At 41.4% G+C, this 72,089-nt stretch overlaps 2 protein-coding genes across 3 annotated transcripts in view; one reads left to right on the top strand and one right to left on the bottom strand.

Moving 5' to 3' along the window:
* The window catches only part of LOC139380280 (cordon-bleu protein-like 1), a 33,867-nt gene extending 23,394 nt beyond the window's left edge, over positions 1-10,473 (bottom strand). Inside the window, exons 1-2 of the mRNA XM_071122841.1 lie at positions 9,831-10,473; positions 9,516-9,599 (exon numbers count right to left, since the gene is read on the bottom strand). Of these exons, the coding sequence (XP_070978942.1) occupies positions 9,516-9,599; positions 9,831-9,871 (125 nt within the window). The 5' untranslated portion in view covers positions 9,872-10,473. The remainder of the gene's footprint in view (positions 1-9,515; positions 9,600-9,830) is intronic.
* A 16,377-nt stretch (positions 10,474-26,850) lies between these two features.
* LOC139380278 (sodium channel protein type 2 subunit alpha-like) lies at positions 26,851-70,126 on the top strand. Of its 2 annotated transcripts, none has more exons than XM_071122840.1 (27): positions 26,851-27,068; positions 36,351-36,664; positions 38,230-38,348; positions 38,585-38,674; positions 38,772-38,900; positions 39,708-39,799; positions 42,032-42,295; positions 42,786-42,849; positions 43,065-43,206; positions 46,723-46,929; positions 48,083-48,361; positions 50,994-51,332; positions 52,007-52,139; positions 52,258-52,496; positions 52,609-52,782; positions 52,915-53,271; positions 53,385-53,882; positions 60,017-60,146; positions 60,344-60,498; positions 61,257-61,430; positions 61,668-61,790; positions 63,083-63,352; positions 63,522-63,575; positions 65,187-65,324; positions 65,469-65,573; positions 66,829-67,099; positions 67,193-70,126. In XM_071122840.1, the coding sequence occupies exons 2-27, from the start codon at positions 36,404-36,406 to the stop codon at positions 68,356-68,358; spliced, it is 5,973 nt and encodes a 1,990-aa protein (XP_070978941.1). In that variant the 5' UTR covers positions 26,851-27,068; positions 36,351-36,403; the 3' UTR covers positions 68,359-70,126. The 2 variants fall into 2 exon arrangements, with proteins under 2 accessions (XP_070978941.1, XP_070978940.1); XM_071122839.1 differs by having other exon boundaries at positions 26,983-27,068; positions 60,014-60,146; positions 67,193-70,120.
* The last annotated feature ends 1,963 nt before the right edge of the window (positions 70,127-72,089 follow it).

Here is a 72,089-nt window from a genome sequence, read left to right as displayed (position 1 = left end):
ACACAGAGATGCGTACAAAGCTCTCCCTTGCCAACCATTTGGTAAATCCGACCACAACTCTATCCTCCTGATTCCAAGCAAAAATTAAAGCAGGAAGCACCAGTGACTCGGTCTATAAAAAAAAGTGGTCAGATGAAGCAGATGCTATCACAGACTGGAACATGTTCCGGGATTCTTACGATGGCATTGAGGAGTACATTACATCAGTCACTGGCTTTATCAATAAGTGCATCGTGGATGCCCCCCCCCCCCGCCCTACAGTGACTATACGTACATACCCCAACCAGAAGCCATGGATTACAGGCAACATTCGCACTGAGCTAAAGGGTAGAGTTGCCGCTTTCAAGGTATGGGACTTTAACCCGGAAGCTTACAAGAAATCCTGCTATGCCCTCCGTCGAACCATCAAACAGGAAAAGCGCCAATACAGGGCTAAGATTGAGTCATACTACACCGGCTCCGACACTCGTCTTATGAGGCAGGGCTTGCAAACTATTACAGACTACAAAGGAAAGAACAGACACGAGCTGCCCAGTGACATGAGCCTACCAGAAGAGCTAAATCACTTATATGCTCGCGTCGAGACAAGCAACACTGAGGCATGCATGAGAGCATCAGCAGTTCAGGGCGACTGTGTGATCACAGTCCGTAGCCGACGTGAGTAAGACCTTTAAACAGGCCAACATACACAAGGCTGCGGTGCCAGATGGATTACTAGGACGTGTGCTCCGGGCATGTGCAGACCAACTGGCAAGTGTCTTCACTGACATTTTCAACATGTCCCTGATTGAGTCTGTAATAGCAACATGTTTCAAGCAGACCACCATAGTCCCTGTGCCCAAGAACACTAAGGCAACCTGGCTAAATGACTACCGACCCGTAGCACTCACGTCCGTAGCCATGCTTTGAAAGGTTGGTAATGGCTCACATCAACACTATTATCCCAGAAACCCTAGACCCACTCCAATTTGCATACCGCCCAAACAGATCCACAGATGATGCAATCTCTTTTGCACTTCACACTGCCTTTTCCCACCTGGACAAAAGGAACACTTATGTGAGAATACTATTCATTGACTACAGCTCAGCATTCAACACCATAGTACCCTCGATGCTCATCACTAAGCTAAGGAACCTGGGACTAAACACCTCCCTCTGCAACTGGATCCTGCACTTCCTGATGGGCCGCCCCCAGGTGGTGAGGGTAGGTAGCAACACATCTGCCACACTGATTCGCAACACTGGAGCTCCCCAGGGGTGCGTGCTCAGTCCCCTCCTGTACTCCCTGTTCACCCACGACTGCATGGTCAGGCACAACTCCAACACCATCATTAAGTTTGCAGATGACACAACAGTGGTAGGCCTGATCACCGACAACGACGAGACAGCCTATAGGGAGGTCAGAGACCTGGCCGGGTGGTGCCAGAATAACAACCTATCCCTCAACGTAACCAAGACTAAGGAGATGATTGTGGACTACAGGAAAAGGAGCACTGAGCACGCCCCCATTCTCATCGACGGGGCTGTAGTGGAGCAGGTTTAGAGCTTCAAGTTCCTCGATGTCCATATCAACAACAAACTAGAATGGTCCAAACACACCAAGACAGTTGTGAAGAGGGCACGACAAAGCCTATTCCCCCTAAGGAAACTAAAAAGATTTGGCATGGGTCCTGAGATCCTCAAAAGGTTCTACACCTGCAACGTCGAGAGCACTGGTTGCATCACTGCCTGGTACGGCAATTGCTCGGCCTCTGACCGCAAGGCACTACAGAGGGTAGTGCGTACGGCCCAGTACATCCCTGGGGCTAAGCTGCCTGCCATCCAGGACCTCTACACCAGGCGGTGTCAGAGGAAGGCCCTAAAAATTGTCAAAGACCCCAGCTACAGACCGTTCACTCTACTACCGCATGGCAAGTGGTACCGGAGTGCCAAGTCTAGGACAAAAAGGCAACTCAACAGTTTTTACCCCCAAGCAATAAGACTCCTGAACAGCTAAGCAAATGGCTACCTGGACTATTTGTATTGTGTGACCCCCCAACCCCTCTTTTTACACTGCTGCTACTCTCTGTTTATCATATATGCATAGTCACTTTAACTATACATTCATGTACATACTACCTCAATTGGGCCGACCAACCAGTGCTCCCGCACATTGGCTAACCGGGCTATCTGCATTGTGTCCCGCCACCCACCACCTTTACGCTACTGCTACTCTCTGTTCATCATATATGCATAGTCACTTTAACCATATCTACATGTAGATACTACCTCAAATAGCCTGACTAACCGGTGTCTGTATGTAGCCTCGCTACTTTTATAGCCTCACTACTGTATATAGCCTGTCTTTTTACTGTTGTTTTATTTCTTTACTTACCTATTGTTCACCTAATGCCTTTTTTGCACTATTGGCTAGAGTCTGTAAGTAAGCATTTCACTGTAACTAGTCTGTTGTATTGGACCTGTTGTATTCGGCGCACGTGACAAATAAACTTTGATTTGATTTGCTATGAAACTCAAAATTGAGCTCAGGTGCATCCTGTTTCCATTGATCATCCCTGAGATGTTTCTACAACTTAATTGGAGTCCACCTGTGGTGGAACTGAAAATAGCTGTGCAGCAACACTCCCCATCCAACCTGACAGAGCTTGAGAGAAACTGCCCAAATACAGGTGTGCCAAGCTTTTAGGGTCATATCCAAGAAGACTTGAAAGGTGCTTCAACAAAGTACTGAGTAAAGGTTCTGAATAATTATGATTATATAATAATTATATTATGTGATGTTTAAAAAAATAATAATTATACACTTGCAAAACAATCTTAAAACCTTTTTTTGTTTTTTCATTATGGGGTATTGTGCGTAGATTGATAAGGGGGAAAACACAATTTAAAATCAATTTTAGAATAAGGCTGTAATGTAACAATGTGTAAAAAGTCAAGGGGTCTGAATATTTTCTGAATGCACTGTAAACCCATAAAATACACATAACACTTCAGCTGCCTACACTCCTAGAAAAAAAAAGTGCCATCTAGAACCTAAAAAGGTTTTTTTTCGCCTGTCCCCATAGGAGAACCCTTTTTGGTTCATGGCATAACCTTTTGGGGTTCCATTTAGGACCATTTTCATAAAGGGATCTACATGGGACCCAAGAGTTCTTCCTGGAACCAAACACGGTTTTATCTGGTCCCAAAAAGGGGGCTCCTATGGGGATAGTCAAAGAACTTTTTTTCTAAGAGTGTATGTAAAACGTGTACGCTACTGAAAAAGAGGAACAAGTTTGTCCTTTCTGTGAGGTCAACATTTACATAAAAATGCAGGAGAAGAGAGCGCTTTTCCCCTTCGAGTCATAATTATAATATATATAAATCAGACTGCATTCATTCTTTTATGAGACAATGCTGCATTGTCTATACAGGAGTGTTTATCAAAGAAGCATTAGCCTGTTGCTCTGCGGTCTCCCCTGATGCTCATCACATGCACTGGAGCTTTACAAAATGTCAAAGGCCCAAGAGGGAACGTTAACTATGATCTTGCTTTGTGATTACAGTTTTCCATGTAAAAGACACAGAGGAAATCCAAAAATAAAATGACACAGTGCCATAAACTAGCATTCGTTATGAAAGATACATATTTCTCACATTTGTAACCATCAGGTTAGCAGCTGCGAAATGTCTGCTTCTGTGACATATTCAATATACCGAATGAACAACTGGTAAATGATAATGTGCACGAGAATAGCGCCATCTAGAGATTTGCGTCACGTACTTTTATTCAACCCTGTCCTTCTATTTTTCTCTGACCTTTTTAACACAAAAGGCTCTGTTATGAAGGTGGATGGTAGGTGGAAGAGTACACAACAGAAACAAAGCACGGGCCAAGACTTCATACACACTATTGACCATTGGTATTGTCCAGGCACTATGACGCCATTTGCACAGAGCTATTGCGTGGAATCTGTGTTGAATACGTGCTCTCTCTGGTATTAAAACCGAGCATGTTAATTTCTGCAATAGCCAAGCCTACCAATTCATTTGGCGAAATTTTAACATATAGTTGACTGATTTTGTATACTAACACAGTACAACTCCAGGAATAAGTGCTCATTGGTATTTACGGTCAGTGCGTTGGCTTCAACTGCACAACAAAGACAACCCATTATTCCCTGTTCTCTGGATGATGGCCACTGTCTGTTTTAGCTCTCTGAGGCATAAAGCATCCCATCCACAAGACATAAAAGCCTCTGTATTCCCAAGACCTGACGGGCTTAGCAAACACAAGCTTGTCTTAAGGTCTCAATTACATTTTTTGTTAGAAGAAGTTTTCATTTTCCCACTGGCCAAATTCAGTGATTTTTTCTCTCCTTTACATTTAATGCTGTTGCTATGAGTGGTGTGGGTGGCCTCTGGAATGCCACTGACCTCTTCACTGAAACTACAAACAACAAGGCCTGTGTGATATCTGTATCTACTCTATTGAATCTGTCAAACAGTATTGTAATGTGATGAACAACATTGTACAAATGTATAGGCCTAATAATAATCGCACAAATGCTGTATCAAACGCAGTATATACTATTCTGTATTGAAAAGTTATTTCGAAATGTGTTCATTTTCATGTAAGTTCATCGCATTTAGTGAGGGAATGACACCTGCTGTCCTCTATTGGCTTTCAGAGTTTTGTGACCGTGTTTTGTGTTTAATTTGTAACCTACAGTAGTTCCTGGCCCAATTGGAAACTCTTTTCCTGGCTGAACAGAGGCTTTTACCCCTCAGGAAAGTTTCAAGGGGAAAATGTTGCAAATGCTAGAACTCTGAGGGTTTTTGTCTATGCTATCATTACCTTACATTAGTAGCTACATTACCCTTTAACACATCCAGTGAAGATCTCATTTGCCAAGGTCTAGACTTATAACACTTCTGTTTGCAGAGACTCAACTATTTGGATGTTCCTGTTTTAGGTCTTCTTCTGTTCTGAGTTGAAACTTTGCAGGAGTATAAATGGATTGGGTCTCTGCAAATATTTGGACAATTAATTAAGCTCACAGTAGCACTAATCAAAGTGGTTTGAAATGGCAAATTTCGATTTGAAATTGCAGTATTAGTTTCACAAGTTCCTCTCCTCACAGCGAACACGTTAGCCTCGAAGACCTATGGAAAACATGGGTGTGCAGTAGCTCGTTATAAGGGCGTACTGCTGCCAGTATGCTAAATTCTGGCGGTATAACACAAAATATGGTTATAGGGCAGTAACTTTGACCCCAATGATTTCAGCTTGCAGCTATATTTTGCTAATATTGACATGTTGTAGAATTCAGCCCATCCCTCTCACCATAGCTTTCAACCACTTTGATTAGTGCTACTGTGAGCTTAATTAATTGTCCAAATATTTGCAGAGACCCAATCCATTTATACTCCTGCAAAGTTTCAACTCAGAACAGAAGAAGACCTAAAACAGGAACATCCAAATAGTTGAGCCTCTACAATGTGTGACAGTGTTCTCATTTGCCAGGGTCGAGACTTACGATATCTTCAGTGGATGCAGTTAAATGGGAATAAAGCTACTGAATTAAAATGCAGCTGTGCCCTTGGACTGCTAAAGTGTCTGGAAACAGCTGCGGGGATTCACAATACCTATACCAATTCCACGCTCGGCTCCACTCCGAGGGAAGCCTGCAATGTGAGATCATGGTAAAAAAAAAAAAAAGGTGTCTCTCATTATCAGCACGGGCTTCACATAGCTGGGAGGATAGGGAGAGGAATGTCACCAAGAAAAACACTCCGCTGTCATGGAGGAAAATCTATAAACCATCCATCCTCCTTCTGCACTCCTTTCCTGTACAGATGTAGGATATTTGCTACAGCAGTTTGCTACAACAGGAAAACAATTCTGCAGCAACAGGAAGTGTGAATTACTATGTGCATTATAACTAATGGACATTTTTGTAGGGGCGGATACATTTTTTTGAAAAGGAAAACTCAACTTTGAAATGTCCGAATGGAAATTAAAACGTCAGAAGCCTTTTTACACTACAAGTTTGACATTTCCTGCATTTCAGGAAAGTTCTCCTGCAACAGGGTGATAAAAATCAAGATCCTACATTTGGATAGGCCTGTACAGCCTTCAGGTAGTATTCACACCCCTAGACTTTCTCCACATTTTGATGTGTTACAAAGTGGGATTAAAATGGATTTGTCACTTTTTTTTGTCAACAATCTGCACAAAATACTATTTCATGTCAAAGTGGAAGAAATGTTTTATTTATTATTGTAATTAATGGAGAAAAATAAAACACTAATATATCTTGATTAGATAAGTATTCAACCCCCTGGGTCAATACATGTTAGGATCACCTTTGGCAGCGATTACAGCTGTGTCTTTCTGGGTAAGTCTAAGAGCTTTGCACACCTGGATTGTACAGTATTTGTACACTAAAATAAATATTTTTTTATTTTTTATTGTTATGCTCTGTCACATTGGTTGTTGATCATTGCTTGACAGTCATTAAGTCTTGCCATAGATTTTTATACAGATTTAAGTCAAAACTGTAACTCGGCTACAGGAACCTTCAATTTTGTGCATAGTCTAGTGCACATTTGGCCTTGTGTTTTAGGTTATTGTCCTGCTGAAAGGTGAATTTGTCTTGCAGTGTCTGGTGGAAAGCAGACTGAACCAGGTTTTCCTCTCGGATTTTGCCTGTGCTTAGCTCTATTCCATTTATTTTTATCCCCCCAAAAAACTCCCCAGTCCTTGTTGATAACAGGCATACATATAACATTATGCAGCCAACACTGTTCTTAAAAATATGAAGTGGTACTCAGTGAGGTGTTGTGTTGGATTTGCCCCAAACATTATGCTTTGTATTCAGGACAAAAAGTTAAACTTCTTTGCCACATTTTTTGAAGTATTCACTTGGTGCCTTATTGCCAACAGGATGCATGTTCTGGAATATTTGTATTTTGTACAGCCTTAATTCTTTTCGCTCTGTCATTTAAGTTAGTATTGTGGATTAACTACAATGTTGTTGATACATCCTCAGTTCTCTCCTATCACAACCACTCAACTCTGTTTTAAAATCAACATTGGCCTCATGGTGAAATCCCTGAGCGTTTTCCATCCACTACGGCAACGGAGTTAGGAAGGGCGCCTGTATCTTCGTAGTGACTGGATGTATTGATACACCATCCAAAGTGTAACAATAATAACCGCATCATGCTCAAAGGGGATATTAAGTGTCTGCTTTCTTTTACCCATCTGCCAATAAGTGCCCTTCATAACAAACCATAGGAAAACCTCCATGGTTTTTGTGGTTGAATCTCTGCTTGAAATTCACTGCTCGACTGAGGGACCTCACAGATAATTAATTGTATGTGTGGGGTACAGAGATAGTAGTCATCTATGTACCCCACTCTCTATGTGCAATAAACACTGTTATTGCAAATAGAGTGAGTCCATGAAACCTACGTGATTTGCTAAGCACATTTTTACTCCTGAACACATTTAGGCTCGTCATAACATAAGGGTTGAATACTTATCGACTCAAAACATTTTAGCTTTTCATTTTTAATCCCATTTCTAAAAACATAATTCCGCTGACATTTTGGGCTATCGGTGACGCAATATCTCAAATGAATCAATTCATTGAATTGAATTCGGGCTGTAACACAACACCACGTGGAAAAAGGGGTATGACTACTTTCTGAAGGCACTGCATGTGCCGCTCTACTCAGAAACGCAAGGTTGCCAAGCGAAGGATTTCAAAATGAGAGACCAGATGTCATTGCAAACAGATGCTGCTGTGGCAAAATGATGCTGTCTTTTAGCAGACATTAAGTCACTTTTCCAACGGCCAAAGCAGAACTAGACATACAATTATTTAGTTGAATCTAAATTTGGAAAATCCTCAAGTGAATATCACTGTGTTCATAGAGCTATGCATGTTTGTGTGCACTACAAACTGCCACCCTTGGACAAGGGCCTGTGTTTTAGAAGGGTCTGTAGCAAGATAACAAATGTAGCATGGCGTGAAGGGCCACATGATGTCTCCACAAGTCATTGCACTTGAAAAGAGGGGTGGATTTTCAGAAGCAGTTGTGGCTCAAAGTATGAAAAGCCACAAATAAAACCGGCACACATGTATCCCCCCCCCCCCCCCTCCCACCAACACAACAGCTCATGGAGAGTGGCTTTCATTTCCAAATAACAGACAAACCACACACTGAATTGGGTAGTCTGCTACTCTAGAAAGCCAGAGATGGGCTCTGCTACCAAATTACACAATTCTCCAATGACATATCAAAAGGGTCAATAGATTACTGTGTGGTTATGTGGAGTTCATGATAAGCACCTATCCCAAAAAATACCACTGGTGGTAAAACAAAATGATCCATGAGGAGAGGTCTAAACGTGTCTTTTGCCTAATATTGAATATCAAATAAACAAGAGTCAACGAGGATCTTTTTAAAAGTGTTATGTCTGCGACCGTGTGGAATTTCCCATTTATTTGGTTCAAGACCGGTTGCTTGAAGATGATGTCAGCTGACCGTATTCCAGTTGGTCGGAGGCGTTTGCTCTTAAAAAACTTGGGAGTGAGTTTTCCAAAGTTCTTTGCAAGTTTTTTAGAAAGTCACTGCTCACTCCCTTGGCATGCAACGCAGGCCTGCAGATTTATTGTGATTTTAATTAGGACTGAGATGCAGAATTCAAGGGTTTAATAGCAATTCATGTGAAGTTTCCATTTCTCCACAGATGTGGAGTTTTCCATATTGAGACTGAAATATGAGGATATATCTATGAGATCATCCCATCCATAGAATTAAGACTTCAGAATATCAATAAATAACCAGATGTTGATTATAATGCACATGAGATGCACACTGGTTTTCCTCCAAAATGCTTCCCATGACCCCAACATGTGGTCAAGGCAATTTCTCAGAACAACTCAGAAGGCAGGAAATGAGTGGAGTTCAAAGGTTACTGAAATGTCTGCAACAACTGTTACTTCAGTTACTGACTACATTTACTCAATCTAGCCGATATATCCCCTCTGGTTGTGGACTATTAAATGAGTCAAACCTTTTGTCTCAGACATGCAATCGTGTCATTCAATTGCAATTTGCTTGCAACATGTGTCTAGAAAATGTATTGCAACATTGTCTTTGTGTGGGGGTGGGGGGGGGGGGGGTAGATAATGGCATTGAAGGGATGGAATCCCAGTGAAGCTTTGTAAAAGGTTTGAACTGAATAAGGGTTTGGAATGACATAAGACACCATGGGCTACAAAAGTCCCATATTTTCCAACTGATGTCATCTCATGAATTGCACCATAAATGATCTAATATACACTTTTTTAAGTGTCATCATCAATCTAAGCATTTTAGAACACCTCCAAGTAATGGTTACAATTCTATCCTGAAGTGAACAATAATGTAGTAGACTACAGCTAAGAAAAACTGACAGCTGACAGTTCTCACACAGGAACCCTCTGACCTAGTACCCATAATGAATCCACATACTGTACCTAGAGCCAGAAAGTCGTCGTCGAGTTCCTTGGGACCCATTTTCTTCCATGTCTAGCTGCATAGGTTTAACTAAATCCCTCGGACTAATGAAAGGCAAGAAAAACACACAATTATTCATATTTCATAACAAAAAAAATGCACAGGTTTACATCTAGAGCTGTCCCAAACGACCGAGTGCCTGCTGCGGATGGGCGAGCCCCTATTAACAATGAAGTCATAGTTTCGCCGGATAACTTTTGCCAGACTTACAAAGTGTTACAGACATTAAAGTACAATTTCATTAAGATCATTCTGTAACTTCTGTAATCTCTTACCATGAATGGCCCTGCCCCTCCGAGCAGCTGTCAACTTTCATCAGTCTTTATTAGGGATTCAAAAAATTACTTATACCGTACAAAATATACCGTAGACTTTTCATTCGTTCAGTGATCCATTAGGCTACTCTGCGTTCTTGTGAATTCTGGAACTCCCACTTTTACCTCCAAATCTTGGATCAAAACAACAGTCACTGCTCTGTTCCAATACGCCGCCAGCACAACCCAGTCTTTCCCGTTTAGCCAGCAGTCAACTTATCAAAGTTGTGACACAATGCTACGGATGCCAAGTTCTCTGTCGAATGCACAACAACTAAAAAATACAAATAAATCGGCGTCCAAACGTAGGCCTATGGGTACTGTAGATGCTTTGAACGACGACGACTCAGCGTGCAAATAGCCTTTCGTGTGGCGTCGAATACCTTACTGCCCTAGTTTTCCTCCCAGCGGTGATTGATTTCATCTCTCCATCCCAGAAGGAATAGGCTACAAACGTTTCGGTTTTTTATTCATTTAAAGCAGCATTGGAAATATGTACACTGAGTGCTAAAAAAAAACTTTAAGAACACCGGATAACCTGCTCTTTCCAAGAAAGACTGACCATGTAAAAGCTATGATACTTACTGATGTCACTTCAATCAGTGTAGATAAAGTGGAGGGGACAGGTTAAAGAAGGACGTTTAAGCCTTGGTAACGAGTGTGTGTGTATGTGTGCTATTCAGAGGGTGAACCGCAAAGACAAAATATTTAAGTGCATCAATATTTTGTTCACTAAGTCTATGTGAAACTTGATTGAAGGAGCCAATTCGTATGACTTTCATTGGTATTTTCAACATCTGAAGTGAACAATTCGCGTTTTTTTCCAACACTTTCTCTGGCTGCCAATGCTCTTGCTCGACTAAAAATGGTATCTGTCTCATCAACAAACAAACAAAATTGTCACTCTAACAAAACAATTCTGAGTTAAGTTGATCTAATATTTTGTCATTTAGAAAAAGTTATATATACCATTAGGAGAGCCTAAAGATAAATAACCACATGTTTAGAGATACAAATTGTAATCAGTTTTTAATAAAGCCGTAACATTTAAGGTGATCCAATGCAAGTCAGTGGTACCTAAATTACCATATTTCAAATCATGCCCAAACCATCTACAAGTAACTTCATTGAGTTAGTTTGTCCCATGTTACCCCAGTACTTGGGAAAAACACCCCTTTTCTAAAAATCACATTTCATGAAATAACAACAAAATGTTTTTAACTGTAGCTACTTATTTCAATTTATAGTTCTTGCCTAAGCATGACCATCATCCACATACCACATTTTTTTTTACCAAACTTAGCTTTATTGTGTGTCAGAAATTGGACATTGTTCTTAGGGGACACTACCAATGGACAAACACCTATAGCTCTGGATCTATATGAATCATTGAAGGGTGAATAATGACAGGCAAGAGGACAATACTGTAGGTAGCCTAGTTTTCAAATGGAGCCTTTTTATGATCGTTTTATTCATGTTATAGCGACACCATGTGGTAGGTAAATACATGCAAAATTCAAGGTGGAACTTCACTGTTTCACAATTTGATATACAAATTGATAAATGCATTGCGTATTGGCACATTATCACACATACATCATAGGCAAATAGTAAATTGTGACACACACATTCATTGCAGAGTTCATAATACATTTTTCTGCAGTCTTACATGTTGTACCAGAGTAGGGAAATAAGTCACAACAATTCAAAGGACATCTGACTTGCATTTAACACCAGAACAATACCCAGACAGTCGTAGGCCAAGGATAGCAATGTAAACGCTGCAACTATAAGCAAGGTGACAGCCACATGGGCATGGTTGTTGAGAGACCCATTAAAAAAAACATTGGATATTACCGACAGACATGAGAGAGAATAAGGAACTGTTGTTCGTACGTGATTTGCATTCAAATGAATGAACACTGAGCCTGAAGTTAAGTGCCATATTATCAGTAAAATCAAGTATTCAGACCCCTAGACTTTTTCCACATTTTGTTACGTTACAGCCTTTTTCTAAAATGGATTTTCTCATCCATTTACACACATAACCCCATAATGACAAAGCAAAAACGGTTGTTTTTTTGTGTAAATGTATATGAAAAAAATAACATTGAATTATAACATTTACGTAAGTATTCAGACCATTTACTCAGTACTTTGTTGAAGAACCTTTGGCAGCGATTACAGCCTTGAGTGTTCTTCGGTATGACGCTACAAGCTTGGCAGACCTATATTTGTGGACTTTCTTCCATTCTTTTCTTTCAGATCCTCTCAAGCTCTGTCAGGTTGGATGTGGAGCATCCCTGCACAGCTATTTTTAGGTCTCTCCAGAGATGTTAGATTGGGTTCAAATCCGGGCTCTGGCTGGGCCTCAAGCCATTTCCGTGTTGTCTTGGCTGTGTGCTTAGGGTCGTTGTCCTGTTGGAAGGTGAACCTTCGCCCCAGTTTGAGGTCCTGAGCGCTCTGGAACAGGTTTTCATCAAGGATATCTGACTTTGCTCCATTCATCTTTCCCTCGATCCTGACTAGTCTCCCAGTCCCTGCCGCTGAAAAACATCCCCACAGCATGTTGGTGCCACCACCATGCTTCACCGAAGCGATGGTGCCAGGTTTCCTGGCATTCAGGCCAAATAGTTCAATCTTGGTTCTCATGGTCTGAGAGGTTTTTAGGACCCCTTTGGCAAACTCCAAGCAGGCTGTCATGTGCCTTTTACTGAGGAGTGGCTTCTGTCTGGCCTCTCTACCATAAAGGCCTGATTGGTGGAGTTCTGCAGAGATGGTTGTCCTTCTAGAAGGTTCTCCCATCTCCACAGAGAAACTCTGAAGCTCTGTCAGAGTGACCTTTGGGTTCTTGGTCACCTCCCTGACCAAGGCTCTTCTCCCCCGATTGCTCAGTTTGGGCGGGTGGCCAGCTCTAAGAAGAGTCTTGGTGTTTCCAAACTTCTTCCATTTAAGAATGATGGAGACCACTGTGTTCTTGTGGACCTTAAATGCTGCAGAAATGTTTTGGTAACTTCCCCAGATCTATGCATCAACACAATCCTGTCTCAGAGCTCTACGGACAATTCCTTCAAGCTCATGGCTTGGTTTTTGTTCTGACATGCACAGCCAACTGTGGGACCTTATGCAGACAGGTGTGTGCCTTTCCAAATCATGTCCAATCAATTGCATTTATCACAGGTTGGATTCCAATCAAGCTGTAGAAACATCTCAAAGATGATCAATGGAAACAGGATGCACCTGAGCTCAGTTTCAAGGCTCATTGCAAAGGGTCTGAATACTTATGGGTCTGAATACTTATGGGTCTGAATACTTATGGGTCTGAATACTTAAGGGTCTGAATACTTATGGGTCTGAATACTTATGGGTCTGAATACTTATGGGTCTGAATACTTATGTAAATAAGGTATTTTTTTGTTATATACACTGCTCAAAAAAATAAAGGGAACACTTAAACAACACAATGTAACTCCAAGTCAATCACATTTCTGTGAAATCAAACAGTCCACTTAGGAAGCAACACTGATTGACAATACATTTCACATGCTGTTGTGCAAATGGAATAGACAACAGGTGGAAATTATAGGCAATTAGCAAGACACCCCCAATAAAGGAGTGGTTCTGCAGGTGATAACCACAGACCACTTCTCAGTTCCTATGCTTCCTGGCTGATGTTTTGGTCACTTTTGAATGCTGGCGGTGCTTTCACTCTAGTGGTAGCATGAGACGGAGTCTACAACCCACACAAGTGGCTCAGGTAGTGCAGCACATCCAGGATAGCACATCAATTCGAGCTGTGGCAAGAAGGTTTGCTCTGTCTGTCAGCGTAGTGTCCAGAGCATGGAGGTGCTACCAGGAGACAGGCCAGTACATCAGGAGACGTGGAGGAGGCCGTAGGAGGGCAACAACCCAGCAGCAGGACCGCTACCTCCACCTTTGTGCAAGGAGGAGCAGGAGTAGCACTGCCAGAGCCCTGCAAAATGACCTCCAGCAGGCCACAAATGTGCATGTGTCTGCTCAAACGGTCAGAAACGGACTCCATGAGGGTGGTATGAGGGCCCACCATCCACAGGTGGGGGTTGTTCTTACAGCCCAACACCGTGCAGGACGTTTGGCATTTGCTAGAGAACACCAAGATTGGCAAATTCGCCACTGGTGCCCTGTGCTCTTCACAGATGAAAACAGGTTCACACTGAGCACATGTGACAGACGTGACAGTCTGGAGACGCCGTGGAGAACGTTCTGCTGCCTGCAACATCCTCCAGCATGACCGGTTTGGCGGTGGGTCAGTCATGGTGTGGGGTGGCATTTCTTTGGGGGTCCGCACAGCCCTCCATGTGCTCGCCAGAGGTAGCCTGACTGCCATTAGGTACCGAGATGAGATCCTCAGACCCCTTGTGAGACCATATGCTGGTGCGGTTGGACCTGGGTTCCTCCTAATGCAAGACAATGCTATACCTCATGTGTCTGGAGTGTGTCAGCAGTTCCTGCAAGAGGAAGGCATTGATGCTATGGACTGGCCCGCCCGTTCCCCAGACCTGAATCCAATTGAGCACATCTGGGACATCATGTCTCGCTCCATCCACCAACTGTCCAGGAGTTGGCGGATGCTTTAGTCCAGGTCTGGGAGGAGATGCCTCACGAGACCATCCGCCACCTCATCAGGAGCATGCCCAGGCGTTGTAGGGAGGTCATACAGGCACGTGGAGGCCACACACACTACTGAGCCTCATTTTGACTTGTTTTAAGGACATTACATCAAAGTTGGATCAGCCTGTAGTGTGGTTTTCCACTTTAATTTTGAGTGTGACTCCAAATCCAGACCTCCATGGGTTAATAAATTTGATTTCCATTGATAATTTTAGTGTGATTTTGTTGTCAGCACATTCAACTATGTAAAGAAAAAAGTATTTAATAAGAATATTTCATTCATTCAGATCTAGGATGTGTTATTTTAGTGTTCCCTTTATTTTTTTGAGCAGTGTATATATATTTTTTGCACAAATTTAAAAAAAAACAGTTTTCACTTTGCAAATGATGGAGTACCGTGTGTAGATTGATGAGGGGAAAGAGTCAAGGGTTCTGAACATTTTCAGAATGCTCTGTATCTAAGTTCCCTATCTACCATGCAAGACTGCTAGCTACACCAGGTGTGAGAGTTTGCTGTACACCACAGTAGCAATATTGACTAGCTATTAGACAGCTAACATTAGTATGTTGATATAACCAAAGATACTTGTAACTAGCTAGCTAATTTGGGGACTAGCATAATATAGATTTAACTTGTCCGAATGGACAAGTAAAAAAACCCCACAAAAATCATCACTATATCAAACAATTACTCCAATCAGAATTAGATCAGAGAGGCCAACATCGGAATAGTATTCAAATCTATTTTTAATATAATAAATAAAAAAGCCTACATGAAAAAGTGTAGGTGATATGCATATTGGTTACAACCTCATGTCCAAACCGATGCTGACATTAGGGATGCGCCAGAAAATGTAGCCACACTTTAATGACACTTTTAATTACATCAATATGTACTAAATGCCAGTCATTTTTGACAATTATAATGAAGGAAATGTACATTAATGTCTAAAGGCTTGATTCTGTCGACATAGGCTGCTCGAGGCACAGTTCATTCAGATCAAATGGTCACAAGACCATAGAGTGGAGGACCATGCCTGTTGCGAACCGCACATCAGCTACCTTGAATCTGAGTGGAGTGGGTCAGGATTTTGAAACTATAGAGAACAAAAAGATAATTGCAACATGTAGAGTGTTGGTCCCATGTTTCATGAGCTGAAACAAAAGACACCAGAAATTGTCCCTGCACACGTAAAGCTGATTTCTCTCAAATTCTGTGCACAAATATGTTTATAACCCTGTTAGTGAGCATTTCTCCTTTGCCTAGATAATCCATCCACCTGACAGGTGTGGCATATCAAGAAGCTGATTAAAAAGCATGATCATTACACAGATGCACCTTGTGCTGGGGACAATTAAAGGCCATTCTAAAATGTGCACTTTTGTCACACAACACAATGCCACGGATGTCTCAAGTTTTGAGGGAAATTTCAATTGATATGCTGACTACAGGAATGTCCACTAGAGCTGTTGCCAGCTGTGAACCTCGACATCCAGCTGTTTCTCCTTCGGGATCATTTGAGTAAGCCACCCAGACAGCTGATGAAACTGTGGGTTTGCACAATCAACAGCCTGATTAACTCTATGCGAAGGAGATCACTTGGTTTTGAGCCCTGGAGGGAATAATTTTATGAAGACATATTTGGTTGCAATTGTGATGTTGCAATATCTTTTGTGTCTTGCCTCTCTACCATAAAGGCCTGATTGGTGGAGTGCTGCAGAGATGGTTGTCCTTCTGGAAGGTTCTCCCATCTCCACAGAGGAACTCTGAAGCTCTGTCAGAGTGACCATCGGGTTCTTGGTTCGGGTCCTCTTCTCCCCAAGATTGAGTCTTGGCGGTTCCAAACTTCTTCCATTTAAGAATGATGGAGGCCACTGTGTTCTTGGGGTCCATCAATGCTGCAGAAATGTTTTGGTACCCTTCCCCAGATCTGTGCCTTGACACAATCCTGTCTCAGAGCTCTACGGACAATTCCTTCGACCTCGTGGATTGGTTTTTTCTTTGACATGCACTGACCTTATATAGACAGGTGTGTGCCTTTCCAAATCATGTCCAATCAATTGCTTTTATCACAGGTTGGACTCCAATCAAGTTGTAGAAACATCTCAAGGATGATCAATGGAAACAGGATGCACCTTTTCCACCACCCGTTTTAGAATAAAGCTGTAACATAACAAAATGTGGAAAATGTCAAGGGTTCTGAACATTTTCAGAATGCACGTTATCTAAGTTCCCTATCTACCATGCTAGACTGCTAGCTACACCAGGCGTGAGAGTTTGCTGCACACCACTGTAGGAATATTGGCTAGCTAGTAGACAGCTAACATTAGTATGTTGATATAACCAAAGATACTTGTAACTAGCTAGCTAATTTGGGGACTAGCATAATATAGATTTAACTTGTCCGAATGGACAAGTAAAAAAAAACATAAAAATCATCAATATATCAAACAATTACTCCAATCAGAATTAGATCAGAGAGGCCAACATCGGAATAGTATTCAAATCTATTTTTAATATAATAAATAAAAAAGCCTACATGACAAAGTGTAGGTGATATGCATATTAGTTACAACCTCATGTCCAAACCGATGCTGACAAGAGGGAGGCGCCAGAAAATGAATCCAAACTTTAATGAGACTTTTAAATACATCCATATGTACTAAATGCCAGTCATTTTTGACAATTATAATGAAGCAAATGTACACAAGCACAGTTCATTCAGATCAAATGGTCAGGAGTCCAGAGAGTGGAGGACCGTGCCTGTTGTGCACCGCACATCACCTTCCTTGAATCTGAGTGGAGGTGGTCAGCATTTTGAAACTATAGAGAACAAAAAGATAAATGCAACATGTAGAGTGTTGGTCCCATGTTTCATGAGCTGAAACAAAAAAACACCAGAAATGATTCATGCACACATAAAGTACAATCACCCAGACAGCTGATGAAACTGTGGGTTTGCACAATCAACAGCCTGATTAACTCTATGCGAAGGAGATGACTTGGTTTTGAGCCCTGGAGGGAATTATTTTATGAAGACATATTTGGTTGCAAATGTAATGTTGCAATATTTCATAAGCTACCAGATCAGATGAGAGCTGGTCATAAACCATAATTACACTGTTTTTAGTCATGCCTTCTAAAAAAAAAAAAAGCAGGACATGTTTTGGATGACTTGCTAAGTTGCCCGACCACTAAGACTCGGAATAGCATTATGAATGTATAGGCAGATGAAATCAGTAAGTCAGAGAATTTGGCTGGGCATTCAACATCCAATAGGATGTCTCAAGGGGAAATCCTAACTTTACATGCATCTACAGTGCCTTCAGAAAGTATTCACACTCCTTGATTTTGACCACATTTTGTCGTGTTACAGCCTGAATATAAAATCAACTACATTTAGATTGTTTTGTCACTGGCCTCCACACAATACCCCATAAATGTCAAAGTGGAATCATGTTTTTCAGACTTTTTTAACATATTAATTATAAATGAAAAGCTGAAATAGCTTGAGTCAGTAAGTATTCAACTCCTTTGATATGGCAAGCCTATATACGTTCAGGAGTAAAGATTTGCTTAATATGTCACATACAGTAAGTTGCATGGACTCACTCTGTCTGCAATAATAGTGTTCTTAATTACTACCTCATCTCTGTACCCCACACGTACAATTATCTGTAAAGTCCCTCATCCGAGCAGTGAATTTCAAACACAGATTCCTCCTCAAAGACCAGGGAGGTTTTCCCAATGCCTCACAAAGAAGGGCACCTATTGGTTGATGGGTAAAAAAAAGTCGACATTGAATATCCCTTTGAGTATGGTGCAGCTATTCATTTACACTTTAGTTGGTGTATCAATACCCCTAGTTACTACAAAGATACATGCACCCTTCCTAATTCAGTTGCCAGAGAGGATGGAAACTGCTCAGGGATTTCACCATCAGGCCAATGGTGATTTTAAAACAGTTAAAGAGTTTACTGGCTGTGATAAGAGAAAACGGAGGATGGATCAACAACATTGTAGTTACTCCACAATACTAAACCAATTGACAGTGGGGGGAAAAAGGAAGCATGTACAGAATACAAATATTCCAAAACATGCATCCTGTTGGCAGTAAGGCACTAAAGTAAAACTGCAAAACAAAATTGGCAAAGAAATGAACTTTATGTCCTCAATACAAAGCGTTATGTTTGAGGCAAATCCGACACAACACAGTTTTTTTAGGATGAAAATAAACAGAATGGAGCTAAGCACAGGCTAAATCCTAGAGGAAAAACTGGTTCAGTCTGCTTTCCACCAGACACTGGGAGACAAATTCACCTTTCAGCAGGACAATAACCTAAAACACAAGGCCAAATACACTGGATTCGCTAACCAAATCAAATCAACAGGCGTAGACATTACAGTGAAATGCTTACTTACAAGCCGTTACCCAACAATTCAGTTTTAAGAAAAATAAGTGTTAATTAAAAAACAGATAAGTGAAAAATGAAAATATAAATAACAAATCATTAAAGAGCAATAGTCAAATAACAGTAGCGAGGCTATATACAGGGGGTACCGGTACAGAGTCAATGTGCAGGGGGCACAGGTTAGTCAAAGTAATTGAGGTAATATGTACATGTAGGTAGAGTTAAAGTGACAATGCATAGATAATAAACAGAGTAGCAGCAGTGTAAAAAGGGGCTAGGGACAACGCAAATAGTCTAGGTAGCCATTTGATTAGCTGTTCAGGAGTCTTATGGCTTGGGGTAAGAAGCTGTTAAGAAGCCTTTTGGACCTAGACTTGGCACTCCGGTACCACTGGCCGTGCGGTAGCAGAGAGAACAATCTATGACTAGGGTGGCTGAAGTCTTTGACAATTTTTAGGGCCTTCCTCTGACAGCGCCTGGTATAGAGGCCCTGGATGGCAGGAAGCTTGGCCCCAGTGAAGTACTGGGCCGTACGTACCACCGTCTGTAGTGCCTTGCGGTTGGAGGCCGAGCAGTTGCCATACCAGGCAGTGATGCAACCAGTCAGCTCTCAATGCTGCAGCAGTAGTACTTTTTGAGGATCTGAGGATCCAAGTCAAATCTTTTCAGTCTTCCGAGGGGGATTAAGCTTTGTCGTGCCCTCTTCATGACTGTCTTGGTGTGTTTGGACCATGGTAGTTTGTTGGTGATGTGGGCACCAAGGTACTTGAAGCTCTCAACCTGCCCCATTACAGCCCCGTCGATGAGAATGGGGGCGTGCTCGGTCCTCCTTTTCCTGTAGTCCACAATCATCCCATTTGTCTTGATCACGTTGAGGGAGAGGTTGTTATCCTGGCACCACATGGCCAGGACTCCTCCTTGTAGGCTGTCTTATCGTTGTTGGTGATCAGGCTGTTGTGTTGTCTGCAAACTTAATGATGGTGTTGGAGTCGTGCCTGGCCATGCAGTCATGAGTGAACATGGAATGCAGGAGGGGACTGAGCAAGATTACTTTTACTAGGCCTGAGTGGCCTAGTTACAGTTTTGACTTAAATTGTCTTGGAATTTTTTTGCAAATGGCTGTCTAGCAATGATCAACAACTAACTTTACAGAGCTTGTAGAATAAAAAATTGAAAAAAATTTGCAAAACTCTTAGAGCCTCACAATTGTAATCCCTGCCAAAGGTGATTCTAACATGTATTGACCCAGGGGGTTGAATACTTAATCAATATATATTAGTGATTTTTCATTATTCTTATTTTTTTTTACAAATGTTAGATTTTTTTCTTTTACATTGACAGAGTATTTTGTGTAGATCGTTGATTTAAAAAAATGACACTCCATTTTAATCCCACTTGACACTCCACTTGACACCCCATTTTAATCCCCCATCCCCAAAATGGGGGAAAAGTAAAGGGTTGTGAATACTTTCTGAAGGTACCGTATAATGGCAAGCTCTAACCCCCCAGATTTTATTATAGCAACAATTTGCAAACATACCTGAGTGGCCTTCATTTTATTGTCATGCTATGAAAGGGACACATCTGCAGGCTTCCATACATTTCAAACTTTTAGAATTCGGAAGAACTGTAAATGCCACCTTAAAAACCCCACACTTAACTCAAATGTTCTTAATTGGTCAAGAGTTCTAAAAGGAACCTTAAGAGCTGATGTAGAACCATTTAACCTCTACGGGATGGGAGTCCCTAAACCGGGACGGTTGTTGCTAACGTGTGCTAATGTGACTAGAATGACGTTGTATACAACAGCCAACTTTCAGGGACATGGACATTCCTTATATGGGCAGAAAGCTTAAATTATTGATGTGTGAAAGTTAGTGTCTAAGCTAATGATCCATCATGTATGACATTCCCGGGAGTGTTCTCTATAATTATGTATTTTAAAATGTATCAGTTGCACATTTGGGCAAACTCATGGCAGACTTTATACAAAATATTGTGCAGTAATAAAATTCTTCACTGGATCAGTCTGAAACTTTGCACACCCACTGCTGCCATCTGGTGGCCAAAATCTAAATTACACCTAGACTCCTATCTGAAAGTATTGCCTTTCTCTTGCATCTCAAAGATGATGAAAAAAACATGTTTATTTGTTTGTTTTAACGTTTACCAGATCTAATGTGCTATATTCTCCGACATTAATTTCACATTCCCACAAACTTCAACGTGTTTCCTTTCAAATGGTATCAAGAATATGCATATCATTGCTTCAGGTCCTGAGCTACAAGCAGTTACATTTGGGTATGTTATTTTTGGCGAAAATGGAAGGAAAAAAAGGGTACGATATTCTAGACTGAAGAACCTTTTTTCTTCAGTGCACCATAAAGCAGGCTTTAATGTTTCCCTGTGCCAACACAGTTGAAGTTGGAAGTTTACATACACCTTAGCCAAATACATTTAAACTCAGTTTTTCACAATTCCTGACATTTAATCCTAGTAAACATTCCCTGTCTTAGGTCAGTTAGGATCACCACTTTATTTTAAGAATGTGAAATGTCAGAATAATAGTAGAGAGAAGGATTTAGATCAGCTTTTATTTCTTTCATCACATTCCCAGTGGGTCACAAGTTTCCTTCCACTCAATTAGTATTTTGTAGCATTGCCTATAAATTGTTTAACTTGGGTCAAATGTTTTGGGTAGCCTTCCACAAGCTTCCCACAATAAGTTGGGTGAATTTTGTCCCATTCCTCCTGACAGAGCTGGTGTAACTGAGTCATGTTTGTAGGTTTCCTTGCTCGCACCCACTTTTTCAGTTCTGCCCACACATTTTCTATAGGATTGAGGTAAGGGCTTTGTGATGGCCACTCCAATACCTTGACTTTGTTGTCCTTATAAGCCATTTTGCCACAACTTTGGAAGTATGTTTGGGGTCATTGTCCATTTGGAAGACCCATTTGCGACCAAGCTTTAACTTCCTGACTGATGTCTTGAGATGTTGCTTCAATATATCCACATAATGTTCCTCCTCATGATGCCATCTATTTTGTGAAGTGCACCAGTCCCTCCTGCAGCAAAGCACCCCCATAACATGATGCTGCCACCCCTGTGCTTCACGGTTGGGATGGTGTTCTTCGGCTTGCAAGCCTCCCCCTTTTTCCTCCAAATATAACAATGTCCATTATGGCCAAACAGTTCTATTTATGTTTCATCAGACCAGAGGACATTTCTCCAAAAAGTACAATCTTCATCCCCATGTGCAGTTGCAAACCGTAGTCTGTCTTTTTTATGGAGGTTTTGGAGCAGTGGCTTCTTCCTTGCCTTTCAGGTTATGTCGATATAGGACTCGTTTTACTATGGATGTAGATCATTTTGTACCTGTTTCCTCCAGCATCTTCACAAGGTCTTTTGCTGTTGTTCTGGGATTGATTTGCACTTTCGCACCAAAGTACGTTCATCTCTAGGAGACAGAACGTGTCTCCTTCCTGAGCGGTATGATGGCTGCGTGGCCCCATGGTGTTTATATTTGCGTTCTATTGTTTGTACAGATGAACGTGGTACCTTCAGGCGTTTGGAAATTGCTCCCAAGGATGAACCAGACTTGTGGAGGTCTACAATTTTTTTCGATTTCTTTTGATTTACCCATGGTGTCAGGGAAAGAGGCACTGAGTTTGAAGGTAGGCCTTGAAATACATCCACAGGTACACCTCCAATTCACTCAAATGATGTCAATTAGCCTATCAGAGGCTTCTAAAGCCATGACATAATTGTATGGAATTTTCCAAGCTGTTTAAAGGCACAGTCAACTTAGTATATGTGAACTTCTGACCACTAAAATTGTGATACAGTGAATTATAAGTGAAGTAATCTGTATGTAAACAATTGTTGGAAAAATTACTTGTGTCATGCACAAAGTACAGTGCCTTGCGAAAGTATTCGGCCCCCTTGAACTTTGCGACCTTTTGCCACATTTCAGGCTTCAAACATAAAGATATAAAACTGTATTATTTTGTGAAGAATCAACAACAAGTGGGACACAATCATGAAGTGGAACGACATTTATTGGATATTTCAAACTTTTTTAACAAATCAAAAACTTCCAAGTCAAATATTATCTGTGTAGAAATACAATATACTGTATGTAGGATTTTGTAAGTTGTACAGAGACAGTGCTATACTGTAGAGTACAATTAGGCTTCTGATTCACATACATTGTATGTACTGAAGAGTAATGTCATTCACATACTATGTGTTAGTACTGTAGACAATCTGGATTACAGTAAATGTTTCTGAATGTACACTTACTTGCACATACTGAGCTCGCAGTTCTTTCACCCTTGGTGAGTTGCGCTCAAAAGGTACTCTGTATACTTGTTTCATTCGCATCCTGTTACGATGGAGGACACGGTCAATTGTGGAAATCCTCACACTGTCGATTCCCTGGAAGTGTGTGTTGTCTTGTATCACTCGTTCCTGGATTTCTCTGAGTCGTATTGCATTATCTTGAAGGACCATGCCAACTATAACGGCCTCCTGCTCCCAAGTGAATATAGCTGTTCTTCCACCTGCATGTGGCAGCCTTGCAATTCTACAAAAAGTAGTTGTGCAGTTACAAAACATATTCATGCAGTACAATACATACAGTGATTAACTTTACAAATGTCTATTGAAACAGCTGCGTATAGTGTAGTACAGTAAATTTGCGATTACAAAAATACAGTAGTATACTGTACCTGTTCTCTTCTCTGAATGTCCTTACTATGGTGGATACAGAAAAGCGGCTCAAATTGGGTTGCACTCTAAGTCCTGCTTCCCTCATTGTCAGTCCATGGATAAAAACATGGTCTATAACTGTTGCTCGAATTTCATCAGATATTTCCACTCTTTGTCTCCCTCTTCCTCTTCGTCTTCCTCTTTCTTGACCTCCTCCTCCTCTTCCTCCTCGTCGCCCACCTCTCATACGCACTCGTCCTCGTCCTCTCACATTGTTTCTTCTATCCATTCTCAGACTTTCTCCTACCCACCTTCAACAACCTCTCTGAACTGGCTTACAGTGGGGCAAAAAAGTATTTAGTCAGCCACCAATTGTGCAAGTTCTCCCACTTAAAAATATGAGAGAGGCCTGTAATTTTCATCATAGGTACACTTCAACTATGACAAACAAAATGAGGGAGAAAAATCCAGAAAATCACATTGTAGGATTTTTTATGAATTTATTTGCAAATTATGGTGGAAAATAAGTATTTGGTCACCTACAAACAAGCAAGATTTCTGGCTCTCACAGACCTGTAACTTCTTCTTTAAGAGGCTCCTCTGTCCTACACTCGTTACTTGTATTAATGGCACCTGTTTGAACTTGTTATCAGTATAAAAGACACCTGTCCACAACCTCAAACAGTCACACTCCAAACTCCACTATGGCCAAGATCAAAGAGCTGTCAAAGGACACCAGAAACAAAATTGTAGACCTGCACCAGGCTGGGAAGACTGAATCTGCAATAGGTAAGCAGCTTGGTTTGAAGAAATCAACTGTGGGAGCAATTATTAGGAAATGGAAGACATACAAGACCACTGATAATCTCCCTCGATCTGGGGCTCCACGCAAGATCTCACCCCGTGGGGTCAAAATGATCACAAGAACGGTGAGCAAAAATCCCAGAACCACACGGGGGGACCTAGTGAATGACCTGCAGAGAGCTGGGACCAAAGTAACAAAGCCTACCATCAGTAACACACTACGCCGCCAGGGACTCAAATCCTGCAGTGCCAGACGTGTCCCCCTGCTTAAGCCAGTACATGTCCAGGCCCATCTGAAGTTTGCTAGAGTGCATTTGGATGATCCAGAAGAAGATTGGGAGAATGTCATATGGTCAGATGAAACCAAAATATAACTTTTTGGTAAAAACTCAACTCGTCGTGTTTGGAGGACAAAGAATGCTGAGTTGCATCCAAAGAACACCATACCTACTGTGAAGATGGGGGTGGAAACATCATGCTTTGGGGCTGTTTTTCTGCAAAGGGACCAGGACGACTGATCCGTGTAAAGGAAAGACTGAATGGGGCCATGTTTTGTGAGATTTTGAGTGAAAACCTCCTTCCATCAGCAAGGGCATTGAAGATGAAAAGTGGCTGGGTCTTTCAGCATGACAATGATCCCAAACACACCGCCCGGGCAACGAAGGAGTGCCTTCATAAGAAGCATTTCAAGGTCCTGGAGTGGCCTAGCCAGTCTCCAGATCTCAACCCCATAGAAAATCTTTGGAGGGAGTTGAAAGTCCGTGTTGCCCAGCAACAGCCCCAAAACATCACTGCTCTAGAGATCTGCATGGAGGAATGGGCCAAAATACCAGCAACAGTGTGTGAAAACCTTGTGAAGACTTACAGAAAACATTTGACCTCTGTCATTGCCAACAAAGGGTATATAAAAGTATTGAGATAAACTTTTGTTATTGACCAAATACTTATTTTCCACCATAATTTGCAAATAAATTCATAAAAAAAATGTTTTTCTCATTTTGTCTGTCATAGTTGAAGTGTACCTATGATGAAAATTACAGGCCTCTCATCTTTTTAAGCGGGAGAACTTGCACAATTGGTGGCTGACTAAATACTTTTTTGCCCCACTGTATATAGGTTGTGTCGCATCATTTGAAACAGGTTAAATACATTTTGAGTGGTTGTGTTTAATGACATGTCTTCTCTATTTGTATTTTATTGTTGCCACTTGTGTTTACCAGTATGGATGACATGTGCATTAGAGTGCAGAATGTGATCCCTGTCTTTGAGCACTGATGTTCTAGAAATGACTGAACCCGTCAGTGTAGTTAATGATGATTCAGAGAAGTGGGTTAGGGTGGAAACTCACACACTGGCCAACCGTGCTATAGCAACATGAACCCAGCAATGTGCCGAAATGAAAAAAAGGCTCCAGGGAAAAACATTTAACAGGGAAGTCTGTAAATGTCCCACAGCGGTTTGTTAGTCATACATCAGCGTGGGCCCATTTGGCAACACAATGAATTTACCCAGAAAACAAAACCTGTAGAGATTCATCTAAATTAAGTTAATTAAAAAGTAGTCTCATTGGAATTGACCCAAATTAGAGTTTAAACAACACATTTTCCCCCATTGTAACACCAATCTATATGTACTCCCTTCACTCACACACCTCTAGTCAGGATCAGACTAAGGAGATCCTCTCATGTTGAATGGAAAACTACAAAGACGTTCAATAAAATAAAGCAGTTTTTTTTCTGGAAACACAGAATTGATGGTTGCTGTATTTCAGCACATGAATGATATGTACAAAGAGCAGTGCAGTGGATTAGATCCCTAAACAATGCTGCCTGCAGCCACCAGGTGCCATCAGAACACTTGAAAGCATATAGTCTGGGGTTATTTTGGGGCTAGAACGACAGAGGGCAATATTCACACTTGTTAATAAGTGCATTTCTCTGCCTCCTTATTTGTCACAGATTTCCTCTAATAAAAATGTTTTAAAATACTAAGAAATCACACAGAAAGCTGGTATTTTATACTAATATGATATGAAACTGTCTCTAGTGCCACAATGTGTTTTTTTTAATTGATGCACACATTGTAGTGACAATGTGTATGTGTTGTGAAGCCTTCAGAGAAAAACACACTCTGACATCGTATTACCACAGTCACGCACTGTGTGTATCAGAAACTACCCCCATACTTCACCAACATCCAAAGATGACTAACACTTTTTGAATGTTCTTCAATGTGTTACAGTAGGTATGCCTACAAATAATCACAATTTCAGTGATACTAAACTGTAGGCTGTCCATTATCTCTTCCCGATATCCACGACCACAGACAGACATTATTTTTGATCACGCACACAACCCCGACTCTCTGCCGTCATTAGTACCCGGTAACAACCGGAAGCGCAACAGAATGCTCTGAACAAGACGACTGTGGCAACAAGTTAATCACGCTCTCCTGTGATTTTTTTTTGTCCATCTCTGGGAAATACTAAATCGAAAGAAGAAAACACATTTGACTTAGTCAAGTATACACATGTGTCCTTCAATCACCTTACTCGGGAGAAAGCAACATCAAGGCGTGCCTAGCGATTATTGTCTTTACCTGCCTTGGATGAAAAACGAATGGTAAGTATAGGGGATGGGAAAGGATGCTCTAGGGCTTCCCAAAGTTGGGAAATGATTGCGTAATTTAAATAAATCTCTCAAAAATATGTATTTCTACCATCTTGAATGTCTCAGGTGAAAACGGAGTGGGGGCTGTCTCTGTTTTTCAAAAGTGAAGCATTGCAAGGCTGATGGAAACATATGGGTAAAGAAGATGCCTGGAGGGCCCTGATACAATAATGATCCGTTATTGGTAACATAATATTCCACGATGTGTAACCTATAGCTGACCTATTCAAATAATTATGATAGGCCTTATTATATACTCAGATAATGTAGTTTAGGCTAATCCGTACTATGGGCATCTTGTCATTTTGACAGGGGATTACCAGATTTTACAGATCTGTATTTTATTAATCTTAAAAAACAGGTTATAAAGGTAATTATTGTTGGGTGAAATAAGCTCTTTAGCAGATAATACTATGATCCTGCTAGTTATTACAGATTTGTGTGATCAAACCTTATTCTTATAATGTCAATGGATCAAACCCTGGATCAGGCATGAGATATAAGGGGAAAGGGAAAGGGGATACCTAGTCAGTTGTCCTACTGAATGTATTCAGCTGAAATGTGTCTTTCCGCATTTAACCCAAACCCTCTAACCTCTGAAAACATTGTTCTTTCGGCATGTCCAATCTCCCATAGAGAATATAGTTCAACACAAAATATAATGCGCCCTACTGTAGCCTAGTTTAACCTTGTTAGGGCGGATATATGAATCGAATGTTATTGATCACTGTGATCATAATAGTGTCCCGTCTGCTGCTGCAGTATTGTTTCAGCTGACCCATCAATAGTGTTTATAATTGGGTGCCACTTCCAGGTATTCCAACCTGTTAGATTAATGTCAACAGAGTGGCAATAAGGCTAGCGACGTTGGAACAGACGGACAAATAGCCTACTGTAGCCAACACTTCATCACCTGGGACTAGATAGGCTGTAATATGATTATTGCCATATAAAGACTATGCGAATTGAACATATACCAGTAAAGAAAGATTTTACTTTATCCCACGAGCAAAACATGTTTGTATGCATTTATCTGCGACATAGGCCTGTCATAACTCTTCCATATACATATATTTATAGGCTATACATCGTAATCAGTCTGTTTAAAGTCATCACAATGTATAGGTAGGTCTACATTATTTATAGTGTCGCCGACGCGCTAAATTGTCACACTTCTCTAATCATTCTACAATTTAGCCCATTTTTTTTCTTCAGAAAAATCGAGGCGTGATGCAAGCAGTGGTTGTGGGCGCTTGGCTATAGCCTACTGTCGTGTATGTGAATGGGAAGGGTGGCTTGAGGGTGTTGGTTCTACCAGACTCGCTGGGCAGGGCGGAGAATTTGCTATGAGAGCGCCTTCTCCATGGAAATAATTGAAGCCTCCAATATGGCGACAGCAGTTGAACCCCCTTCGTACGTCATATCTACCATTGATAAGGTAACTTGTTTGATGCCCTCCTGTATCATCGCATGCGGCCACATTCATATTCATATCCAACATATTAGCCTAATCAAGTCATTCATTTTCGAATGTATCCGTACACCTTGCTCCTTTTCTGTTGTGTGGACATATCTCTATATACTTTCCCTCAGCGCGCCTCTCAGGGTGGACCTTCTTATGGACGAGACGCAGAAATGCATAAACATACAGAAGTCAGTCCGCTAGATGCGTGTCAAGGTTGTGGCAATAGTCAAGCAGATGTCATAAATGTGTCAATTATTGGCTGCCGGTATAAATACGATATTAGTCATACATTCTCAATACTCATCTGTTTGATTGGTTAAGTTAACATATATGTAAGCTATTTTACCTCAATCATTTAGTGTTGCTTGCTGTTTGGAGCTGATATAGAACGTTGCTTTTGTACCATTTCGTTGGGGTAGTCGGCAAAACAACAATTCCTAGCGCTTTTAAAGTCCTATCTCAACTTTCCTAAATCATATCATACATTTGCCTGCATGCGTAACCCAGGTCAACATGCATATTTTGTCATGAAATTGAACATGATTTAAAGTTGGCTAAGTGATATATCCCTAAGGCAAGTATGATTTGAATAGTTAGTTAGACTGCATAATTGTGTACACTCTTATGTGAGTAATGCCATAAACGTTAGATTTCTCCCTCTTGGGCATATCTCTTTTGAAATAATGGAGGATAAATCAGTGCCATTCACACTAGTAGACACTCTGGAGGGAGGATATCACGCATTTCTGATAGACCCACTGGCATTTCTGCGTTTAGTCTAGTGCGGTTAACCTTTGAGCACCATGGACAGCAGCACATGCGCGAAAAGTAGGACTACCCGGTAGAATCCGTCAATCAACAGCACTCGTCCACGAAAGAGAGGTCGAGCAAGTAGCCTTAGTTGCTCTGTTAGACTGATTTGGGATTGTATATTTTGACAACAGACTGAGCTACTCAAATTGGACTTTCAATGTGGTTTATGATCGGCTACAGTAGGAAATATGCAGATACTATGAAATACCTAAATGTTTTTGCCTACACAACAAGCTACTAAAACGTCATAATGCATGGGAATTATGTTTGAAATAATCTATGCTATATCATGTCTATAGCCGTGGGCTACTTCCCTCCCTGGAGGTCACAGTACATTTTTCAAGTAAGAAGACTAAAACACTTTAGCCTGAGTGCCCGTCTCTTGCTAACTCCTTATCAGCAATGACAATTGTCCATGATAATTCCATAATGTGTTGACAAGAGAGAAAAAACATACCAGCACTTAGGCTAAAAAAGCACATTGAGACCAGTAGCTTACCATGGGGTTTCTGTCAACTCCATGTGAAAGAGGATAACCTGATTGAATTAATGAAACATGGAGGGGAAGGCTGGGGGTGTAGGTCACTGAGGTCAAGGCCCCTCCTCAGTTTTTGTTGATGAACAGGACAGGGCTAATATGCATGGTGAAAGATAGAGAAAACAAAAGGGGTGTCATTTGAGGTCAGTGAACGATAAAGGAGACAAATGAGTTGCCATTTTTGCTGGCCTCCTCGTGGTCTTGATGTCAAGGCAACAGCTTGCAGATGAAGAAAAATATCTGAAGCACGTTAGCAGCTCATAGTTGTGTGCAATAGATACTAGAGGCCTACATGAAACACTGGTTTCAAGTTCTAAGTTTTAATGTCACAGGCACAAGTCCAGTGAAATGCCTTTCTTGACAGCTCTAAACCCAACAATGCAGTAATCAATAGCAATGTAATATTACAAATAACATAAGGTAGAACAAAAACACACAAGAAATAAGAACACGAGAAAGTAAGTAAGCATACTATATACAGGGTCAGTCAGTTCCAGTAGCATATTTACAATGGGCAGGGATAGTGGAGTGATAGAGGTAGATATGTACAGCTGAAGTCAGAAGTTTACATACACCTTAGCCAAATACATTTAAACTCAGTTTTTCACAATTCCTGACATTTAATCCTAGTAAACATTCCCTGTCTTAGGTCAATTAGGATCACCACTTTATTTTAAGAACCTGAAATGTCAGAATAATAGTAGAGAGAATGATTTATTTCAGCTTTTATTTCTTTCATCACATTCCCAGTGGGTCAGATGTTTACATTCACTCAATTAGTATTTGGTAGCATTGCCTTTAAATTGTTTAACTTGAGTCAAACATTTTGGATAGCCTTCCTCAAACTTCCCACAAATAAGTCGGCCACCTTGCTCGCACATGCTTTTTCAGATCTGCCCACAAATTTTCTATGTGATTGAAGTCAGGGCTTTGTGATGGCCACTCCAATACCTTGACTTTGTTGTCCTTAAGCCATTTTGCCACAACTTTGGAAGTATGCTTGGGGTCATTGTCCATTTGGAAGACCCATTTGCCACCAAGCTTTAACTGATGTCTTGAGATGTTGCTTCAATATATCCACATCATTTTACTTCCTCATGATGCCATCTATTTTGTGAAGTGCACCAGTCCCTCCTGCAGCAAAACACCCCCACAACATGATGCTGCCACCCCCATGCTTCACAGTTGGAATGGTGTTCTTTGGCTTGCAAGCCTCACCTTTTCCCACAAAAAATAACATTAGTCATTATGGGCAAACAGTTCTATTTTTATTTCAACAGACCAGAGGGCATTTATCCAAAAAGTACGACCTTTGTCCCCATGTGCAATTGCAAACCGTAGTCTGGCATTTTTATGGCGGTTTTGGAGCGACCTTTCAGGTTATGTCGATATAGGACTCGTTTTTACTGTGGATATAGATACTTTTGTATCTGTTTCCTCCAGCATCTTCACAAGGTGCTTTGCTGTTGTTCTGTGATTGATTTGCACTTTTCGCACCAAAGTACTTTAATCTGTAGGAGACCGAATGCGTCTCCTTCCTGAGCGGTATGACAGTTACGTGATCCCGTGGTGTTTATACTTGCATACTATTGTTTGTACAGATAAATGTGGTACCTTCAGGTGTTTGGAAATTGCTCCCAAGGATGAACCAGACTTGTGGAGGTCTACAATTTTTTCTGGGGTCTTGGCAGATTTCTTTTGATTTTCCCATGATGTCAGGCAAAGAGGCACTGAGTTTGAAGGTAGGCCTTGAAAAACAAGCTGTTTAAAGGCACAGTCAACTTAGTGTATGTATACCTCTGACCCACTGTCTGTAAACAATTGTTGGAAACATTACTTGTGTTATGCATAAAGTAGATGTCCTAACCCGACTTTCCAAAACTATAGAAATGTGTGGAGTGGTTAAAAAACAAGTTTTAATGACTCCAACCTATGTGTATGTAAACTTCCAACTTCAACTGTATAGGGGTAAGGTGACTAGACTAAATGATAAACAGAGTAGCAGCAGTGTATATGTTGATTGTATGTGAGTGCGTGTGTGTAGAGTCAGTATAAATGTACGTGCATGTTATGTGTATGTGAGCAAATGATGGAGTGAGTGTTTGTGTGAGTTAGAGTGTCAGTGTGCATGAGTGTATTGGGCCCTGTGAGTGTACATAGACTGCAAAAATACAAATAAAATACAAGGATCAACTCAGAGAGTCTGTGTAGCCATTTTGTTAGCTATTTAGCAGTATTATGGCTTGGGGTTAGAAGCTGTTCAGGAACCTTTTGGTGTCAGACTTGATGCACCGGTACCGCTTGCCATACGGAAGCGGAGTCTATGGGTTGGGTGGCTGGAGTCTTTATTGACTTTCCGGGCCTTCTTTTCACACTGCATGATTTGGAGGTGCTGGATTTTGATATTTGGAATTTTATTAGAATCCCAATTAGCTGATAGCAGGGAGCACGGCCCCTGATGTCCTGGGCTGTCTGCATCACCATCTGTAGTGCCATGCGATCTAGGGAGGTGCTATCCTGTAGACCATGACCAGCTCCTTTGTCTTACTGACGTTGAGGGAGAGGTTGTTGTCCTGGCACCACATTGCCAGGTCACTGACCTCCTCCCTGTAGGCTGTCTCATCATCGCCGGTGATCAGGCCTATCACCGTCGCGTTGTCAGCAAACTTTTAACCTTTTTTATTTAACCTTTATTTAACTAGGCAAGTCAGTTAAGAACAACTTATTATTTACAATGACAGCCTACCCCAGCCAAACCCTAACCCGGAAGATGCTGGGTCATTTGTGTTCCGCCCTATGGGACACCCAATCACGGCCGGTTGTGATACAGCCTGGAATCAAACCAGGGTTTGTAGTGATGCCTCTAGCACTGAGATGCAGTACATTAGACATCTGCGCCACTCGGGAGCCCTACTTGAGGATGGTGTTGGAGTCGTGCGTGGCCACGTAGTCATGGGTGAACAGGGAGTACAGGAGAGGACAAAGCACACACCTCTGTGGGGCCCCCGTGTTGAGGGTCAGCATGGCGGAGATGATGTTGCCTACCCTCACCACCTGGGATCAGCCCGTCAGGAAGTCCAGTATCCAGTTGCAGATGTTCAGTCCCAGAGTCCTAAGCTTGGTGATGTGCTTGGAGGGGACAATGATGTTGAACGCTGAGCTGTAGTCAATAAACAGCATTCTCACAAAGGTAATCCTCTTACCTAGGTGGGTGAGGGCAGTGTCGAGTGCAATTAAGATTGTGTCATTTATGGATCTGTTGGGACGGTATGCAAATTTGAGTGGTGTCTGGGATGATGGAGTTGATGTGTGCCATAACCAGCCTCTCAAAACACTTCATGATTCCAGATGTGAGTGCTACAGAGCGGTAGACATTGTGGCATGAAGCCTTATCGTTCTTGGGAACTCGAATGATGGTGGCCATCTGTTTATGCTGCCTATGTTTGGTTGCCAGTCGCTTCAGTATTTATTTTGGCTCACAAATTAAGTCTAATCACTAGTCAGTATTTACAGTATGTCAATAAACATAGATTTGAGGAGTTAACCCAGGACATAGCCTACCCAACAGAAATTCTTCAACCGCTGCCAACAGTCACCATGTTTTCGCTGGATACAGTTTGGCCACACACCTGCGGTCACATCTGACTGTAAGATACGTTTGACTGAATCCCTTCTAGTTGACATCTTGTATCAAGTCTATTATCTGTTTATTATCTTAATGCACATTGAGTTTGATGTACCAAGGTTATAGGAATAATGACCTTATGTTATATTGTGTTGAATGAGTTGTCGTGTTATATGGAGATACTGTAGCGTACAGTATGAATGATTGTGCCCGTTCTTTTTGTTGTTGTCTTGTAGTTGGATTGTGACCAAACGTTTACCTGTATTCTCTGGTAGAAGCAATCTAAAAATAAATGGAAGTCTAAACAGCTTGTAGTAGGTCTGATGGAGAGGCCTACCTCCCTGAGCCTAGAGAAAGGTTAGTACCAGGATTATAGCATGACTCCAACCTGGTACCTCAGTGATTACTTTGGAAAGTGGGGATTGCTCCCAGATACCATTGAAGCCAGGAAGTTCTTTTTTTTTACATCACGGAGCATTCTCACCTATATACCTTTTGGGAAGTGGTGCACGTATAAAAGATCAAATGATTCATACAGACATTTACGTTCATCTTTAAATCAATTTGGGGGGATTTTGTTTGTCGAGCAAGGTACCCACTGGGCCAAAAACTAGTTGAATCAACGTTGTTTCCACGTCATTTCAACCAAAACATTCAATGTGATGACATTGAATCAACGTTGTTTCCACATCATTTCAACCAAAACATTCAATGTGATGACATTGAATCAACGTTGTTTCCACGTCATTTCAACCAAAACATTCAATGTGATGACATTGAATCAACGTTGTTTCCACATCATTTCAACCAAAACATTCAATGTGATGACATTGAATCAACGTTGTTTCCACATCATTTCAACCAAAACATTCAATGTGATGACGTTGAATCAACGTGGAAAACTGATTGGATTTGTAAAAAAGTGATCAACGTAAAAAAAGATTTCAGGAATGTTTGTCTTTTTTTTCCCACCCAACTTTGAACCTAAAACCAATTACATGGTGAAGGTGTGTGTTTATCTTTACGTTGAAGTCATGTTAATTGACAACTCAATCAAAGACAAATCAAAACTAGATGTTCAACTGATGTCTGTGCCCAGTGGGAAAACTCTAAGGTTTAAACACTTAACTTTAGACACTTAACATAAAAAGACTCTAAACTAATAGAAAATATTGGCTATACTACATAGATTAGTCATTCATCCGTGTTTTAATGTGACATTTATATTTTTATAGCCAACAATATAAAATATTTAATTCTGAATAATTGGTTCTATTATTCAGAATGCAGGTGTCAGCTCTTCATTGTACTCTTTTCATGACTGCTTCTACTTGTGTATGTGCTCTGCTCCTTCCGTGCATGCACTCATACCCGTAAAGGCAACTATAAAGGTTGCCTTTTGTCTTCGGAGTCAACATGTCAGATGCATTAAGGAGGAATTCTAGATAAGCTACTGTAGCTGAATTTGATACACAGCTACAACTGGCCAATTCTGTACAGATAAACTAAGCCATTTCCTAATGACTTCTTCCATTTAATGAAGGGAAATTAGATGTGGCTTCTAGCCATTAAAGGGAATAGAAGATGTGTGAGTAGTATAGAGTACTAATGCTGATGACACGCACTTATGAGAACGTTCCGAATTCAGGTTCATATGAATTAGCATTTGTGTGTAGCTGGCTGAAAAGTCAAACTAGTCAACCACAGATGTGCTATTAAGGTATTTATATTATAGTGTATTATGCTGCCTTAGGCAGGATTTGCTATTCTGTTACATGTAACAAATCATTCATATTCACAACCCACAACCTAAATATGGGGTGATATAACCTAATGCCATAGCAGAGCACAAATATACCTCAAACAGAGGTTACAACGACTACATCCGTTTCACTAAATTCCTCAATGGGGTTTTACCATGTTGACATATTGATGTGATTTATATTCAATCCAATCCAGCATTGACCAATGTGTTAGTGATTGATTTCTTGGATCTGTCAAGACAAACCATGGACTTATTTTATGACACTATTGCACTATAAAGCCTATGACATAGAAGATAAAGCTGAGGCCTCTCCACAGCGGGACAGATGCAGAGGGGAGCCCTAGTAAAAGGGATGCTCGATATTGCCCTTGCAGTGTCCCTGTGCATCATCTTACTACTCTCTGAGCCTATTTGGAACATCTGCCTCTCCCTATGTAATTTCTTTACTCATTTTAAGGTGGAAACTCTGGGCTCGGAACGAAACCATGCCTTCTAGCTGTTGTCGGTAGGATTGGCTCTGGAGCAGAGAGTAATGGGTTAAACTAGAAGCCTGTATTATATGGCAAGTCTGATTTCATTATTGCCAGGTAGTTGCTGTGGATTAAAGAGCGAAGTCAGGTCTCCCTAGGCTGATAATGGATTGCTACTTGTCCTCTGTGGGATCCACAGGCAGATCTCCCTCCACTCATGGGCTTGTTTTTTTTTTTAAGTAAAGCAATAGGTGTGAAGAATAGACTGTAAAGTACCTCGTATTGATTGTTATACTGCCAAAGAGATGCGGTATGGAAAGCATTTCTGTTTCCCTTTGTCACTGGTATCCGTGTGACATTGGATGATTGTGAGTGTAAGATTATATCGGAAGAATATTGTCCAAGTCACTGTGTTCTGCACTCATGCAGGTTGCACATTTCCTTCAGTAGAAATGTTTCGGAGGTTTTATGTAGTTTTTTGGATATCCATGCCTCAGGAGTTGATACAGAGTCACTACACTTGCCTCTAACTGGAGCTTCTCCCTCTTGTTTCTCCAGTCCTTTCTATTGAAGGAGGCTAGCCGGTCACTCTGAATGTGCAGGATGAAAAGATGGCACAGCTGCTTGTACCTCCAGGACCAGACAGCTTCCGGCTGTTTTGTCGTGAGTCCCTTGATGCCATCGAGAGGCGGATCGCTGAGGAGAACGCCAAGAAATCCAAGGGGAAGCCCAATGACGATGGCGACAACGGACCCAAGCCCAGCAGTGACCTGGAGGCAGGCAAATCACTGCCACTCATATACGGGGACATTCCTAAAGGATTGGTGTCCACACCACTGGAGGACCTGGACACCTTCTACAGCAACCAGAAAGTGAGTTGGATCGGTCTTCACAAAGAGCTGGGCTTTGAAACCAAGGAAGGGGGTGTTTGAAGGAGTTGTGAAGGGTTATGGCAGTCTTGGAAAGCATAGACACACAGTTGTCTGTAACGTTGCATAACGGATGTAGTAGCTTATGTTTTTTGGATACCGTAGACCTCAACTTTGGATCTGCATAATATTTTGAGCAGAGGGTTTATGTTGATGCATACTCCTGTCTATCCAGTCATGTGTACAGTGTGCCGTGCTGTGAGAGATCTCTGGGTCGGGCACTGTGATGCTGTGACACCCAGAGTTGTCGTAGCACAGGCTTTCTCTGTTTTCAGATCCAGGTTCAGTTGTTATTGTGTAGGTCAGGTGATGGAGCACGCTGTCATCCAACCAGAGCCTTTGTATTCAAGGTGACAGGCAAGCAAGGATCGATAGGGATACCATCTGACAATTTCAGGGAAGACATTTTACCACACCACAGAGTAGGGCTGGGCAATATGGCCAAAATATCATATCCCGATATAGGTCATTTCATATCCCGATAACGATACATATCACGATATACACATTTTCTGTAAATTCAATGAATAAATAGTTTATATAAAATGACCACATGTACAGGCCTATTTATTATTACATTTTAAATTATACTCAAAAAATAAAAGGTATTTGCATTTGGTACCTTGGGTCGAGTGTTGGCACCAACTCACGAAACCCCCGTTTCCCAACCGTATAAATTGGGGCCATGTCTTTGCAGATGTAAGTTGTAACGGCTGCTGTTCTCTCCTTCCATCTTCCTAATTCTTTGCCATGTGGTGTGCCGAGGGCAAAGCCTCTTGCAACGTCTGAGTCGGGGGTTTGTTTTGAGCACTCGACTACTTTTTGGGGTCTCATCCGTAGACACTCTCCATACTGTTTCACATGATTCTTGCGTAGGTGGTAAAAGAGGTTAGTGGTGTTTGAGCCTCTTTTCGTGACCGGCCTGCGGCATATTTTGCAGAGGGCTTTTTTTCTGGTATATTTTGCAGAGGGAGGTTTTCTGGTCCATGTCAGACTTTTCGTACCCAAACCACGTCCATCCGACCGACATAACCCCTCTTTTAGGTACAGTCTCCGTGCTCTGTGTCACGTTCTCCTCCATGTTTGTTTGTGTTGAAAATTTCCTTCCACGTGGCACGTGTGTAAGAATGCAAAGCGACGTCCAGTTAACGGAAAATATTGCCGTAAAGAGTGTGATTTGCGACCCAATTAAATAAATGATAGAGCATAATATGAAACGATAGACGTTTATATATCGAGATATATATATATATATATATATATATATATATATATATATATATATACATATCGCCCAGGCCTTACCACAGAGTATCACTGTGCTCTCTACCACAGAGTATCACTTCTCAAAGAGAAAAATGTATAATTCACATATTTTTGTTTAGTGAATAGTTCATTTCCATCACTCCTAACTGACCAGGAATATGTGTTAACAGTCTCATGGGGTCTCTCTCTCTCTCTCTCTCTCTCTCTCTCTCTCTCTCTCTCTCTCTCTCTCTCTCACACAGACCTTTATAGTATTGAACCAAGGGAAGGCCATCTTCCGCTTCAACGCCACTCCTGCCTTGTATGTCTTAAGCCCCTTCAACCCTCTTAGAAGAATATCAATTAAGGTTTTGGTTCACTCATATCCTTTCATTGCCATTTTTTTTTCTCATTTTTTTTTTATAGGTCAAATTAAATCTATATCCTATATCCCATGTCTTTATCCTAGTAATTAGTGCAATATAGTGATTTGTGTACTGATATGTGGTCACTTGATACGTTCTATGGCCGATGTCAGGCGTTGTATCGTATGTCATGTGTAAGCAACATTGAATTAACCCGTCTGGACAGTTCAGTTTCCTTGACAACTGCCTCCACATTGTTCAGCATGGTAATCATGTTCACCATCCTTACCAACTGTGCGTTTATGACCCTGAGTCAGCCCCCGGACTGGGCAAAGAATATAGAGTAAGTCATCCTCTTACCCCCAAAAATCGACATGCATCCACAATACACATCCACAATGATCTATGTCGACTAACCAGTCCCCTTTTGTTTCCAACAGGTACACATTTACTGGAATTTATACATTTGAGTCTCTTATAAAAATATTGGCAAGGGGCTTCTGTGTCGGGAAGTTCACTTTTCTACGAGACCCATGGAACTGGTTGGATTTCTGTGTCATTGTCATGGCGTAAGTATTCACACGCTTTCCTGTTATGAGCTGAAACAGGAGACTGTATCCTGCGTGCCTAGCTGTATGATGTAACTAGTGGCAACACTATGCACTAATGTTCAGTCTGTAAAGTTCTCACGACAAACCCACTTCTACACTACAAGTCATTTTGCCTATTTCTACTAACAGCTACCTGACTTCACTACCATTTGTTTTTGCTGCTTGAGGCAGAGGAGTTACAAGTATTGGGTAACTGACCATGTAGTTTAGTACATTGATTCTGTTTGTTGTTCAGGGGCAACAAGTCCCCTTAGTTTATTCTTTGTGTTGCTAGTGTATTAATTGTTGGAGCATACACAAGACAACAGTTGTTTTGCAATACTGTTTTGGAATGGTTGCACGTCTTTGTAAGTACAAATACCATGCAGACATGAGGAATATCGAGGCACTTCTCAGTCTAACCTTAGCTTGGCTAGTGTCCTTCCTCAGACTCCTCACACCTATTGTCTATCCCACCATGTAATGGTGTTTGAGGGGTTTAGGGACGTTGCCACGTGACATGAATGTATTTTCTCCTGAACTACACAAGCTCTATTGTAATTGTGAATTTTCCTGCAGGTATGTAACAGAGTTTGTAAAAACTAGGCAATGTTTCAGCTCTTCGCACTTTCAGAGTACTGAGAGCTTTGAAAACTATTTCAGTTATCCCAGGTAAGGAGTGCCTGCTGCCAGCTGTCAGCCAGACCCTTCCTTGTGTGATGTTTCCTCCGACTGCTCTTTGTTGTCCTGTCATGGCGTCTGTGTGCGACTTCCCTTTTATTACAGATATGTCACATCGTTTGTGGACCTGGGCAACGTGTCAGCACTGAGAACGTTCAGGGTTCTCCGAGCACTGAAAACGATATCGGTCATCCCAGGTGAGAGCCAGGTTAAGGGACAAGGTTTCGGGGCCAAAGGGTTACTACACCTTTACACTTTTCTTTAGGTTTGCCTCTCATGCTGCCAGTAAAAGCAGAAATCTGAAGCAGTTCATTTAAAATGGAAAAAGGATTTCTTGCTTTTTTAGACTATTTCATTTATTGATTTGTTCATTTTTATTGAACAGCCTTGGGTGTCTAGTCGATTTTGTTTGCATGGGACTTTGTTTAAATCCAGCTTTAATTGTGTTTGTGGTGCTGTCCAGCTCTTCTCTTCTTCCTTCACTGTTTGGGATGGTTGCTTGTCAGTGTTCTCCCTGACTGGTGTTTGTCTTCATTCAACTGTTCCTGTTCAGTGAAGACAGACTGTGTTTTGGTCTGGTAAGGGTGGGTCATATGTCAGAGCTGATTGTGACATATGCCCCTTCCCCACAGACATGCATGCTTTTGTTATTATACCCTACGACATATTTTCTGATCCAAACTCTTGGTACGGTGTATAACACACAGGTATAATATCTACTACAACAAATGTCAATTTGTGGCCAGAACTGCCTGGCCATTAGAACAACTATGCTCCTCAGCTTATTTGTTTTCTTAATCAACCGTAGAGCAACCAGGGACTTAATTTGAAGCTACATTGTGTGCTATAAACATATTACCGGGATTTGGATCTTAGTCAGAAAATATGATGTGCTTATCATGGCTCATATAATTCTAGTGGAGAAAATAACGTTATATAACAGATTAAACATTCTTATGGTGTAAGACCACCAATTGAGACAGTAGAATGTGTCACTGCACTGCCAGCGTACCATTCTTTGACAATTGAGGAGCTTCTTTCAAAAACGCTATATATCCATTTTCAAAAATGTTGGTAAATGTGCTTTTATTAAGAACGTATGACAGAGGTTGGTGTGTTTTTTTCACTATCTAATCATGGCATGGGGTTGTTCAATGACAGACATGTATTTTTTTTTAAAAATCTATCGCTTGATGGTTTCATTTTAGAGAGACAAATAATCATGTTTTTTTGCAAAACGCTATACACTGAGTGTAAAAAACATTAAGGACACCTGCTCTTTCCATGACATAGACTGACCAGGTGAACCCAAGTGAAAGCTATGATCCCTTATTGATGTCTCTTGTTAAATCCACTTCAATCAGTGTAGATGAAGGGGAGGAGACAGGTTAAAGAAGGATTTTTAAGCCTTGAAACAATTGAGACATTGATTGTGTATGGGTGCCATTCAGAGGGTGAATGGGCAAGGCACAAGATTTAAGTGCCTTTGAACAGAGTATGGTAGTAGGTGCCAGGTGCACCGATTTGTGTCAAGAACTGCAAAGCTGCTGCGTTTTTCACGCTCAACAGTTTCCCGTGTGTATCAACAATGCTCCACCGCCCAAGGGACATCCAGCCAACTTGACACAACTTTGGGAAGCAATGGAGTCAACAAGGGCCAGCATCCCTGTGGAACGCTTTTGACACCTTGTAGAGTCCATGCCCCGACAAAATTGAGGCTGTTCTGAGGGCAAAAAGGGAGAGAGGGGGTGCAACTCAATATTAAGAAGGTGTCCTTAATGTTTTGTACACTCAGTGTATATCCGCCTCCCTCTCAGAGAAACAAATAGAACTGCTAGGGTTTTTACACAGTCCAAAGTAACAAATAACATGTTTTTTTAAATGAAGGACTGTACAAGTGATACATTTGTGACATCAATATAAAACAAATCAATACAGTCATACAACATCTGCATGTAAATCATTGACATGTAATATTTTAGCTATTTATCCAGAGAGACTCACAGTTAGGTAATTGATCTTAAGATAGCTAGGTGACACTACTGCATACGGTCAAATACACTGTATACAAACATTCCATTCCAGCTAAACAACGGAAATATAGCGTTTAGGAAAAAATACAACACATTTTAACACACATCTAGAAATCTATGAATAAAAAAAATCTGAGAACAGTCATATTTTACACACATATTAAGCAATCATTTCTAGTGAAAAAAAAAAAACACAAAATGAAAAATGTGTGGATTTTGCGTTTTGGAAATAAACTCTTTTGGACACCTCCACACGGTTTGTTTTAAAACATATGAGCAACGGAGATGACGTTTCATGCTGTGATGTTCACATTGTATACAAATGACACTTCTTCTTTGCATACACTGTATAAGACTCCTATGCGAATAACAGTGAGGTTCTGTCGTGTCCTGCAGGCCTCAAGACCATTGTGGGAGCGCTGATCCAGTCAGTGAAGAAACTGTCAGACGTGATGATCCTCACTGTATTCTGCCTAAGTGTCTTTGCCCTAGTAGGGCTGCAGCTGTTTATGGGCAATTTAAGAAACAAATGTTTAAGGATCCGTCCTAACTCAACCAACCTCTTGAATGATACATTGGACTTTAATGGGAAGGAGTATAATGATGGGGACTTTAACGAGACCGTCCCGTTCAACTGGACCAATTACACTAATAATCCTGGTAAGCATGTTTCTTTGGCTTTAGACAGTCATTGGAGGGTGAACGCCATGCTAGTAACCCCGGACCACAGTGAGTGAGTCACAGCTCATTGCTAATAGCCAAACAAGCAGCCCCGGCTGAAGAGCGTAATGAAAAATGACAGGAGAGCTGAGAGTGGTTTGTAAGAGCTTCTGGTGGGAAGTAGTGTGGCTGTTCATCATAACACTGCCGGTTTGTGGATGATACTAGTGGCATGTTTAGCTTGTCAACACGGAGGGCTTTGAGTCACCTCCCAAATGGGGAAAATGGCACCTGGATGGCCATGACACTAGGACCTGGGCAGCCATGGGGTCAAAGGGGAGACAATAGATAAGAGAAAAGGAAAGGGCTTTTCAGGACTAAATCTTTGAACTGTTCACTAGTTACAATGCTGTGATGATGGAGGTGAGAATGAAAATCATTTCTCTTTTTTGCAGTTGACGAAAGATTGACTTGTCTCTTTTTCCTGTAGATAATTATTACTACCTCCCAGGTAAAAGGGATGCTTTGCTTTGTGGAAATGGCAGTGGTGCTGGGTAAGATTGAGCCCACATTACTACCTTTGTGTCTGATTGTCAGGATGCACTATTGATTGTGCTTGCGTTTGTTTGTGTGTGTGCGTGTGCGTACCTGCGTGCGGTCGTGCATGTCTTTGTGCGTTAACATCAAAATAGACTTCACAGGATATTGGGAATGCAGTGATGGTGATTCTGATTCTGTTTGAGTTTCCCAGGCTTGTTGTTTGTTGTAGGCTGTGTCCAGAGGGATTCTGGTGCGTCAAAGCGGGCCGGAACCCAGACTTCGGCTACACCAGCTTTGACACGTTCAGCTGGGCCTTCCTGTCTCTGTTCAGACTGATGACTCAGGACTACTGGGAGAACCTCTACCAGCAGGTCTGTCTCATAGAGATGTACTAGAGAGCTCATCTCCTGTCTTTGCAATGGCCGCTTTTTGTGACAGCTTGGCAAGTGCCATTGAGGGCTATCTCCATTTTAAAGTAGTCCATGTCTTCCTCTTTTACTTCTATGAGTGTATTGGTAGTTTGTACATAGATTGAATAGGTGCATACCACTTACTGTGCTGGAGTGTATCATCTAAACAGGTATAAAGCCAAGGTTGGTGATTAACTGCCACCTGTAATTGAGGAATGTTTGCTCAGGAGTATAATTCATTGGCTTACCCCTTCCGCTGACCAGGATGGAATTTTGTGATCGTTCGTTAATCCATAGCAAGTCCCACCATGTTGACTACTTCAAAATGGTGAAAGCTCTCATTGGAAGCCTGGTGGAACCAGCCTGATTGCCATCCCTTACAGAATTGTGAAGCCAGCGATCAGGCTGGTTCCTCAAGCCTACCTCAAGGGGCGCTACCCTTGCCAAAAAAGGCTTTGGGCCAAGTGCGCCCTCTATCCCAACTCTATGGTCTGTCTGCATTATGACGTGATACTGGGGGCTTTTTTTTACAGGCAAAAGGACTGCTAGTGTTGTTGTTGCATTGGACAGACCCATTTGTGCCAGCTTCTGTGCTCAGTGGAGATCCCTGTGTTCCTGTGCTTCTGACTGCACCTGTGAGGAACACTATGGGCTCTAATTTTGTCTGGTGTTAAACCAACGCCCAGCGCAATTGTCAAATGCATGCTTGTTTGCAATTTCAACCTGTTAAATCCGGGCACTCTTCTATTTTCAAACCATATGCCAGGATTGGTCATTTACCTGTCTTAAATGAGCTTGCATGTGCTAAGATTGGAGGGTTGGCATTATCTAAGGTGTGTCCTTAAAAACGTGGGCCAAAGTGCCAATTTCAGTATGCGCTGCTTGGGATATTTAAGACCAACCGAATACTGGACTTTTAACAATGGATTTTAACAATGGAAGCAAAGCCTATCCATGTGCACATGGCGCAAGTGAGATGAGCTTTTTGTGCCTGTAAACCTCGTATTTAGAAACGTGAAAAACAAATGTTTTTTCCCCATTTAGTTTCATTTCATTAAAAACCAAGCATACACAGTAAAATTGCAAGAGTTAATTCCACTCATATGGAGTCGAATTAAACAACATTTTGGTGTTTATATGGTCCAACCCCCATTTTGTCTTAAAACTACTCTGATCATGGTGTTGATATTGCAGGAGTTAACACGACACTAAATGAATTGACAATCAACTCCAGCAGAGTACATTTCTCTTTCGGTTGACTTCCTTTAAGTAATAAGGGTGTAAAGCCTTATTTGAATATTTCTTAATGTGTCACATTATGGTAGTTTGCAATATAATATTCAATCTCTGTTAGGTCCAATTTGGAGGAAGATATCCGGCACTTTTACATCACCCCTAACTTGCATTTAGAACACCTGTCAGAGTAGGGAAGAGAATACAGTGCATGGAGACTACCAACATCAAACTGGAACAACTATCTCACTAACAGCTGCTATGAATCCAACCACTTACAGATTGGATTAGTTTAGAAAAATGTATGTTTCTGATCTTATCTTAGTGTAGCATCAGATTTTTTAAAAACAATCAATGTACATGTGAAAACACAGGGTTTGGGTCGTGAGACCGCTTTGAAATGAATCTTCATCACCAAAGCTTTCACAGCAAAACAGTGAGTGGACATCCACATTTTATCTATGTAGGCTAATACATTGTTTTCGGCTCCTGTTATTATTTTGGAAGTGCATAAAAAAACTCTCCATCTAGGTTGTATGCCCATAATGGAGCAAAAGATTAGATAATCCGGGGACACTCATATTTAGAAACATTTAAGTTGTTTTTTTCCGTTTAGTTTGATTTAAAAAAAAGCGTACCATACTATAACGAAAACTGCTTCAACAGCAAAGCGTCTGGTGTCTTTATAATTCCCGAGCAGCCTATCCATAAAAGGATTCTAGTCACCAGGCTTTTGCCGACATGCTTTTGTATTATTCACAATTCCCATCGGCATACCTGCAGTGCTCCATTCGGCTTGTATCCATCCCCGTTGTCCGGTTACCAGTTACGTAACCAGCCTCTTGTCCGGTTACCAGATACGTAACCAGCCTCTTGTCCGGTTACCAGATACGTAACCAGCCTCTTGTCCGGTTACCAGTTACGTAACCAACCTCTTGTCCGATTACCAGTTACGTAACCAGCCTCTTGTCCGATTACCAGTTACGTAACCAACCTCTTGTCCGGTTACCAGATACGTAACCAGCCTCTTGTCCGATTACCAGTTACGTAACCAGCCTCTTGTCCGGTTACCAGTTACGTAACCAGCCTCTTGTCCGGTTACCAGATACGTAACCAACCTCTTGTCCGGTTACCAGATACGTAACCAGCCTCTTGTCCGGTTACCAGATACGCTCCTCCAAACGTAGGCTATTCAAATAGTGCTGTCTTATAATGGCAGGCTATATAATGACTAGGCTACATCTTGCTTATTGAGAACATGCCTCGCACATACAACACAATTTACAGGAGCGGAAAGGCCTATACTCATTGAAGCCAACTACAACAATGTTGACTGTCAACACCAACCATATTGAGCAACCACTGGATGTTTAATTTTTTTTTTTTTAATGTTGCTATCCCTTGTTACTGTAACCTATGCTATTTTAAAAAACATTCCGGAAAATTCCGTGTCCCCAGCCGAATTGGAGTTGATAACAACACAAAGACCTGCAGAACTTGAGACAAAAGCATGCAGTAATAAGCCATGGAACACCTTGATTGGCCAGTGAGTGGCCAAGCCCTCGTCACACCTACACCACCGCCAGCAATTGCGCTCAAAATAACGACTGTGAAAACAGCAACAATATTTCTGACACACCCCTGGACATATAACACTACCATCTGTGCTTAGATTTACCAATGAGTTAGGTTTGTTAAAATAGATCCTGGACCTAGTTTGTGACATGTTTAACTTGATGGGTACAGGTTCTCTTGAAAACACAAAGACAGGCATCATTTGCTGTGCGATGAAAATGAGTACATTCTCCCATTACAAAACAGAAATCAAAAAGAAGATTGCCAGTCGCCTGTTCAAACAACCTCCTAATGGAGGGCAGGTACATTTCTGCTCGAGGAAACAGAGATCTGTCGCATCATGACTAAAGCAAAGACACCAGGTCTTTTCGAATGCATTGTTGTCCCTTGAATAGAGAGATCAGCGAAGCATTCTGAGCAAATAATACAGAACAATACACCAGATCAGGTGTGCAATGTCACAGGGTTCATGTGCATGTTCCAAATGGCTTGTTACGTGAGCAGACATTTTATGCATGTTTTATCATGGTCCTTTTAGTGTTCCACTAGCATCCTCTCAATGGAGACATGTTATCCGGGGTGTAATACGAACGACTGGCGATTTACTTGGGAGATATGTTCGAAGAGGTTGTAAGAAATGTGTCACAAGAGGTGATGTTCCTCTTCCAGACCCTGCGGGCTGCTGGGAAGCCGTATATGATCTTCTTTGTGCTGGTCATCTTCCTGGGCTCCTTCTACCTGATCAACCTGATCCTGGCTGTGGTTGCCATGGCGTACGACGAGCAGAACCAGGCCACCATGGAGGAGGCTCAGAAGAAGGAGGAGGAGTTCCAGGCCATGCTGGAGCAGCTGAGAAGACAGCAGGAGGATGCACAGGTACAGGATATCCCCCCATTTCAACTCTAATATGCCAAACATTACAGCACACTCATTAATTACAACAACCATGGAATTCCTTTAATAGTCATTTCCATTGCTGGTGATGTATGAAGAGTTTCATTCCTAAACGCTATATATCCATTATCAGAAATGTAGGTACAACCTTTTGTTTTTTAAAGAAATTGTGAAAGAGATGGGTGTGTTTTTTCCACTATCTAATTGTTCAGTGACAGACATGTATTTGTTTAAAATCTATCGCTTGATGGTTTCATTTCAGAGAGACAAATAATCAAGGTTTTTTTTGTTGCAAAAATGCTAGATATCTGCCTCATTCTCAGAGTAATAAGTAGCACTGATAGGTTTTACACAGTCAAATGTAACAACTAATGGCATTTTTAATAGAGCTGTACAAATTACACATCTGTGACATTAATATTTTAAAACAAATGTTGCAAACATCCAGAGCAACTTACAATACATGCATTCCTCTTAAGATAGCTTGGTAAAACAACCACATATTACAGTCAAATATAGAGGATACGAACATTCCATTCCAGCTAAACAATGGATATACACTGAGTGTACAAAACATGATTTCCATGACATAGGTGAATACAGATGAAAGCTATGATCCCTTATTGATTTGTTTCACTTGTTAAATCCACTTCAATCAGTGTAGATGAAGGGGAGGAGACCGGTTAAAGAAGGATCTTTCAGCCTTGACACAATTGAGACATGGATTTTGTATCTGTGCCATTCAGAGGGTGAATGGGCAAGGCAAAAGATTTACAGTATGTGCCTTTGAACGGGGTATGGTTTGTATCAAGAACTGCAACGCTGCTGAGTTTTTCATGCTCAGCAGTTTTACACATATATGAAGGCACCCATAAACAATCATTTCTCGTGAAAAAACACAAATGTGAAAAAATAATGGATATAGGAGTTTTGGAAATATACTCTTCATATTCTTATTTATCTTAAACGAAAAATGGCCAAGATTTTTTTAAGAATTCAGATAACAAATGTTCAAAGGTATTCAAAGGTAAATGTATTTTAATCTAAATTTAGAAGGCATTTAATAGCCCATTGTGTCTATTTCTCACGTGTTTCCCCTGACGGCCATAGCTTAGGTGTGTTGATTGGTTTACAGGCGGCGGCAACGGTGATGGCGGCTGAGAGTGGGGAGTTCAGTGAGAGAGGGGACCTCACTGAGTCCTCCTCAGAGGCCTCCAAACTCAGCTCCAAGAGCGCCAAAGAGAGGCGCAACAGGCGCAAGAAGAGGAAGCAGAGGGAGGAGGAGGAGAGAGAGGAAAATGACAAGTGTCACAGGTCTGAGTCTGAAAGCAGTATGAAAAAGAGTCACTTCCGCTTCTCCATGGATGCCTCTAACCTGCACAACTATGACATGAGCTGTTCAACACCATACCAGGTCAGGATAATTTAACATACTGCTTTACCCTACCTTTACCTTTGGCTGTCAAAAGCATGTGTGTTCGCTGTATTGGTGAATTGTTGTGCATGCGACACACTCCTTAGTGAATCTATTCATCTCATCATCATTATTATTTTCGGCATTATCAATATCAACGCTACCCTATCATCTCCATTTTCAGCAGCACCGTCATCTTTCAATTGTATTATCATCGTAATCATTATCCTCCTCATCAGCATCCTCCTCATCAGCATCCTCCTCAGCAGAGGCAACAGGATTGTGCTTGTCGTCATTTTCATCATTATCCCCTTCATCGTGCTCTTGCACATTTCCTTGTATATTATCCCTGAGGTCGTCTTCTAGATCAGGTATTCCCAAACTGGGGAATGCACAATGTCGTCGGGGGTATGCCAAATAAATAAAAATAAATTCTTCTTCACATTTTCAAACAGTACATTTATATTTTCCAACAGGGCTATACATTTGGAGGTTTTTTTCCCGCCTGAGTACCCTCATTTCACTGCCAAAAATAAAATTAAACCATCTACTGTTCAGCGAAATAACAACACAATGTCAAATACAGGTAGCCTAGTCAAATAATGAACATCCAATCACATTAACCGTTACTCTCTCGCGGGAAACCTTCACTCTTGCGCAGACATTTAGAAACGAAACATGACAATTTGAAAAATAAGCCACGGGAATTTTTTTAAGCGAGAATAAAAACATCTTTAGAGTAGTAAGACGTATAAAAGCAACAGATACCATTAAGAAGAATGGGCTAGAAGCGTCTTATATGGTGAGCTACTTAGTGGCTAGGACAGGCAGGCCCCATACTATTGTGGAGAACTTAATTCTTCCTGCTACCGCGGATATGGCTGGTACAATGCTGGGGGGAAAGGCCAAAAAAACTATACAGACAATGCCTCCATTAAACACCACTGTTTCAACAACGTATCAGTGACATGGCAGGAGATGTTTTGAAACTATTTCTGCTTCGCATACAAGCCAGTGAATTCTATGCATTACAGCTGGATGAGTCAACAGGGCCTGGCACAGCTCCTGCTATATGTCTAATACATTAATGGGTGGTCAATTAAGGAAGACATCCTCTTCTGCTAACCACTGGAAACCAGGACAACAGGAGAGGATATTTTGAAAGTACTGGACAGCTTTGTGACATTAAATGGACATTGGTGGTCAAGATGTGTTGGTATCTGTACTGATGACGCAAAAGCCATGACAGGGAGACATAGTGGAGTGGTAACGCACGTGCAAGCAGTTGCTCCCGACGCCGCTTGGGTACACTGCAGCATCCACCGAGAGGCTCTTGCTGCCAAGGGAATGCCTGACAGCTTGAAAGATGTTTTGAGCACTACAGTGAAAATGGTTGACCCTTTTTAATCAAGGCCCCTGAACTCTCGTGTATTTTCTGCTTATGCAATGTAGCGCTTTTACAACATACAGAAGTACGCTGGTTATCAAGGGGCAAAGTATTGACACGTTTTTGGAATTGAGAGATGAGCTTAAAGTTTTCTTTACTGACCATAATTTTCACTTGTCTGACCGCTTGCATGATGACGAGTTTCTCACACGACTGGCCTACCTGGATGATGTTTTTTCTCTCCTGAATGATCTGAATCAGGGATTACAGGGACTCTCCGCAACTATATTCAATGTGCAGGACAAAATAGAGGCTATGATTAAGAAGTTGGAGCTCTTTTCTGTCTGCATTAACAAGGACAACACACAGGTATTTCCATCATTGTATGATTTTTTGTGTGCAAATGAACTTAAGCTTACGGACAATGTCAAATGTGATATAGCGAAGCACCTGAGTGAGCTGGGTGCGCAATTACGCAGGTACTTTTCCGAAACGGATGACACAAACAGCTGCATTCGTTATCCCTTTCATGCCCTGCCTCCAGTTCACTTACCGATAACTGAACAAGGGAACCTCATCGAAATTCAGATTTTCTTGCCTTGGCAAATCGCGCTGTTATGACACTGATGTCCTTTGCAACCACGTACTTATGTGAGACTAGATTCCCGGCCCTCACTAGCATGAAAACTAAATACAGGCACAGACTGTGTGTGGGAAATGATTTAAAACTGAGACTCTCTCCAATACAACCCAACATTGCAACATTGCAGTTACGCGCATCCTTTCAAGCACAACCTTCTCATTTTTGATGAACAAATAACGTTTTATATGTAAGATGGCTAAATAACGAGCAACATTATTGATTATTATTATATTTTTTATTTGTGCTCTGGTCCTATAAGAGCTCTTTGTCACTTCCCACGAGCCGGGTTGTGACAAAAACTGCCACTCATTCTTATGTATTGTATTGTGTGTGTGTGTGGCAGGCTTACAATAATGGAAAAAAAAACATTTGAGAGTCCGCTGACCCTGGTGCTAGAGGGGGTACGCAGCTGGAGGGTGAATGTTTGAAGGGGTACGGGACTATAAAAAGTTTGGAAACCACTGCTCTAGATAATCAACATCATTGCATCATCTTCATCACAATCACCCTCTGCAGGACCCATTCTTCCATCTTAAATTACTCCACTTCTCAACCCATGCTTATGCCAGTGACAGGCACTGAGGAATGTATTTTTCTCCCAGTCCTTCCTGAGTATCCACGGACCCCAGTTCTCGTCCAGACGGAACAGCCGGGCTAGCCTCTACAGCTTCCGGGACCGTGCGCGAGACATAGGCACGGAGAACGACTTTGCCGACGATGAGAACAGCACTTTCGAGGACAACGACAGTCGCCGGGGCTCTCTGTTTGTCCCTCGGCGGAGCGACCGGCGCTCCAGCAACGTGAGCCAGAACAGCATGCCATCACACGTCGTGCTGCCAGCAAATGGGAAGATGCACAGCTCCGTCGACTGCAACGGGGTGGTGTCCCTAGTGGGCGGGGCTTCACTCCCCAAGTCACCTGAGGGACTCCTTCAGCCAGAGGTGACAGTAGATAAGGCCTCTACTGGTGACAATGCAAGGAAGTGTAGTTTAGCCTGGATGGCCTAAAGCAGTTCTGTCCTGCTGTCTCTAAACCAGTTCTGTTCTGCTGTCTCTAAGCCAGTTATGTTCTGCTGTCTCTAAGCCAGTTATGTTCTGCTGTCTCTAAGCCAGTTATGTTCTGCTGTCTCTAAACCAGTTCTGTTCTGCTGTCTCTAAACCAGTTCTGTTCTGTTTCTGCCTGCCGTGCCTCTACTCTAGCTCGGCTGTGGTCTTGTAGTGTGCATCTTGTTCCTTTCCTTCTCTCTCTTCCTTCTTTCTCTCCTTGACTACCTAAACATTACTTATGGTATATTTACATACAGTTACACACTAAAGATTACATTTTGTTAAAATTAATAAATATAAGGCAGTATTAAACAGGTTTGGATTTTCATATAGATTTTTATTTATTCCATATAGATAAGAAACTATTAAAATATTTATATTGATGTGATTAGAAATACAGTATTTTTTGGTTGAACAGATAATGACTTCCTGGTTAAGAGATTAATTGGCCCTTGAACATGGCCATCTTTGGTGGTTACATTGTGCTGAGATACAGAATATTGCCGATGCAATTGGTTTGCCATGACTTATTAATACATTGATAATGCTTCCAAATGATGTAACTCCAGGAAAACACTACGGAGACAGAGTATAGAAAGGCCCGATATGGATCGTACCAGGCCACTATGGACTTCCTGGAAGACCCAGTTGCCAGGCAGAGGGCGCTCAGTGTAGCTAGTGTTATAACCAACACTATGGAAGGTGTGTACGACTATACCATACCCCATACACCCCCTAGAACAAATAGCATGAACAGACAAAGGGAGAACACAGTCATAAAACAAATGTTTTTCTGTTATTTCTCCCCTGTATGTATCAGAACTTGAAGAATCGAGACAGAAGTGCCCTCCTTGCTGGTACAAGTTTGCCAACACCTTCCTCATCTGGGACTGTTGTCCGAAGTGGCTGAGGATCAAGAAAATAGTCAAGATGATCGTGATGGACCCGTTTGTAGACCTAGCTATCACCATATGTATTGTTATGAACACAGTGTTCATGGCTATGGAGCATTACCAAATGTCTGGGGAGTTCAACACCATGCTTTATGTGGGAAACCTGGTACGCAGTCACATGTCATTTGTTTTTGCCATAATCCCTTTAAAATCGGCCATTTTAAGCACATGACATGTTAATTACTGTTGTCACTGTTCTTGTGTGTTGTTTTACTCAGGTGTTCACGGGTATCTTCACAGCTGAGATGTGTTTCAAGATTATTGCTTTGGATCCATACATTTATTTTCAGGAAGGCTGGAATATATTTGATGGTATCATTGTCAGTTTGAGCTTGATGGAGCTTGGCTTGGCCAACGTGTCTGGAATGTCTGTCCTCAGATCATTCCGATTGGTAAGAGCATCGACACTCCAGCACAGCATCCAAAATGCTGCAGTTTCAGTCAATAATCACTGGTATAAAAGTAGACTGTCAACATATTGGAATAGAAATGAATATTGATCCCATTCTTCTCTTTGTATGCAGCTGAGAGTATTCAAACTGGCCAAGTCTTGGCCCACACTGAACAAGCTGATCAAGATCATTGGTAACTCAGTGGGGGCCTTGGGTAATCTCACCCTCGTACTAGCCATCATTGTCTTCATCTTCGCCGTGGTGGGCATGCAGCTTTTTGGGAAGAGCTACAGAGACTATGTGTGTAAGATCTCTACAGACTGCACACTGCCCCGGTGGCACATGCATGACTTCTTCCACTCCTTCCTGATTGTGTTCCGGGTGCTGTGTGGGGAGTGGATCGAGACCATGTGGGACTGTATGGAGGTGGCTGGTCAGAGCATGTGTCTCATCGTCTTCCTGATGGTCATGGTCATCGGGAACCTAGTGGTACGTTTTCAGCTCTACTGTATCTCCGTATGACTGTTAACAACACTGTTAATCCACCGTAAATCAATCACAGTAACTTTAAACCATCAGTTGAGCGTGTGTGTGTGTGGCAGGTCCTGAATCTGTTCCTGGCCTTGCTGCTGAGCTCGTTCAGTGCTGATAACCTGGCGGCCACGGATGATGACAGCGAGATGAACAATCTGACGGTGGCCATAGACCGCATCCACCAGGGCGTCGCCTTCGTCAAGGCCTTGGTGCGCCGCTCTTTCCAAAGCATCTGTCTGAGGAAGAAGAAGAGGAGCCTGAACGAGGACACGACCCTGGATGACCTCCACAAAACCATGGGGACCAACTGGAACTCCAACCACACCACTGTGGAGATCATGAAAGACCCCGATTACATAAAGGATGGAAATGGCGCCACCAGTGGGTTGGGAGTGGGGGTGTGCAGCAATGCAGCAGGGAAGTACATAATGAATGACAACACTGACTATATGCCGTTCATCCACAACGCCAGCCTGACCGTCACAGTGCCCATCGCTGTGGGAGAGTCGGACCTCAACACTGAGGACTTCAGCAGCGATTCCTCGGACATAGAGGAAAGCAAAGAGGTGAGCATGATTCTATGTGGAACAATGTGGAAGTAGTTCACAGTCTCAGATTCTTGTACATAGTTTGAAATCAAGTGATGATCTAGGTTAAGGATTTGAAAAATGGACAGCGACGTTATGAGTTTTAAAAAAAGGACAGTGATGTTATGCAAATCTGCTTGTTTTCTGTTGTTTGTACACATTTTCTAAAAATGTAGAATGACTCATTAGAGATTATTGCACAGATGTAGTATCTGAAAATCAGAGGAGGCTGGTGGGGAGGAACTATAGGAGGACGGACTCATTGGAATGTAAAAAATGGAAAGGAGTCAAACGTGGTTTCGATTCCATTACAGCCATTACAATGAGCCCATCCTCCTATGTCTCCTCCCACCAGCCTCCTCTGCTGCAAATTGTGACAGCCAGAGCCAGGTGATGGTCAAATGTAATCATAGTGTGCTTGTTTGGCACATTAGAGCTTATAAAGAGGCCTGCCACCTACTGTTCACTCACTGGGGTGTTCAATTGTAGGTTAGAGAGGTAGAACAGCTGCAGTGACTCATATGTACCAGGGAGCTAACATAAACACTCTCAGGGCTGTATTTTAACAAACCTAATGCAATGGTGAATCTTTGCGCTGGCTTTATAGGTTTAGGGGGGGGGGGTCAGAAATATTTTGGGCTGTTTTCACAACCGGAATTAGTAGCAGCTAGCGGTGGCACGAAAGGGTTGGGTTTTGATGAAGAAAAAAAAAGTTGTAGGTGTGTCAAGGCTTGAAACCTAATTGGCCAATCATAACGTGCTCCATGGCTAAATATGTGGTTACTTCAGGATGTGTTTTTATGGTCTTTTATGTATTGCGTTGTCATCAACTCCAATTCCGATGTTAGTCTGCTATTGCCTAATTTGTTAAATAACCTACGGAAACAAAATAACCCATCTTTGCTACATGTTTGCAGTCGACGTTGTAAGAAGCCTAATTACATGGCTTCAACATGGAAATATGTTGTTGAGTTGCATTATGTCTGCCATGTCTGAGCCATGGAATTACCAAAAGTAATTGTAACATCTGTTCCAAAGAAACAATATTAAATTCACTATTGATAAGGCTTCAAAAGAGTCAACAATTCTATCAAATTCTAATCAAGACAAAACAACAACTTGTTTTAAATGCTGGAGGTTATGTCTAAATACAGTAGGTTATGTCTAAATACTGTAGGTTATGTCTAAATACTGTAGGTTATGTCTAAATACTGTAGGTTATGTCTAAATACTGGAGGTTATGTCTAAATACAGTAGGTTATGTCTAAATACTGGAGGTTATGTCTAAATACTGGCGGTTATGTCTAAATACTGGAGGTTATGTCTAAATACTGTAGGTTATGTCTAAATACTGGAGGTTATGTCTAAATACAGTAGGTTGTCTAAATACAGTAGGTTATGTCTAAATACAGTAGGTTATGTCTAAATACAGTAGGTTGTCTAAATACAGTAGGTTATGTCTAAATACTGTAGGTTGTCTAAATACTGTATGTTATGTCTAAATACTGTAGGTTGTCTAAATACTGTAGGTTATGTCTAAATACTGTAGGTTGTCTAAATACTGTTTGTTATGTCTAAATACTGTAGGTTATGTCTAAATACTGTAGGTTATGTCTAAATACTGTAGGTTGTCTAAATACTGTAGGATATGTCTAAATACTGTAGGTTATGTCTAAATACTGGAAGTTATGTCTAAATACTGTAGGTTATGTCTAAAAAACAGTAGGTTATGTCTAAATACAGTTACAGGCACCATAATGTCTCCCCGTGTGCAAATAATATTAAGGCAACTCAGACAATGGAGGCTTTTATGCACATCCAACTCTCCACAGACTCTGGACAAAGAACCAATATTAAGAGAATGTCCACTGACCGTTATGCTGCTCCCAAATATAATGCTTTATAAACATTCACACTTCTCCAGAAATAGCAGACAGCTCCTAAATTGCATTGCATGTGAGCTGGACGTTCACCATGAAGCCAGGATGGTGAATTCAAAATTGTTATTTGTTACATGAGCCGGATTAGTTTTTTAATAAAATTAAACAGAAAACAAGATTTTTTTTTTCAAACAACAACAATAGTTGTAAATAGCTTGGGGTCAGAAGTGTGATATCATAAAATTGACAGGATAAAAAAAGACAATGGATTGCTGTTGAACCAGCCTTCGCTATAGCCTACACTCTTAGGAAAAACGTTTCCAAAAGGGTTTTTAGGTTGTCCCCATAGGAGAACCCGTTTTGATTCCAGGTAGAACACTTTTTGGGTTCCGTGTAGAACCCTCTGTGGAAAGGGATGCATATGGAACCCAAAAGGGTTATTTCTGGAACCAAAAAGGGTCCTTCAAAGGGTTCTTCTATGGGGACAGCCGAAGAACTCTTTTAGGTTCTAGATAGCACTTTCTTTTCTAAGAATGTATAGGCCTGGGTTAAGGGTAGCCTATTGAGGGCTTGGTTTTCAATCATATGAAATGGAAAACAAGCAATTGGTATCGGACAATAAACACAAGGGTCACCAGCATTATCTGATCTCTCGTTGCATGATGGGCATATGGCCCAAAACTGGAGCTGGCTAAAATATTGTAGGCCTACACAATAATACATAGATAAAGAAAAAGGTGATGTCCGCTCACTGTTTTACTGCTCCCAAACTTGACCTTTCAATAATAAAGCTTTGATGACGCAGATGTATTTCAAAGCAGTCTCACGAGCCAAAAGCCTTTTGAGATAGATTGTGTTTCCATGCCATTACCAACCGCATTAACGTTAAGACCTGTTTTTTTTTTCTGGTCTTAAATCTCTCGATTTGCGCTGCATGAAATGATCACTTTTTAAAAAATCCTGGGGACATAAACACTTAGTCCCTCCAAGACCCTTATCACAGTTCGACATCATTTACCGTATTGATGTCAAAGACAGACATGTGAGTCGAGGTCATTTCGCAGATCCTATGTTAGGCTTGGGCCATTAGTGATCACTTTGACATGTTCCTGTGAGCCTCCGATGTCTCTACGGCTTTTGGTTTCACGTTCCGGCTGAACGGAGCCAGAGACGAATAGAACATGAGCGATGGATGAAGACCGATTCAGATGTTGGTCTGTGGTGTGGTCCTCTGCGGATACATTTGCTGTTTCCGATGAGTAGAACGTTCCATTCCATTGCGCACTTAACCCACGCCACATGGCAAGCCAAGTATGATGCATGTGACATTATGGATTCTTATACAACAACCCTTTAATGAGGAGAGGCCACAGAGACAAGGGAATCCTCGTCTTCAGATGACATGATGTGCCATTTAAATCGAAGTGCTCTGCAGCTACATCCTCCTCTTTAGGGAGCTTTATTGCATGGAGTTGTAAAAAGGCCCATTTCGGGCTCTCACTCTCCCCTAGAACATGGTGCAAACTGAGTGCCAACTGTCAATTAGTATCTATGGTAACATTGCAGTCAGACAATCATAAAATGTCCCTGTGTTACAGTTTTATTTTGCTGACGTTGTTGTACTGTGCTGTTTGTGCTGTTATGGTAGTGTACTTCCTATTTCTCGTTGAACAATAATGACTGTTGGAAATTTGGTGAGATTGTATTTCCTTCGCTTGTAAATGAGATGTTAATATGTGACTAACTTGCTTTTCTCCCAGACAAGGTAGCATGTGGCACAGTAACTTACCACACTTAACCCCATTTGTTATTGCAGCTGTTTCACAGACGCTCTCAAGGTTTTCAATGAGAGGAGACTTGTAAGACCACTTTATTGTACATAACACTAACCGTGGAGATTGCCTATTCCATTTACCAACAAAGAACAACCTTTTTGTTAGATTGATCATCTATGTTTGTTTCTGCTTGATCATACTTTACTCCCTACTTCATTTGTATATACGTTCAGCGGCCGTTCTGATGCTGCCAACCCTGAATATTTTAAGGCTTCTTTGCAATGCTTTATTTTTGATGAATGAGCAAAACCACCATTTTCATCCACAGATCAACCCATGATTGTTATTAGTTTTGTCCCTTTAGTTTGGTTTAGTTTTTGGGGGCGGATTTTTCAGCAGCCAGAGATCACCTGGAACGTGAAAAATTTGACTTATATGCTGTAGAGTAATGGGTTTTTGACGGTCAAAAATGTATTGGAGGAATGGTTCACAGCCCGAACATTTACTATGGCATTTTCATTTGGCAAATATGATCCATAATGGAATGACGAAAGCAGGTGATTACAAATGCTTGTTTTTAAGAGGACCATCCTTATTTCAATCAGCTGGGTTTCTAAAAAAAATGAATGTTGTTGCTAGTAGGCATACCGTTATTAATGATAGTGCAGGTAAGAATGCAGGACATATTATACTCAGGGGGAAAACATAGTTACAAAAGGGTTATTTGGCTGTCCCCATAGAAGAACCCTTTTTGGTTGCAGGTATACCAAAAGGGTTCTATCTGGAACCAAAAGGGTTCTATCTGGAACCAAAAAGGGTTCTATCTGGAGCCAAAAGGGTTCTATCTGGAGCCAAAAGGGTTCTATCTGGAGCCAAAAGGGTTCTATCTGGAGCCAAAAGGGTTCTATCTGGAGCCAAAAGGGTTCTATCTGGAACCAAAAGGGTTCTATCTGGAACCAAAAGGGTTCTATCTGGAGCCAAAAGGGTTCTATCTGGAGCCAAAAGGGTTCTATCTGGAGCCAAAAAGGGTTCTTCAAAGAGTTCTCCTATGGGGACAGCGGAAGAACCCTTTTAGGTTCTAGATAGCATTTTTCAAAGCGTGTACTTACTGTATATAGTAGCGACTAATTATATTTGACTTCGGTACCTGGATAAGTTCAAGTCCAAAAGAGGTGCAACTTCTTGAGCTACCAACAGATAGTAGAGTATACTGTATGTGGAAATGAGAAGATATCGTAGTGCCTACAATAGTACCCTAATTGAAGGTCAAACACCTGTGTGATTGCGGTAGCGTAGTCAAACAGAATATTCCCAGCGCATATATCGTCGTAGCATGCTTACATCATTCACCATTCTGCATTAGCTGGGTCCCATGACAGCTCAGTGCTACTGTACTCCCCAGAAAGGCATTAACGCAAGGCTGCTCTCAGTTCAAGGCGGTTGGAAAACACACCTAGTAGAAAGATACAAAGTGCTCGAGGAGAGACGCTGAATAAGCTTAATTATTGGAAAAACTGGAACATCTTTGAACATTGTCAACAGTATTAGATGCTTGACATCATTGCATGGGGAGGCTGCTATTCCTTGTGATCCAGCACACCTCTCCTAAAATCAGCTTTCCAAATCAAACCACATTTTATTGGTCACATCCACATGGTTGGCAGATGTTAGTCCTCTAGTTCTTACACTGTATTTGTATTTGGAAATGTTCTAAGCGCTCAGTTTTCTATTCTATTTTCTATTAATTGTTTCCCCAGTATGATCACATTACTCTCTCAAGTTACCTTGTCTCGGGTGTTTAATGCGTGATCCGGTGGTTCTAATCTGACACGAGCCTGGAATGCGGACTCCTTAATGCCTGTCTTGGTTAAAGTGCACAACACTGTTATATCTGCTGTTAAGCTAATGCAGGCTGCCCTCTTCTTGAAATGACTACGGCTTGTCTACTGCTTAGCAACTGGACATATGTGTTTTCATGTCAATGAGGAAAATGTGAAGGGGAAAAGACCAGTTTGTTTGGGTCAAAAAGTCCTGGACATGAAAATACTGGAGCACACATGTTCTATAATTTAGATCACAGGCTTGGTTCAAGCATACACTTTTAGAGAACGCATGCCATAATGACTAAAGTGAAATCATTTTTACCTACAGCCTTTATTAAGATACAAAAATATATTTCAACAGCCCTTATGCATGTGTTAGCCTGCAATTTGACTTTCCAAACTATACGTGTCTCATCTTCTAAGTCTGTAGGTAATTTTGATTGATTCTGCATGAAATGATATACAACTCTAGACAAAGAGACAGACCCTGTGAGCTTACATATGGCAGTACCCTTGCATCACTGGGTGACCCATTGTAATGAGGCTCAGTATGTCAGCTCCCGGGCAGATGCTAGTGTCCCAGGCCCTGTCATGGGTGTGCTGTGCTAATGTTGCTCTGGCTCCCTTTGCAGCAGCTATCTGAAGACCATCCGCTGAGCTCCTCAGAGGGCAGTACAGTGGACATTAGGCCCCCAGGAGAGGGAGAGGGCTTGGTGGGCATGGAGCCTGAGGAGTCCATGGAACCTGAAGGCTGCTTCACTGATGGTGAGAGATACAATAGTCTAGGTCTCAGGATGTGGGTATCGTCTTTTGCATAACAACTTCAGGCATAACAAGCTGGAACCCAGAAATAGAATGGATAAGATCAGAAACTAGAAACACAAGACACACATTCTTTGGGGGAGAAAATAAGTTGAATTGTAACATCTGTTCCAATGAACCTACATGCTGTCTGCTTTCAGGATGTGTCCGCAGATTCCAATGCTGCCAAGTGAATGTTGATGAGGCCAAGTGGAAGATGTGGTGGACGTTGAGAAAAACTTGTTTCAGGATAGTGGAGCACAACTGGTTTGAGAGCTTTATCATCTTCATGATCCTGCTCAGCAGTGGAGCGCTGGTAAGTGGGGAAGTAAGGATTCGGGGGAAGGATCTGAGAGTATGGCAGAGGGTGCTGGCAAAATATTATTTTTTTCACATTTGATTTCACCTTTATTTAACCAGGTAGGCCAGTTGAGAACAAGTTCTCATTTGCAACTGCGACCTGGCCAAGATAAAGCAAAGCAGTTCGACACATACAACAACACAGAGGAATAAACAAACATACAATCAATAATACAGTAGCAAAATCTATATACAGCGTGTGCAAATGAGGTAGGATAAGAGAGGTAAAGGCAATAAATAGGCCATGGTGGCAAAGTAATTACAATATAGCAATTAAACACTGGAATGGTAGAATGTGCAGGGGATGAATGTGCAAGTTGAGATACTTGGGTGCAAAGGAGCAAGATAAATAAATAAATAAATACAGTATGGAGATGAGGTGGATTGGACGGGCTATTTACAGATGGGCTATGTACAGGTGCAGTGATCTGTGAGCTGCTCTGACAGCAGCTCACAGCAAATTCAGCGAATGACAGCAAATTCTCCTCCATTGTCTGACCCTTATGAAAAACTACAAAGGAGTAGAAATGCAGTACCACATGCAGCTGCTCTGTTGTTCAACGGGCTCAGTATTGTGTAATTGACAATTCTGTGATCGCTTGACACAGAAATAACTGGCAACAGATCTGACGAGGCTGCAGCTACTACCCTAGAGTGTGAGATTACTGTGGTGTATAGGACGGGATCATCTGATTTGAGTGTGTTTACATCAAGGCATTTGAGGACATCTATATCGAGAAGAGGAAGACGATTAAGACGGTGTTGGAGTTTGCAGACAAAGTCTTCACCCACATCTTCATCCTGGAGATGTTGCTGAAGTGGGTGGCCTATGGATTCGCCAAATACTTCACCAACGCTTGGTGCTGGCTGGACTTCCTCATTGTCGACGTAGGTCTTCTTTTGAAACGACCTTTTCACTTGCACAAAATATATGTAGTCTGGCAATGTTCACAATTAGCTTGTTTTGAGACATTGCCTTGACGTTTCAATGTAGAAATGCTACTGCCGTGTAGCTAAGGTGATGGAGTGACCTATTTCCTGGTTTAAAACTATTGCTTGAGGCCCAGGAGAAAGCCTGTGCCAGCCAGTCCTTCGTCTCTTCTCATGGAGTCATTGTGTTTACAGGTGTCTCTTATCAGCCTTGTGGCCAACGCCCTAGGCTACGCTGAGCTGAGTGCCATCAAGTCCCTGAGGACTCTACGAGCACTGAGGCCCCTGAGAGCGCTGTCCCGCTTCGAGGGAATGAGGGTAAGAGTCATCAGACCAGAGCCCTGTCCCGTTGCTTCACTGTGCATATCATCACAGCCTTTTACCAGCGTGACATCAGCGCCCTGCATGGGCACAGAGCTCTGTAGTCAAACTAAGGTCCACTGCAACCCAACAGCTGGAGAATGTAAAGTTCACTCACTCCATGCATGTATATTTAGAGTTACCTTTCCTCTCCTATTCCTCATTTTCCAGCTATATGTGTTTTCAGCAGGGTTGTGGTCAATTCCATTTGAATTCCAGTCAATTCAGAAAGTTAACCAAACTCCAATTCCAAATTTGTCTAATTTAAAAAGCATTGAAGAGAATTGGAATTTCAGTGTACTTACTGATTGACTGGAATCGACCCCAACCCTGGTTTTCAGGATGAGAGTTTCCGTCAGTCCCACTGGCAGGCCATGTGCACTCATCAGAGGATGTCAGCGTTATTGAAAACGAATCAATAAGACGCGGAAAAACGCATTCACTTTACTTAAACAAAATGTGAACAAACTGAAGTCTACTGCACTTAACCAAAATGTGTGGTACTCTCACTGGAATGTATATTTTACGGTGCAATACAAGCTCTAGCCAGGGGTTTGGATGCTTATGTCATATGTGCAGGATGGGTGTCGACTGCTATAATCAATGTAGCTCTTATCGATCAGATTCTCGCATGTAGTGGTTGGCTAGATTTCCACCAGTACTGTGACGACGGTCTCTCCTCACGTGGTTGTCACTGAATTCTCCCATCTGTATGACTGACTTCTCATTGCTTCGCTGGCTCTATATTGATGTTCTCTGAAACGGTACTGTGTTTGGATGTGTCTTGCTGCGGGGGACTGCCTTTAATGTGAACACTACTTGTGTGTTTGTATTTTTATTTACAGTAAACAAATTATGTGACTTCATCCTGCCTCTACAAGGTTTTTTCTGTTTCGTTTTTTTCCCCACTGTAGCCTAAATGTGATTCACTAAAACGTAAACATAGCCTATAGTATCTCCTTTACAGATACTCTCCCTCTCTTCTCCTTGTTCTTTCCTTTGCGTCTCAACTTGCTGTTGTCATTGTTGTTAATAAGCTGTGGTGTTAGTGATTCTTGTGTTGAGTTTTGACTGATGTGTACACTGCCATTTAAACACTTTACTCGTGTGTTTTCCTATTTTCACCATCACCAAAGTCAACAAGTAGCCCATAGTATTTCTTGTCAGTTCTGAAAATGATCATCCTTACCCAATGAGATATCGTCTATGCTCCTACATCTGAGACTGAGGCCGTGTGTGAATCCTTACAGGTGGTGGTCAACGCTCTGCTCGGAGCCATCCCCTCCATCTTCAATGTGCTGCTGGTCTGCCTCATCTTCTGGCTCATCTTCAGCATCATGGGCGTTAACCTGTTTGCAGGGAAATACTACCATTGTGTCAACATCACCACACAGGAGCGCTTCAGAGTTAGAGACGTAGCTAACAAGACAGAATGTTTGGCTTTGGAAGGTGCCTACTGGAAGAATGTCAAGATCAACTTTGATAACGTGGGAGCGGGCTATCTGGCACTGTTACAAGTGGTGAGCTGCTCTCTCTCATATCACCAGAAATATTTTATTGATAGAGACTGGACCTACGTCAAAGGTGTTGTACCAATTCCGTGTGGGCAGGTGAGTTGTGTGAGGGCGATGTACTTCTGAACTAGTGTCTTAACTACTAAGTAATAACATTTTCCTTACTTTCTCTGAGGCTACATTCAAAGGCTGGATGGACATCATGTATGCAGCTGTGGACTCTCGCAATGTAAGTATTTTCAGGAATACCTTTCACAAGGTATTTCAGGCTAATGGCTGATTGTGTTTGCACATTTTCAATTTATATATCATAGTGTTGTTGTTTGTATGATATTGTTAATTAGGTGACAATACCTGAGAAGTTGGTGTTTGAATGATATATTGGCACGGTGTTGTTAAGCACGGGATGAAGTCGAGTACCAGCAAACCATGCCAATAGCAAACACCGGCTTCGAGGGCATTATCACTTTTATACAACGGGTTACCAACATATTCAAATAATGATTGACATAATTTCATTTAAAAAAATCGTTATTTTGATTAATTTATTCAAACAATTTAATCCTTCCACAAAATATTGTCCCAACACAAATCTAGGGTTGCTATCCAAACCATCTGGTCGTTCGTTCTATCGGTTCGGTTGCTAGAGACGCGACCCAGTCGTTCGTTCTAAATGTTCCATACTGGCTGGCAACATTCTTAACCCTTGCTTGCTAGCTAGCCAACTACGGCTAACTTACAGTCACGTCAAAAGGTGCAGCCAGGATAACAGAAATGTAGCAGCATTTGCATTTGTTTAAGCTGTTTTCTAGTAACACTTATTTGGATACATCCATAACAATGAGCTGAGGCGCGATTTCCCATGGCATAGAAAATATTCTCACTCGTCAGGTCACTGTTGTTCAGAGGAGCTCGCCAACAACACAGCTAACACAACCACTTCAAACTGAAGCTGGAAAGACCAGTTGCGATTAGTTTTGTTTGACCTTTTTTCAATTGACATGTCTTTGTACACTGCATTCGGAAAGTATTCAGACCCCTTGACTTTTTCCACATTTTGTTACGTTACAGCCTTATTCAAAAATGTATAAAATGGTTTTGTTTTTCCCTCATCAATCTACACACAATACCCCATAATGACAAAGCAAAAAAATTTTTTTATAAATTCTTTCAAATTTATAAAAAAAAATACATCTGGAATATAGCATTTATATAAGTATTCAAGCCCTTTACTCAGTAATTTGTTGAAGCACCATTGGCAGCGATTGAAGTCTCAAGTCTTCTTGGATATGATGCTACAAGCTTGGATGGGAAGCGTTGCTACACAGCTATTTTCAGGTCTCTCCAGAGATGTTTGATTAGGTTCGTCTGGGCTCTGGCTGGGCCACTCAAGAACATTCAGAGACTTGTCCCGAAGCCACTCCTGCGTTGTCTTGGCTTTGTGCTTAGGGGCGTTGTCCCGGCTCCCAACACGTTCATTACTATGGGAGAGCTGGAGATAGAATTTGAATATTGAAACAATGTTGCAAATGTCGGAGAGACAGACAGCAAGGTTTATACAAATCTCTGCTGTTGAAAACAAAATGTTAGTCTAAAAGAAATGTGAGATAATGTCTAGATGCTTTTTATAGTGGAGATCAAGTTTATAAAGTTCCTGGCTGGGCTGATGGGACGGTGCAGTCAGATGGAACAGAGTAAATAGGCATTTTAACATCATGGATTTAACCAGTGGTAACTTGGGGAATAGACACCGGTTGGATTACGGTTTTAACCAATCAGCATTATGGATTAGACCCACCCGTTCTATAATGTATGGTAATACTATGCTATTCTATTACAGTTGGAAGATCAACCCGACTATGAAGTTAATCTGTACATGTATATGTACTTTGTGGTATTCATCATATTTGGATCCTTCTTTACACTCAACCTCTTCATTGGTGTCATTATAGACAACTTCAATCAGCAAAAGAAAAAGATAAGTATTTCGTGTTGTAGTAATCAGGCAATGATACGCGCATACATTTTCTATTTAAGGTATTGATGATTTTCTCCCCGCAATAATGGACTAGAAATGTATAAGAGCTGCAGGAATTTAACTAGGTTTGTCTTGCCTCTTTACTTTGGAGGTCAAGACATCTTCATGACAGAGGAACAGAAGAAATACTACAATGCTATGAAGAAGCTTGGCTCAAAGAAACCCCAAAAGCCTATCCCAAGGCCAGCGGTAAGGTCATGCAGCCTGGTCTCAAAGCCATACGAATATGCAATACGTATTTTTCTGCAACTCTAAGACGTGTGGTATGTACTAATGGTCTAGTTACTTTAGACAGAAACTAAAGATGGGAGGTTGGTGGTAGTATACCATCTGGCAATCCAAAGGTTGCATGTTCAAGTTGCATCAGGGAAAAGTGTAGCATTTTAGCTTCCCATTCCCCTAACCCTTTCCCTAAGCTTAATCACAGTTTTCTAACCTTTTACATTTTTCTCCTAATCTTTGTTGTTTTAGTTCTCGTAAACTTTTACATAAATTATCCTAACATTTGTCGTTAGTTCTTCCAACTATCACGTTTCAGGTAAAACCCAAATGCAGACTGTGTTGAAGTAACTATGTTTATTACAGCAACAGGGGCAGGCAAACGACAGGTCAAGGCAGGCAGGGGTCGATAATCCAGAGTAGTGGCAAAGCCACAGGACGGCAGGCAGGCTCAGGGTCAGCTTCAGGCAGAGGTAGGTAATCCAGAGTAGGGGCAAAGGCACAGGACGGCAGTCATGGTCAGGTCAGGCAGAGGTCGGTAATCCAGAGTAGGGGCAAAGGCACAGGACGGCAGGCAGGGTCATTGGCAGGCAGTGTGGTCAGGCAGGTGGGCTCAGAGACAGGACAGGCAAAGGTCAAAACCAGGTGAGTGAGAAAAGCGAGACTGGGGAAAAGCAGGAGCTGAGACAAAACGCTGGTTGACTTGATAAACAAGACAAATTGGCAACAGACAAACAAAGAACACAGGTATAAGTACCCAGGGGATAATGGAGAAGATGGAGGGGGGTGAAGACAAGGACAGGTGAAACAGATCAAGGCGTGACACCAACCACCAATGTAAATTCTCCCCGAAATGCTCCTTTGTTGTTACAATGCAACAAGTAAACCTGGTTTTCAGAGAAAGATGTATAATGCTATAAGTCCTCCAAGTGATTGATAAGTTCATTCAATTAGTATGCTATTGTACGACCGGGTAAGACGTATGATACTATGTGTCCTATAATTTGTATGATATTGTACGACCACTATTCCATTAATTATGTAAGCTAACATAACATAATATATCATACCAATTGGAGGGAACAAATGAACACCAAATCCAAATCCTATGAACTGCCCTGAGAACAGGTTGGGTCATACCACTCTTTAACTTGTTCATTGTTTCGTGAACCTCTATGTCTAATTCCTGGTTTTTCAGAATGTTTCTTTCTTATGTTTCCTCCAGAACAAGTTTCAAGGATATGTCTTTGATTTCATTACAAAGCAAGCCTTCGACATTGTCATCATGATTCTCATATGCCTTAATATGGTCACCATGATGGTGGAGACGGACGACCAGACGGACGACATGGATGGAATTCTCTATAAGATCAACCTGGTGTTTATTGTCATGTTCACCGGAGAGTGTATTCTGAAGATGTTCTCACTCCGCCAATACTACTTCACCATTGGGTGGAATGTATTTGACTTTATTGTTGTTATCCTGTCGATAATTGGTAAGATTTGACACCTATTTCCATAGTTGTAATACTGCAATTTGACAGTCTGCTTTGGGGATTATTACATGTAATTCTTCTCTGTCCTAACAGGTATGTTTCTGTCTGAACTGATAGAGAAGTACTTTGTTTCACCAACCTTATTCCGAGTCATTCGACTGGCCCGGATTGGTCGCATCCTTCGCCTCATCAAGAGTGCCAAAGGAATCCGTACACTCTTGTTTGCTTTGATGATGTCACTTCCTGCCTTGTTCAATATTGGTCTCCTGCTCTTCTTAGTGATGTTTATCTATGCCATCTTTGGCATGTCGAACTTTGCATATGTCAGGAAGGAGTCTGGGATTGATGACATGTTCAACTTTGAGACATTTGGCAACAGCATGATTTGCCTGTTCCAGATCACCACGTCAGCTGGCTGGGACGGCCTGCTGGCACCCATCCTAAACAAGAGAGAGCCAGACTGTGACAGCCGTAAAGAGCACCCAGGCAGCAAGTACAAGGGGGGAGACTGTGGGAATCCCCCTGTAGCCATTATCTTCTTTGTGAGCTACATCATAATCTGTTTTCTCATTGTGGTCAACATGTACATTGCTGTCATCCTGGAGAACTTCAGTGTGGCCACTGAGGAGAGCGCTGAGCCCCTGAGCGAGGATGACTTTGAGATGTTCTACGAGGTCTGGGAGAAGTTTGATGCACGGGCCACCCAGTTCATGGAGTATGAGAAGCTGTCTGACTTCGCTGATGCCTTGGACCCCCCGCTACGCATTTCTAAGCCCAACAAGATCCAGTTGATCTACATGGATTTGCCCATGGTGAGTGGGGAGCGCATCCACTGCCTGGACATCCTGTTTGCCTTCACCAAGCGCGTCCTGGGTGAGGGCGAAGGCTTGGACATCCTCCGTGGTCAAATGGAGGAGCGCTTTATGGCCTCCAACCCCTCCAAGGTGTCCTACGAACCCATCACCACCACGCTACGCCGTAAACAAGAAGACATGTCTGCCCTGATAATTCAGAGAGCTTTCAGACGATATCTGCTCAGACGTATTGTTAAACGGGCCTCTGCCATGTACAAAGAGAAGATGCTCCTTGATAAAGAGGTTCTCGTCATAGACAAATTTAACGAGATCTCTACTTCAGACAGAACTGACATGACATACTCCACAGGCTCTCCCCCATCATATGACAGTGTCACAAAACCAGAGAAAAACAAATATGAAAAAGTCAAGAGAGAGAAGGAGGTGAAGAAGAAAAAGAAGTGAATGGATGTTGGGAAGATGCAACGTAGACGTTTCATTTTGTGACAAATTGTTTACAGCCTTTTGAAGGTGACTAATGTGTCAAGTGGACCTTCTTCTTTGGCGTGGATACCTATGCCAAACTGACAACGCTTACTTGAGTCTAAATGTAAGGTTGGCGTCTTTAATTAGGTAGTGACTCACATTCTTAGGCTGTCAGGTGACCCATTGTTCAGATAAATATTTCCATGGGGACAAAAACAAATAGCTGCCCGCCGACAGGTAGAAAAATGTGTTATGGGTGTTGTTCCGATGGGAAACATTTAGTTATGTTGTGCCCTGTAACTTCCCTTGCAGCCGGTACTACCAAGACTGCATCCAGTGTCTTGCATTATAGCTGCCATATGATTTACTGACTTGTTTTTCTTACAGAATCTTGTTTTTAATCATAGGTTGATTGTGTGACTGTACTTTTTGTAAACAGTTTTTTTTTTCCTGCAAAAAGAGGGGTTTCATTTATTGCTTTAAAGGTAGTCTTGTTCACTTTAAATGTTCATGTGACTTGACTACTCATGGCGAGCATTATTGCTGCAGTGCAGTTAGGGGGATTGCTTGCAGTTCAATCTAAATGTAGACCTGCATGAAGGCACTAAAATGTCTTTCATACTCTGATGAATCGGCAACATTATTACATGTTTACTCACACTATTATAAATCAACAAGAACATATGTCTCCAGAGCATACAGTCCAAATATCATTACCACCAATGATCATCTACCATCAGTTTCAGAACAATAACATGGGCTATAATGCCAAACGCTATCTAGTAACACATACTTAGTTTTCCCGACGTTCATTCATCAGAATCTACCGTACTATACAGAATACATTAATCTTTACAGCTGGTTCACAGAGTTGATACCCATAGTATTCATTATCCATCTCTTCTGTCCAGCTTGTACCTCAATGGCTTCAAATACATGTCTATCTTGCCTTTTGTCTTCACAGTGGTGGATGCTAAAACGAGCCAATGTCCCCTGCACAGTATAGTTGTGTCAGTCGGGTGTAAGTCACCTCATTTAGTCGCCAAGTCTCTGACAAGAGAAACACTGTATTCTGTAACACATGTGCTCATCACATTCTAGCGTCATGACTCTGCGTTTTTGCCACTGCAACATCACTGGTCAGTGCTAGAAAACGTCCTTGTCTTTTTACCAAATCCAAGTTCATTTGTGTGCACCTTTCCTTCCTCACTTCCCAAATAGTTTTCCATTGTTATTGATGTATCTGTTTGTACACCTTCTATAATATATGAAATATACAAACATATTTGATATATTAGGTGGTATTTTTCATGTATAATGGAATATATGAAGTTGTTAGTGTTATTTAGTACATATAAATGTATATATTACATTCTGCATTCTCTGCTCTATATGGCAGACAGACCAGAGTATGATGCATCCTGCTGAGGCTGTGAGGAGATTGTGTTTAGATTTCACTCAATGTCTATATAAATACTGTAATATAAGACTTTTTCTTTGTACTATATAACCCCTTTGTAAATAATTTTGCTACACAATATGGCTACACTGTCTGCACCATAGCCACTTTAGTTATTTCAGCTTCACTGCACTTTTTCATTCTGAAACTCCCCGTGTGATCTAGTGAAGGGGAAGTGGACTTCTCGTTTTGATTCTTGCCATTTTTTTTATCATGTGTCATTTGTAAACTGTGGTCACAGCTTACCTCACATGCTTTATCATAATAAATATCTAAGATGGAACGTCAGGTTCAGGGAATTCTGAATGTGATTGTCTCAAGGCTAGTGTGACTGCACACGTCTTCGATTGTTTCCTGCGTTTGTTTACATTTGTATAGTTATTCAATTCTTCAGGATGTTACTTTTGCCAGCTGTTCACTCTGTATAGTATGTCACAAGTACCTGTAATTAAAATGCTATAAAGTATACATTTATAGGAGTATATTTCGCATGTAATAAAAAACATTCATAATATAATACATTTATACACAATTCATGTTTTGATTACACAACAGTTAATACATCCCGTCTTTTACATGCATAATGCTCGTAGTGAATGAGTAAACTGCATGCAAGATATTGCTATCACCCATCCCATTGAGCTAAATGAATAAAGAAAGAATGCATATCTGTAAAATATGAATTTATTCCATTGCACGTATTTATGACTATCAATTTACAACACTGCCATCCGTTTACATTTTAGTCATCTAGCAGACGCCATCGATACATGACATCAACATACTCTATACATACATTGTTATCCCAGTTACCAGTGTGGTTTTGCACACTAAACAAATGTTTTCAAAGCAGTGGCCAGTGAGTTAAATGAATTCTTCCAAGGCCCTGGAGTTTTTCCCGTGTCAGGGAACACTTTTTTCTTGATTATGTGACCTGACCAGTAAACACTATAAATCCATCATGCTAATATGTTGCCTATGGTGTTCCAGAAGTAAAGCCTCACATGTCGCTAAACGGAGTCTTACATGTTTTTTTAAAGCATTTGTATTCAGTATATCCTGACCATTACACTGCATTTCACAACACTAAATACAGTACGTCATAATGTATTAAAGATTTAAAACAAATGACTTATCCTGTTGAGAAACAATATCCCAAGTTTAAATACAGTAATACAATAATGTACATACACTTAAGGGTAAAAAAAAATATGTTTTGTTGTTGTAGACAATTCAAGGAGTTGGTCTGATGGTCTGATGTGATGTCATCAATCTTCCCCTTTACTTGTGCTATGATATGACTTAAGGCGCTAGCATGCTTCAGTTCGGCTGGCCTAGTCAAACCCAGTTAGCCGAACTGAACGAGGGTGCTCACATACTACCGTTAAAAGACCTTCGCTTGAAAAACGAGAAAATAGCAGCAATATTACTGTTTGTCCATTTTGAGATGCCGTAGACAGTATACACTTCCTCAAAATAGTCCGAATTAATCTAAGATGACTCAAGAAATCTGTCATTAATTTAGACTTTTTTTGCTGAAGAGATCTTAGTCCTACAATTTGATATCTAAGATGTTTGGTGCAGTATTTTTCAATATAAAAATAGCATGAAAATTAGTCGTCTCGTTGAATGACAACAAAAACTTTATTGAAGAATCCCAATTGTTGACCAATCACCGACAAAGGGGGGTAGACTTCGGCTCTGAACTTAGGCTTGCCTTCAGATTTTTTTTGTGTGGCTGAACAGCCAAAACAGTCTTCGACGAAGTCCAAAACGTACAAAAACTTCACATATGCAGAAACTCTACCGAACTGTTTCAGCTGTAAAGCATGCCTTTACAGTACCTGGACCACCTAACGTTATTGAGATAATGCCTTTTGCTAAATAAATCAGGTGTTAGAATGAGGTGAAAAGGAGACCGGAGTGCCACTTTAATCATGGCTTGATTTCACTGGACATAACATGTGCATTGGAATGAATTACAGTATGTGGACTACCAAGACACTTACACAATGCCAATCCAGCCATCTATTATATAGAACAAGAGCTATAACAACCATCAGCCATCTCTCACAATCACCTACCATCTGCATGCATTGGCAATTGCTGTGGATGTTGCTGAACCATGTGCTGTTACCACTCCTCATTAATGTCACCAAAGGCACATGGTTACTGAATCTACTCCTGACATGACTAACCCAAGAAACGTAAATGCATGTACAGTATTACAGTATGCATAAAAAATGGTACT

The sequence above is a fragment of the Oncorhynchus clarkii genome, chromosome 22 (assembly GCF_045791955.1).
Source record: "Oncorhynchus clarkii lewisi isolate Uvic-CL-2024 chromosome 22, UVic_Ocla_1.0, whole genome shotgun sequence".
Taxonomy (NCBI): Eukaryota; Metazoa; Chordata; class Actinopteri; order Salmoniformes; family Salmonidae; genus Oncorhynchus; species Oncorhynchus clarkii.
The sequence above is the reverse complement of the archived record's forward strand: the minus strand, read 5'-3'. Positions and strand labels throughout refer to the sequence as shown.

Excerpts from the sequence above, each read along its gene's own strand:
- LOC139380278 (XM_071122839.1), top strand. The coding sequence starts at position 36,404 with ATGGCACAGCTGCTTGTACCTCCAGGACCAGACAGCTTCCGGCTGTTT. Across the intron at positions 42,296-42,785 it reads CAATTACACTAATAATCCTG|ATAATTATTACTACCTCCCA; the intron begins GTAAGCATGTTT and ends TTTTTCCTGTAG. Across the intron at positions 42,850-43,064 it reads GGAAATGGCAGTGGTGCTGG|GCTGTGTCCAGAGGGATTCT; the intron begins GTAAGATTGAGC and ends TGTTTGTTGTAG.